This window comes from Cyrtonyx montezumae, unplaced genomic scaffold (genome assembly GCF_038088225.1).
Source record: "Cyrtonyx montezumae isolate F1298 unplaced genomic scaffold, pur_monq_1.0 scaffold_3, whole genome shotgun sequence".
NCBI lineage: Eukaryota > Metazoa > Chordata > Aves > Galliformes > Odontophoridae > Cyrtonyx > Cyrtonyx montezumae.
The window spans coordinates 114,691,607-114,763,695 of NW_027072034.1; the positions used below are offsets into that span (position 1 = coordinate 114,691,607).

The following is a 72,089-nucleotide window of genomic DNA, read 5'->3' on the forward strand; positions in this document are numbered from 1 at the left end:
CTTCAGTGATGCTAAGCCCAATTTACACCCAGCTTTGTATGCCAAAAATTATATCTACCGCTAAAAATACCATGAATTAATTGAAAAGTGTTGCTGGGAAGCGCTGCTGGATGCTGTTGTGCAGACGCTTTTTCCTGCAGCCACTGGGTGGTGCTACAGAAAGGGCTGTTGGCTTTCTAACGCAGATTTCTTCCCTCTCAACGAACGGCATACAGAGATCACGTTAGATAAAGCGGTGGCAAGAAGCACCCTTCTTCCTTTCTCTTCTCCCATACAAGTATTGCCTTTGAAATGTCCAGGTTGAATTTTTAGAAATCTAGCTATCTCATTTCTCCATTAAATGCCAGTTTAAATCATTTCTATCAGCTATTTGATCTACCCATGGCCAGCAGGGCTGAATACTGCAGGGGCACTCAGGGAGAACTCTCCCATCTGAACATGAACCTATTCCAAACCACCATTTGCTTGCTTTCCCCGACGATCCAGCACCAGTGTTTGTTTTTCTTTAGCAGCATTTCTCACAGAAAGCAAGTGTTCAGATTGCACATGCAAAAAGAGCACTAGGAGAAGAGGATGAGCCTTTGTTTGATACGAGGTCAGCAAGAGACAGTCACCAACACCCCCTGTTCCCTGGAAAATCCCAGCATGCCCTAGGGGTGCCATCTGACACGAGGGCATGGGGGGTAAGAACCCTCCTTTATGTCAAGCCAAGGGCAGGAGGGTTATGAAAGGCCCTGAGGCAGCGAGTTCTGACACTTCATATCCAGCTCCTAAGGGGGAAAGCCTACAGCAAGGCTGACACATCTGCCCACAGTGGGAAGGGAGCAGAAGCAGGGAGACTTCAGGTCCCATCATTTCCAGAAGTTTTTCAGAAGCATCTGTTGATTCCAAGCAGTCGAAGTAGTGTACGAAATCTTTGTAGGCTTCAGTGACAAAAAAGCCTCCCGTTCATGGAGCTCTCACAGGGATTACTGCAAGATGAGGTAAAGCAAGAAGGATCTGGCCTTGCTAAAGCAACGGGAATTATGCAGAGGTCACATTGCTCCTCTTATTAAAATCGGATGCTTTTTTTTCATCTTGGTAACAGACCTTTAAGAATGTTCTTTAGAAATAAGTGTCTTATTCCATTAAAAATAAATCTGTTTCTTTCTTATAACACAATTAATGTCAGCAAAGCATTCTGCAGATCCAAGGAGATTTATTTTAGTCTAATTCTTGGGAGGCAGGAAAGAGTTCTGCGGGAGAGATAAGGAGACACAAGCTTAAAAGTGTTTTTAGGCACTGGGCCAGGTTTTCTGATTCACCATGGCTGATGGAGGACAGAGAGAAATCTCTCCAAGTCCCTATAGATGCACTGGGGAAGGTAGCTCTTCCCTTCTATCAGCATTAGCTAAAATGTCATGTGCTTTGCATTGATATGGAAGAGCTCATGGAATCCATATGCTGCTTTGATACCTACTGTAGGATTCCTCCTGTAGGTCTCTAAAGACTTGCGTTGTCTTAGAGTCATAGAATCACAGAATCATTAAGGTTGGAAAAGACCTCTAAGATCATCTAGTCCAGCTGCCAACCCACCCCCACCGTGCCCACTGACCATGTCCCTGAGTGCCGCATCCACACGGTTCTGGAACACCTCCAGGGATGGTGACTCCACCACCTCCCTGGGCAGCCTGTGCCAATGAATCACCACTCTTTCTGAGAAGAATTTTTTTCCTAATACCCAACCAGAGCCAAACTGTGACCGTTTCCTCTAATCTTGGGGTTGTTCACTGTGATGGTACTTACTGTGACGGTAAGTGCCCTTTGCTGATGGGTTGGAGAAGGGTGGAGGTGGCTGTCGTGTGGACCAACTAGCACCATATAAAAACTGCTGACATCTCAGCAGAGCAAGCACAGCTCTTCCCCACCCTGACTGCCCAGTCCAACCCTGTGCCTGCCCTGCTGTAGGCTCAGTGGTAGGGATGATGCTGGAGTCACTGCTGCTGTCCTCCTGGGCACCAACATGAGGAAGGTGGCATCCCCTGTTTGCCATGGAGATTTTGACATTTGCTATTCCCTTTATACTGCCTTAGAAGCACAGAGGATGCACAGGGAGCAATGAAACCTTCCCCCTTGCAATTCCCTAGTCAGCATAATGAAATTTTCATGCATAACAAGTCTTTGATCATGTTTGTCACTTAGCCAATTTGCTATTGATTTAAAGAGCTCTCTCTGCTAGAAAATAGACATAAAGGATGTGATATTAAAAAATCTAATGGAAGATTATATTAGATCCTTGGGCATCTATGCATGAACAGAATTATTTTCCATTTAACTGTGCTCTGTATTTTCTGCCCCAGATTTCTAGGTATGTCCTTTCCTGTGGAAATCATGTGGTATCATCAGTACACATCCTAAAATTGTAATATGCTGGTTTTATCTTCATAATTGCTTACTATGAAATGATCAGGCTGCCATCAATGGTTTTTATTATTTGACCTGATTTTATTTACAAGTCATAGACAACACTGTTCTCCAAAGCCAGGAAGCGGCTGCAGACAAACGAAAAGCAAACAAAATAAAACGAAGGGAAGCCGGCAGACTCTGCACTGAGTGTATTTTCTAATTTAGTATTGTCTTGACTTTGACAAAATAATTATCAGTGAAGTAAAAAATGCAGACAGAATTACAGCTACAAAGGGGAGCCATGATGCAGGCCCAGTGCCGAATTCCAGTATTTCAGTGGGAATTTTGAGGAATGGAAGGACAGGGAGGTGATTTCTCAGAGTTCCTAGCGTGGAAGTGGTGGTGAGGGGAGCACTTTTGTGCTGCTATTTGAAACACCCCAAGGAGGAAGAAAGACAGTGCCTGGGGAAAGCACATATATTAGCAGGAAAGTGGAGTGTGTTATCAACTGAATACAACAGATGCTGTTCTTTCTGAAGGTTTGGTGTGCATTCACCATAAGGCAGCAGATGATATGTTTTAGGTGCTGAGGGGTTGATTTTCAGCAACTGGGCAGGAGTTGCTGTCATTATCCAAGTCTTTGTGAAGACTTGTTTGGATGAGTGCATCCAAAGGTACTATCATCCATAAACTGATTGATGCTACATTTAGCATAACATCTCGTGCTTAAGCTTCTTCGATCTAAAATGTAGATTTGATAGAGAAAAATAAATCTGTATTTTTTTTACTCCCTACATTACTAGAATAGCCTTAGTATTCCAAGAAAACTGGTTGTGCACCTAAGAGCTGCATGAAAAGATCTACAATCCAGGCACAGACCCACAGACCTCAACATCAAAACAAATATCTTGTGCAAAACATGCACTTGGTTTTCCTCATTGCAGACACAGAGCAAGGAACACCACACAAAAGCCACATCTGAAGCTGAAAAGCCACTCCTCATAGGATCTGCCGGGTGGTGATCAGACTGGGCAGGAAATCCCAAAGTCCTGGAGGGATGTATCTGCTCCATCTCATCCATGAGTCATCCAGGACAAAGAGGTCAAAATGGCAATAGTTCATGGCCCTCCATTATGTTCCCGTACAAATGCCTTTGGGTGAAGGCTCCCATGGTGTGGGCTGGGGGCTGGTAGCAGGATGCCCCCAAGTTGGGGAGTGCCTCGGATGCATTTTGCTTAACTGCTTCCCCCCTCACCGCTTCAGCTGCCTCCTGACCGCATGCCTCCACCCTTTTCCTCCACAACCCACAGGCACCACTGAGGTCTGAGCTCAGGGCTGCAGTGCCAACAAGCGAGGCTGAGATGGTTTACTTGCTTCACCACCTGCATTGCTGTGTTGGAGATGTTGGTGACAGAGGCACTGTGAAACATTGCAGGGGGGACAACTGCTTATAGTGATGCTTTGGAGAATCTGTGTACCATAAGAGATGCTGATGTTATCCCATGTGTAAGATCAGGCTGCGGGCACAATAACCCCAGCTGAGATCCAGCAGAATACACATGGGCTGATGTGCTAATGGTTGAGGTGATGCAGCCAGCATATTTCTCAAAAAATTGGCAAAAAAACCCAGCTGTGGCGGAAGGGAGGCAACCGAGGGCAAGGGAGGGAAGTGATGAGAAGAGGGCAGCGTGCTGTTGGGTGACTTAGTGACTTTTGTCACTTCTTTTTTTGCACTTTTCACTGGTGAGATGTGCAAGCCAGCAACCCCAGCCCACCTTCCTGCCAATGGTGCTGAAAGCTGTAATGCTGGGCTTCCTTATTACAGCTTGCTGATGTGTATGGACTTCAATGCTGAAAGGATTTATGTTCGGGGGATGCTTTTCTCATTTATTTAATAAAAGTAGCATATAAATAACACAATAAATACTTATACCATCACAAAGCTTTACTGAAGGAGTACCTAAGCTGAATGAGAAATGTGAAAGCAACAGAAGAAGGAAATGCATGTGCTTAATCACTCTGGAAATCCTGTCTGCTGTAATAGGAGAAACGCAGGGCCTTAGCACCTACATTTTCGTTTTCTTGCTGGTGAAGTTTGGGTACCTTCTCCCCACTGGTCTGCCCCACTGAGTGCCTCAGTGTAGGCACTACTGGGGCTTCAGGAATTGTGCATAATGCCTGAGTATGGAAAAGCAGATGTGAAATGGATTAAAATTCCGTATGTATGTGTGACATAAGCATGCAGACACATACATACATATGTAAATATGTAAATGAATTGCAGACCTGGAGATGTAAATCCAGCTGGTGGTTGGTATACTCTGTGCCTCACATCAACTAGCAGGAAAACATAATGAGGGTGAAGGAAAAAATGATAACACAGTCATTGCCTAAATTCTCGGTTATATCTGCTGAAGAAAGGTTGAGGCAACTAAATGGAATTTTAGGAGATGCTTCGTGGACATGTAACTGTCTGGTTGAGCTACACCTCAGAAGGCCACTACTTGTCAAGGTAAAGATTTACAGAGCAAATGAGCACAATGCCTTAATCCTGAACTGGCATGACTCCTGTAATTTCCATAAAGCACGCAATTTCGAGGGTTGGATGTGATCTGGCAGGGCAGATAGTATGCAGATACCTGCTGCAGGAAGCAGATGGATGCCAGCCACATCTCCTTCTACAGGATAATCCCTATCATTGAGCAGAGCACATTAGCTTGCTTTCACTTCATCCGGCCAAAAAGCCCCCTATCTGTGTGAGCTCATAGAGAGGAGAAAGTTCACTTGAGAGAATGTCCTCTGGATTTGCCTGCCAGCATCTTCCAAATATTTGCAGTTAAGCAATCTTTAGATTTGGAGGTTGAACAGTGCTGAGTGCTTTAACTTGGTCCAGCAAGCTACATTTTGAGAAAATGAAATGCAATTGAAATGCAAAAAGCAAAATGAAATTTTGAGAAAATGAAAGGGTGTCTCTATGTCAGATACCAAATAAATTGTGTTGCTTGAAAGTTCACAGCAAGAATTAATCCAAAAAACGTACTGAGTTTTGCAATAAACTTAAATTGCTGACGTTGTCATCTTAAGATTTTTCTCCAGTTCACAGTGACTGAAGGAAGATAAGCCCAGTGAAATCAACGGTTTTATTGTTATTACTGTGATTATTGATATAGTTCAGATTTGGTACAATGTATCTTCCAATACTATTTTGCAAATTAAAGCCTAATCCTATTTCCTTTGAAGCTGGTTAACGGAAATCTACTGGTTTCAATGGGACGATAATTCCTTCTTGTGAATAAGGAAAAGCATTTACATAAAATAACAATGTCAGAAATGAAGAATTCCCTGGTGGTGTCTGCGAACTCAGAGCACTTAAATCCTCACCAACTGTTCAGTGCAGAAACAAGGAAATGCTGCATTTCTTACAGTGACACAGAACAGCTAGAATGATGCAAAATATCTAAAAAATAAAGCTATATTTGGGACTGTCCACTTCCATTCTAACATTGCCTCACCTCACCTTTCTTCTGTGGTTTGTACATCTTGGTATTCCTATAGGCAGTGTAAAGGGCACTCACTGCTCCACTATTTGCTCTAGTGATTTTTATTCCTGTATTGACAATACAGATTGCAAAGCTGGCAATATGCTACAACTGGAAAAGAAATATTTCCACATATCAGCGATACACTTCATCTTATGTGCACTTCTCTATTTATCTTTATTTTCTGTTCTCATTGTTATTCCATGTGAGTACAGAAAGACTCCTGCGCCCAGTTTTAATTTATATACTTAATTTGCTTAATGCCCTCTGGCTTCACACCGAAGAGTGTGGAGATTTGAAAGGAACCGTAGCATTTGCATGCTACAGAGTACCTGTGCTTATTCCATTATAAAAATGGCATTTTTCATTTTGGAGCCTCTGCTGTTTTATTACGCCTTATATCAATCACAGTATATATAGCAATGCCTCATGACAGACTTCCTTGTGGACTGGTGCTGTAGGTCTCCAGGTAGTTAAAAGAGAATCATCTCAGGAATATTAACAGTGCTCACGTGTGTGAAATAATGAAATGTATTTTAATTGCTGCGATTATCCATGAGCAGCACAGGATCTGCATACAGGCTATACTGAGCTCAGCCTAGAGGGAGCTCCCAGGCCAAATACAGCTGGACACTCCCCTCTCCTGCCCTGGGTTGGCACCCAGGGCACAGCCAGCTGCCTCGGGTGCTGCAGGATTCAGGCAGGACTGGGTGCACAAAATCACCGTCCACTTGCTGAGGTCATCCAGACAGACTGCTGCACCCCTGGCACTTGGTGAGGTTGAGACTCAGATTTAATCTATTTAAGTGAAGTTGCATTGAAGTGAACATGTGTCAATACATTTTGTCACTCCTGGTGGCAGACAAGGGCACCATTCTGTGCTGCCAAAATTTCATCCTTTCCACGACCGAAGTAAAGGAAGGGGCTCCAGGAGGACACAGCTCTCTTCCTATATGGTAACAGAGAAGCTGGTTTCTCTTGCCCTTTGTACATCAGACCAGCTAGTTTGCAGTGCAGACAGTAAGGGATGCTGCATTTCAGACTCTGGGTCTCAAGCCGATATCTCTCTCCCAATAATCTAGAACCAAGTGTGGAAGGCATGACAATGGTACTGGTGGGCATTATGGCATGATGGGAGTACTGATGGATGGCAAGCTGGTTACGAGCCAGCAATGTGCACTCGCAACCCAGAAAGCCAACTGTATCCTGGGCTGCATCAAGGGAAGTGCAGCCAGCAGGGTGAGGGAGGTGATCCTGCCCCTCTGCTCTGTGCTGGTGAGACCTCACCTGAGTACTGCATCCACATGTGGAGTCCTCAGTACAGGAGAGACATGGACCTGTTGGAGCACATCCAGAGGAGGGCCACAAAAGGGATCCAAGGGATGGAACCCCTCCCTGTGAAGACAGGGCTGAGAGAGCTGGGACTGTTCAGCTTGGAGGTGAGAAGGCTGCAGGGAGACCTGAGAGCGGCCTGGGAGAGGATCTAAAGGGGAGCTGTAAGAAGGAAGGGGACAGACCGTTGAGCAGAATGTTGTGATAGGACAGGGGGAAACGGTTTCAAACTAAAAGAGGGGTAATTTAGCCTGAATGTAAGGAAGTCTTGTACAGTCAATGCAGTGAGGCACTGGCACAAGTTGCTCAGAGAGGTGGTGGATGCCCCAGCCCTGGAGACGTACAAGGTCAGGCTGGAGGGACTCTGAGCACCCTGATCTAGCTGTAGACATCCCCATTCATTTCAGGGGAGTCAGATTGGATGGCCTTCAAGGGTCCCTTTCAACTCAAATAATTCTGTGATTTTATGATTTCAGGGTTTCCAGAGGTTGATGCAAAAGCCTGCTCAGCTTGAGTCTGTGACACTGCACTGCTTGAGTGGGTACCAGTATATGCCAAACGTGCCAAACAGCCGCGGCTCGGGCTGATTGCGCCCTGCCAGGCAGGGGCTGGGCGTGCCCCGTGTTTGTCAGTGCGTTCCAGTTACACGGAAACCCTACAGGAAACCGTCGCCCGTTCGGCTCCTGCGGAAAATTAAAGTGTTTTTTTGGAAAAAAAAAAAATACACTTTCCCGACCTAAATCTGGCACGGCTTCTCCTGGGCCTCTCCACACAGCCCGTGGCCGCACACTCACCCGCTCCGCAGGTGCCCTCCTCCCATCGCGGAGCACCCCCCACCCCCCCTCCATCGCAGCAGCGCAGGGGGACACCGCCGTCTCCCCGCCCTCCCTCCGGCGAGGGGGCGGTGCGGCCGGGCAGGGAGGGGCGGAGGGGCCGGCGGGGAAGGGGAGGGGATGTCGGGGCGCCGCCGCCCCGCCCCGCCGCGCCCCATGGTGCCGGCGCGGGCTCGGGGCTGAAGCAGAGGTTGCGAGGCCGGCGGGGCGATCACAGCAGCGGCCGCCGCCGCCCGGGCATGGAGGGCGCCGAGGCGGCCGCCCGCGGCAGCAGCAGCCCCGCGCAGCCCCGCTGCTCCTCCTGCGGCTCCGCGCCGGCCGGCGGCGGCGAGGCGGCGGCAGCAGCGGCCATGGAGGAGCCGCTCGGGGAGGCTGCGTCCCCGGGGGTGGCGGCGGCGGCGGGGCCGAGGAAGCAGCAGGGGGTGAAGCGGCATCACCACAAGCACAACCTGAAGCATCGCTACGAGCTGCAGGAGACCTTGGGGAAAGGCACCTACGGCAAAGTCAAGCGGGCCATCGAGCGGTTCTCCGGCAGAGTGGTGAGTGGGGCGGGCGGAGGGGCTGTCCCGGGGTTCCGCCGCTTGGCGTTCCTCGCAGCGTGGGTCGGGTCCGCGGGGATCCGCGCAGCGCGCTCCCACGCAGGAGCTCCCCCCCTTTTTTTTTTTTTTTGTGGGGGTGGGTGGGTGGTTGCTCGTCTGTGCGTTTAGAAATGATGTTATTGGGAAAAAAGAAAAAAAAGAGGGTGGCTTGCTTGTTTGGCTCTGACACGCGGGTCTCCCGTGGATAGTTATTCTTTCCCAACTGGAAACCTGTCACGTTCCCCAGCCAGCCGACACCGCTTACAAAGCGCTGTCAGAATGGCAGGCATCCCTTCTGCAGCTACAAACGCCGTCATTCGGTCATACTTTTGTGACCCGAACGTCGCTGACACCTAAAAAAAAACCGCAGCCCCATTGGCTTCCCCGTGTCACAGCTCGGCTGTGCCGGTGCTGGAGCCCAGCGGCTGTCCTGCCCGAACTCGGCGTGTCCCCGCCGGTACCGTGCTCCGGCGGAGCGCACAAGTGCGGCTGGAGAAACACACGTATTACTCAGAGTTCTTGTCATTTTCGCCCTCGGAGGACCGGCGAGCGAGAAGCAGGCATTGGCTGCCCGGAGAAGTGGGTGCTTTTCCAAAGAGGTCTTAGCCCAGCCCTTTATGTGAAGCAAACTAATCGAGTTTTCACCAGGTTTCATCTAAAAGCGAGGCATCTCCCCGGTGACACTACAGGTTTTGTTTCATTTATCTTCCTGTTTCGCTCGTCTGCGAGCTCAGCACGCACCCAGAGGCAGAGGCAACTGTAAAACAGCAAAAGAAATTGTAGATGCGCTGGCTTTAATAAGAGACATTTACTTTGCAACCAAATATCTTTGTGCCGACAGTGAAACTGAGGTTTCAGCCAAGCTGTGGAGTCAGATCATGTATGCTTTCAGTTTATTAGCTCATTTGGAGGCTGGCTGAAGAGAAACCAGAGATGGACATCTCTGCACATGCTCATTCCAAGTGTAGGGTTTTTAAAGTTTGCTGTTTTGGCTCTTTCACAGTTTCAGGCTAACCAAAGCTACATGGCTATATTATTTAGGCTGTATTATTTACTATTATTTTGTAAGAAGGTAATTTTGGAGTTACATAAATGATGAAATAAGTAAGAGAATACATTGAAGATGCCTCTTTAAAACTCTAAGATAATCGAAAAAAGTGGACTTTACTGTAATTGAGATTTGGTTTTGGGAAGGGCCTCTCTGAGGAAGGGATGTAGTGTAGATGCATATCCATGTTAACAACATACCTGGTCCTTCTGCTGCTTGCATCTGTCATTCACCTCTGCTGTACCAGCAGCTCAGGGTATGCAATGGTGTGGCCTGAGCTGAATTTATATGGCTGATGCCATCTCAAGATGGAGAGTGAAAATCAAAATACCTGTGTGATCTCAAGTGCAGTAAAATTGTTCCACGGGCTCTAGCAGCTGGTATGTAGGAGCTAAACAAATCCTTGCAGGGGTGTTAGCTTCATACTGCGGTAACATAAACCTCAGCGTGTGGCACTTCATAATTATTAACTAGTCTAGAGGCAAGTTGTGGTACAATGTGAGCGTTTGAACTTAGCATCTGTGAGTGTATGTAAAATACCCACGTTTTGTCAGTGCACAGAATAAAAGCGAGCTGCCAGGAATCTAGCCCGAGTGAATGGAAAGCGCACTTCTTGCTTTCTGAGGGTCTCCCAGCTGACCAGTGACTCTCAGTGTCGGGATGGCTGCTCAGAGAGGCACAGAGCTTCCCTCCAGTCCTCCCCTTCTCTTTCCATCCCTCTCCCATGTCCTTGTCACATCCAGCACGTGCAGAAGGCTGAACAGTTGTCTCGACTGTGGCCAAGCGTCCAGCAGGGGATGCAGGAGAGAGCCAGCTCCGTTCCTGGCTCCGCTTCCCATGCAAATTGTGTGACAACCAGCAGCCAGGTAGCCGAGTCCCAAGGTCGCTCCGGTCTGGTCTGTTTGCTTCCTATGCTGCTGCTGGTTTAGCTAATCATCTTTTCTTTACTCAGTGGTTAGCAGGTATTTAAGGCTGTATAGTAAGAGATTGCAAGGCCGGACCTTGGAAGTCGTGCTGCTTCCCCAGCCGGCTGTCCGACTGGGCTCTTCTCCTGCTGGCCTTTCTGTTTCTCCTGTCCTTTGGCAATCTCTTTCACTCTGTGGCATTTCAGGAATATATTTGCGTGATTAACCAGGCTTTTAATGTGAAACACAAACGTTGGATTTGTTGTCATCCATATGGCAACAATAAGCAGCTCATGAGTGAAGCAGAAATTGGCAAGTTTGAGCTAATGAAGTAAAAACAAGGTGTAAAGACACTCAGTCTGAGGTGTGTACATCTCTAGCCTTACAGCCCTAGCAGGGTTTCTGTTGACTAGAATGAAGTAGTATTTGGCACTTGCTAACAGGCTGCAGGTTTATTCAGGTTGCTATACTTTCCTTGTCTTGCCTCTTAGCTCAGTGAAATGTGATCGTAAGATTTCCTGCCATAAAGCTCCAGGGTAGCTTGTGTGATGCGTGTAGTTTGTTATTGGAAACAACTTAGGTGAATTTGTGTATGGGTTACCACAGTGATTGCAGGCAGTGCTTCATGCTGCATGGGGCTGTTAAATAACGCCCTCTGTGTGACGTATGGGCTGCCTAATTTTCCCAGCAAGATTTCCTTCATTAGTACTCTCTCAGCATACACAGTGTAACTTAAGATATTTTAAATTAACGCACCTGTTAGTGAGTGTAAGGATGAAGAGATGATATCTTGGGCCTGTGAAGTAACACTCACGTTGACGTTTCTGTGGGTGTTTTCTCTACTTGTCATCTTGCACATGTTAGAGCAGAGAACCAAGCTTTTGTTCATGTTATATAGTCAGTATGTGTTAGCCAAGAAATCCCCAGCTACACTTATGTCAGCGTTAGATAAGCTGTGCGCTGACCACCTCCAGCCCAGCCTGCGTGCTGTGCCTGGGGAAGGCCAAGGTGCTCTGTCCTTGGTGGCTGGATGGTTCCTTGCAGGGTCAGGAGACATTTGTTCCTCTGACTTGTTCTGCAGCTCTTGTGCATTACTCATTGTTCCTTTCAACCTCACGTGAAGGCTTCCTTGCCTTTCCTGCTGGGTACCTCCTGCACACAGGCCTGATTTTCCCCTTTGCAAGAATGAGGAGCTTTCCTCCCTCTCTTCCCGCTTGGGGAGCAGCTGCAGGGGCCTTGTCTCTCCGTTATGCTCAGTCAGGATCTTTTTTCTTCCTCCTCGCCAGCAGGTGGAGGAAGCAGTATTCTTCTCCAGCCTTCCTCCAGCATGCCAGTTATGTGGGGAATTGATGACAGGCTGCACTTGGCTCGAAGAGCAGGCGTGCGGTGCATACTTGTGCAGGCGGGTTCCCGTTAGTTGCCTGTGCTGTTTCTTTCACAAGGAAGTGCAGGTAGAAGGATGCTGCCAAACTGTATTGGTTTCCAAATTAAAAGCTTGTAAAAACCCTAAATTTTAGATCAATGGAAATAGGTTCAGTTGAAGCGTGAGTGAGCGTCTTTTCTTTGAAGCAGCTGTGCTCTGTGGAGGTTGTGGAGAGTCATGCAGGGCTTTGAAACCTCAAAACAATAGCAGATTACATAAAAGGAAGACCTTTGCTTTGCTGATTGTATTTCTCTGCATTACTGCACAAGCAGAAAGTAAGCACCAACAACAGCCCTGCCGTGTCAGTAATTAAGACCTTGCACGCTGCACAGCCATCTGTGTGTTGGCGGTGTGGCTTTTAAGCGTTCAGTATAAGAAGTTAGAAGCATGCGTATGGGTCACCAGGGCTGCTGAAAGCCAGGCAGGACGTTTGTCCCAGTTCTCTTTCCTGCTTTGCTGATACTGTGAGAAGGACAGTGTCTGTCTGCTGCCCTCAGGCAGCCCAAACAGGTCCTTGGGCCCGGTTAGCCGTTAGTGCTCTGGTTCAGTAGCTCCTCACTGACTGCCTGGACACATTCCCTTTGTTTTCTCAGCAAATCTTCCATACAAGGAGCTAAAAAGATCCGGGCATCTTTCAAGAACTGGACTTTTCCAGTTAATAAAATGCCTATGTTAACATCAAGCATTCAACAAACAGAAAATGCAAGTGTTCCCCTCTTTCCTCCTATGCATGTGAATAATCATGCTGTCTTTATCATGGCATGGTGTACTTCCATTGTATCCTGAGCACCCCTGCTTCATTCAGCACCTGGTTCACTACTTCATGCTGATTTTTATCTCGATCATTCTGTGCTCATCCTCTGCAGAATCATGTCCAGATCTGAGGCAGAACTTTTTTTTTTTTTTTTTTTGAGATTGTTTGTTGTTGTTAAGATATCTTCCTTTGTTGCAGACGCTGGTGAAAGTGTCTACACAACACTGCTGTGATGTGAAGTGCTCGTACAGTACTTTGCACAGCAGGGTCCTGATTCATGCATGTGGCTTCTACAGCTATGATAATACACTTGGATAATAGTAACAATGGCTTGTATCGCTACCCCGTTTTATCCATGAGAAAGAAAAACTTACAGATTAAAGCCAAAACCATCAGAAGTATCAGCTAGCCTTGTGTGAACAGCCTAACACCTGATTTTTTTCCAGCCATGTAGAGTATATGACATCAGGGCTCCACAGATGACAGCCTCCACCTGCAGAGCTGCATCACGCCTTCCTTCTGGGCCGCCCCAAACTTTTGTCCCAGTGTGACATTCGGCATCAGCCTCCACTCCCAACCCTTTTGCACTCGCTTGCTGCTGCCTCTCGCTTTGTTCTGCATGCCAGCCTCGTGACCCGTGCTGAGAGTGTGGCCGTGCTCACTGCTCTGGAGCTGGGAGCTGCCAGTGGGATGCGTGCAGACTGCTGCGGGCACTGCTCCAGCCACTCTGTGCTTGCTGCGAGGGGGGCTTCTTGCAAAACCTGGTGCCAGAACCTCACTGTTTTCTTCCTCCTTGAAGGTGTTCAAAATGTGTGCTGCTAGGGACTCAGAATGTGGCCGAATCGGGACGTGGTTTCTTGGTGCTGAAGGCATGCTAGTGAAACCTTGGTAAACAAACCAAAAAACAAACAAACAAAAAAAATCATACCAAAGCATGGAAATTCTAGATCTGGAATGAATACAAGTTGGAAAGAGTATATAGGCAGTAAAAAGGCTTGCAAATGGTTTTGTTGTTAATTTACTTGTTCCACTCTTAGTTATTATCTGTGTTCTGAAAATGATTAAAAAAGAAAAACAAAACCCTGAAACCCGTCACATTTAATCAAATGTGATTTACTGTGGGTGCTGTAAACTTCTCACAATAGGAATTACCACCTAGCTGTATTAAGTGACTGCAGCCTTTGCATAAACACTTCTGTAACTGAAATGTCAAAGACAACTTGAAAGCCAAGGGCTGCAAAGGGAAACAACTGATTGCAGCATGCAGGCTGTAGAAGGGACCTCCAGCCCTTGCTGCAGAAGTAGATTTGTTCAGAAGAGCTGAGTGAGAAGTCTGATCAGCTGCTAAGGGGTCAACTTTGTCAAATCTGTTACTAAATTCAAGAACAGCATGTTCTTTGGGCATCTAGTAACATTCCTTGGAAGATTTTGGACTGCCTTACAGGTGAATGAATTACAAAGTTACAAGGATCTGTTGCTACTTTTTCTTCTTTCTTTATTACTTACTTACTTATTTATCTATTTATTTTTATCTATTTATTTATTTTCCACCTGGCTAGGTTGCACGACTTTGGTCAGGTCAATTAACTTTCCTGTGCCACTGTGTCCCATTGTGGAGGGATACTAGTCAAGTCAACTACTGGGGTGTATTTTGGCCTAATGTGATTCCACTAAACATGAAATTTGCAACAGAATTTGAGTCCGTGTTTATAATGCAGCCTTCAGCTCAAAACACTGTAAAGTGCCTAAACATTATTGTGGATGATTTCAGAGCACCATATGCTGCAGAATGGAAATGGCTTGTACAAAGTCTTTTGTTAGATATGGATAAAATATACTGCGTTTTTTGGTGGCATGTGTTTTAAAAATTACTATTATTTTTTAAGAACCGCACTGTGGATTTGCCATGTGGAGACAATTATTGTATATATTGTAGTTTGGGGTCATACATGTTGAATAAAACCGTGTGGAATGCAGAGTTCTTGTGAGCAATTGTTTATTCTTTGCAGAACTGTAATCGTAGTTAGTCTGTGTTTTGTCTGGTAAATAAATAACTAGAGAGAAATTCCTCTGCTGGCCAGAGGAATCAGGAGGGGGTATGTGGTGGCCACACAGTGCCAAGGAAGAAAACTATTGTAGGTATGTTGGTCTTGAGCACAGAGAGACTGATGTGCTTCTGTAAAGCCATACTGATCCCAGTGTAGAGCGTATGGGACACAATTCTATCATCTGTATGCCAGGGATCAGCTGTAACTGAGGCTTTGATGCAGGCTTCTCCCTGGCTCAGGTCTCAGGCTCCTGTACCTGTACACGCTTAGGTACCCCTCTATCTCCATAAGCCTGCATGCTGATGCCAAACCTTCTTTCTTCAGGGCTGTGTTCCACACAGGAGGACATTGCTGTTCTCTTTACTGTTGTCTTCTGTACATTGCCTATGCAAAATGAGATCAAACACTTACGTCTTCTACTGTGGCACCAATTAGTACCCCTGAAGAAGTTGCCTTGGGGCTCGAGGTGGAATGGGAGCTCTCAGCATGGTGCAGTGGTTGAGACTGCTTCTGTTGCCCAGCTCTATAGTTTCCATAGAATCATTAAGATTGGAAAAAGGGCTCTAAGGTCACCTAGTCCAACCATCAGCTCGTCCCCACCATGCCCACTGACCATGTCCCTCAGTGCCACACCTCCACATTTCTTGAACACCTCCAGAGATGGTGACTTCCCCACCTCCCTGGGCAGCCTGTGCCACTGCAGCGCTGCTCTTTCTGAGAAGAAATTTTTCCTAATATCCATCGTGAACCTCACCTTTGGTTTGTGTGCTATTGCGATGTGTATGTTAGTGTGGGAATCTCCAGCCTGCAGAGTATTGGTCTTCTTTCTTGCCTGTCTCCTGTCTAAGTCAGGATTTGTCCCTAAATTGCCCAGGCATACACCTGACATTTCATAGAAAATACTCCTGTTATTAGCCCTGGTGGGTCAATATACTTGGCATAGCTGGTATGTCAGAGAAAACCTCTCAGATGAAAAGGTCTCTTACGAAATATGCAAATGATATTTGTCAGCGTTTCCCTCAAATATCTTCCAACAGATGTGGGTACCATGTGTGCTCACTTAATAAACTAAACTCGAAATAATTTCCACTTTGCTAGCTATATGGGGAATAGTTGGGGGGTGGGGAGTGAACTACAAAGCAAGGTAAAACTGCATATGTGTGCTGTTATATTTGATGACCAATTCATTAAAGCCATAAGTGTATCCAGGCTTTCAATAGTGTTCTCCTGCTGTTGCTTCCTGTACTCCCTGGCTACAAAATCAGTCTCTATGGCTCTCATTTGTCTTACCCACATGAAAGACTTTGAGCATCTGCAAGTTATGATTCGAGAAGTATCTGCTTTTAAACAGAATGTATTTATCACCATGTCCTCACAGGCAACGTGGTACATTGTATAAATTAGAGGATCCTAGACCTTTGAACACTAGGGGGCTGGGTGAGATATTCCATGAGCGGACCGTGTCTGGCCATCCTGATCAAACATTCTGGACCCACACCAAAAATGCCAGATGTTCCATAGATGTGGGGGCCCTCCTGTAACCTTTGCTGTGTGCTGCAGTGGGGGATGCATGGAGGGGGTGAGATCGTAGCCGTCCATTTGCTTTAATGTTCTCATATTTTTTATATTTTCAACTGAACACCATCAACCGACCCTGTCAAAGGAATATGCAGTATTAATACTTGGAGTGTCTTAGCTCTCCCAAGGCAGGTGGGATTTGCTACTAGCTTTGGTGGTTTACAAGACATCAGCCCTTAAAACTGTCACTGGTCCACGGCTGGAGGCAAACTCTGGATCTTGCTCAAGTGTGATTTTTGTCAGGCTCTGTTCTTGCAGACGGCGGAATATAATAAAATATTTTAATGGGTGTTTCCTTTCATTTTATCAAAAAAAAAAAAAAAAGAAAAGAAAGAAAAAGAAAAAAGAAATGAAAGCCAGTAGCACAGCAGCTACGGGAAGAGCGGTTGGCATGGCTGGTGTGTTCAAAATAGTTCTGGCCAGCTGTAGGTGCACACAAATTTGTTTCAGTTACTTCAGTGCTGCAGAACCCACTCCAGCAGCTCTTAGCAGCGAAGCCAGAAACTTCACTCAGAAGACAGCACAGACTGCTCTGGTTAACGTATAATCACAGTAACCGTGTGTCGCGGAGTGCCTCAGCCTTCCCACCTCCCTCTCTCCATTTCCAGCTCGTGTCAGCTGCACCAGTAACACAACCCTCTCCTTGTCCTCCTCTTCGCCCTGCTCTCCTGATCCTCACTTTCATCCCAGCTGCTCTCGCCATCCCTCTGCACGCTCTTTAGTCCACTCTGTCCCCATTGCCTGAGGTACACTGCTAAACCCAGAACTCAGCTGCCCTGGCCCTGCTGCTGGCATATGGGACGACTTAGGCAGAAATGCTGGAGGAGCCAAATGTCTTTGTTCTGAGGTCTGGCTGCTTGAGGGGCTTGCAATTATGCTAATGTCTCACTGTGTCAGAGAGCTGAGTCAGCGTGTTTGGGTTTCAGCACTACTGCCTTGGAATAAAGACAGTAGTTAAGGGATATTAAACTTAAAAAAAAAATAATTCGTTGTTCCTGTGAAAATATACCATTTCAAACTTGGAGACTAAATTTAGCTGCTTGTGAACAGATCACAAAGATTTGAGCCCTGCTGTAGATGAAAATCACAAAGCCTTGGTACCATGTTTCCTGTACACAAAAAGACATTTCATCTCTCTTACAGTTTCTTATCTCTTCAAGACCTCTAAATAATATCTCCCTTTATTTGAGAGGCAAGTGTTACTTAAAAAGCGAGCATGAGTATTGCTCGTGGTATTGATCACAAGAGGTGGCAATGAGGGCTGAATAAAAATACCACCTTGAAGCTTCTGGTATGAAACAACTGTTCCCTTTCTTTAAGAAGAGAAGAATGTTTGGCAAAGGAAACAGCATTTTGTTGTCATCAATACCAAAAAATACCCAATCTTTTGCACATGTTTAACAGGAAAATATGACATGTAATTTGTTGGAAATCAGCTCATGAGCTTGGATTGCCATATCTCTGCTAGTTTTTGCCATTGTGCACTGCACAGACCAAACCTGATCACTGCTGGTGGCACAATTAGCTGAGGCTGGGGCAACAGGGGGCTACCCAAGTGGTTCAGCATGTCAAAAACAAGTGTTCGGTGGGAATGTGCAGCAGGTGCAGGAGACCTTTGAAGTGTTGAATGCTCCAACACCACACAGCTTGGAGTATGGACTTGATGATCTTAAAGGTCTTTTTCAACCTGTGTAATTCTATGATTCTATGATCCTATGGGAGAGCTGCACAAAAATGTCTGCAGAAATGCCTGCTGGAAGGCAATGCTTCTGAGCAAATGAGTACTTAGCATTCATTTATTAGCAGGATACTTGGGCTGATGTCTGTACTTGACACTTGACTTGTGATACTTACTCTTAGTTAGATTTTTGGGGTAGTTAAGCTGGACTTTTTACCATTTTTTATAATCACTTGGCTCTGATACCGATAAATTTGGCTTGGGCTTAGCTGAGCTACATAGGGATACAGCTGAGAGGCATCCATATTGCCCTCTCATTTTCAGCCAGACCTCTCTACATGAGTCATGCAGTGTCCTTTATGCTGACTTTTCCTTTGATACGGTTGACCTTTCTCTCATCTCTGTTTGTTGCAGGGCTTTTGCCTGTCACTCATCACCCTGCTGTCAAAGCACCTCACAAACTGCTGTAGCCTCACAGTTAGTCTGTTTTGTATATAGAGTTACTCTCATTTTTTCCAGAAAGGAAACAGGGCAGTATCTGCCTTTTGGTGTTGTACCAGCTTGTAGGGCTGGGAGGAGGTGTTGGTGGGCAAGACTAGCAATGCAAGCCATGCCCTGTGGGTGCAGTTCTGCCAAACACAGGCAGTGTTTACTTTCTGCAGGCACTGAAATGCTGCTTTGAGCACCAAAGTCTTTAAGGGGTTTCCCTAAGGTCACGCAGCAGGTCTCTGGTAGACCCACAGAGAGAACTGAGGTGCACTACAGTGCTTGGCTGGGCCTGACCTTTACTTCTGTACTCCCTTCATTTGAGTAGCAGTTTGTAAATGAAAGCCCTCCATCATGGCTGCAGTCACACTACAGGAGGATGGTTCCACTATTCCAAAGTCTGCTGGCCACTGTGTGGAAGGAGCAAGGGCCTTTGGCCGCAGTGTTTACATCTAGGCCAGGGACAAGTCCTCTTTTTCACCAACAGTCTTTCTGCATATAGGTTGCGAGTTTCCAATTTCTGTACTTCCAGCCTTTCTCAGACGCAGAGAAAACTCTGCAGTGGTGAATGTAACTGGTTATCATTATTGGATATCGTTACTCACTCACTTTGAGTGTAAAACAAAAAAATCACATCCCTTGTGATGTCCGTGGGTGTAGTACTGCTCTCGGTTACATTAACACTGTTGTAAATCGAAGAGTAGAATTTGGTCCTTTGTTTCAATTGAAATATTTGTTTAACACAGGCAAGGGCTAAACAATACACTTGAAAGCAATTTGTGTTATTGTCTGTAGAGCAGAGCTTGTATTTTATGAACTGGCTGATCATAAAGACAGCAATAAATCATGTAAAGCATTCTCATTTACTTTTTCTTTCTTTTTTCTTTTTGCAGATGGGGCTTGTAGAGTAGTGTTGCAGTCAAATGTCTGCTCCAGGATATTTGAGTTGAACTGTGTGAGTCCATTAAACAAATGTAATGGCTTTTTGGAAAGAAGTGCTGCGTGTTTGAAACCAAATGTTTTACATAGAGAACATCTGGGAAGTGCTGGGTGTTTGTATGTAGAGTGCATCAGACAGCAGCCTTGGTGAGCTCAGCTGGGAGGCTGCCTGGGATGTAGTTGTAGGATATGACAGTTCAGTTGTTGTAGGGAATAATTCCTATGAAGTATTGCCATAAGCTGAATGTTTGGCACAAATAGCTCTATCTTTGTTTTACTGTACACCCAAGTTATTCTTCATATCTGCCCAGCAAAACTCTAAACGATATTTAAACAACGCAATAAATGTTGGCACCTCTGAGCTGTGGTGTGCATGTTAGAGCAAGCTGGAGCGAGCAGTTAGTGTGAAAGGGGAGTTCAGCTCTCTCTGCTTTCAGTGAAGTGCTATCGATCCCTGCCATGGATGGTGCAGTGCAAGTGGGTGATGGATGCAGCCTGTGCAAAAGGTGTGGTGGGCTGAGTTGGAAATGACTGATGTCACAGTGCTGTTGCATGTCTTCGCTGCTTTTATTTTGCAGCATCAGAAGTGCTATATTTCCAGGAAATGTGGGAAATGTAGAAAAAAAGTTTTATTTGGTAGTCTGTTCTTATTACTATTTCTGCAGTTTAGCTGAGGAATGCATGGCTCAAATGAGATGAAAACTGTGATTTCCAGAGTAGCAATGCAGCTTCCCCTTTCAGGACTGTTTAAGCAAAAAATTAAACAAAGTGGGTTAGGCGGTCTCTTGCTCCAGTCCCTAGTGGACAGCAATTCGTGTTGCGCAGCACTGCTTTAATAGTCCTTCTCAGTATGACATGATTTGTGGGATTTGCTGAGATGAGATTCTGGACCAAGCAGCATGTGAGGGAATTGCTCCTCACTCGGAGGAAAGTGGTACATCCAAGTCTGTGCGAAGGTCGCTGGCAGGGCAAAGTGGGAAGCCTGTGCTGCTGCTGCTGCACTACCTAACAACTTCGCTTTTGGCACTGGGACCCCAGAAATCTGAGTGCTGACTCTCCTTTGTTTGATCAACCCTGGCCAAAGTGCAGGCCAAGGAAGGTGTCTGTGTGTGCTGAAGAAGGGGGCAACAGTCCTGGAGATCACAAAGCCCGAGGGAGCTCTCTGCCAAAAGCTTTCCATCTCTTTCTTTAAAAAGAAACACAAAAAAGTTCACCGTTTCTCCCCTCCAAGTTAACTCTCATCAGAACTGCTTACAGTTTTGCACTCCTCTTGTAGCGAGCTAGAACTGTGCTTTTCAAGGCTGTAAAAGCATGGTAGCCAGCCACTGCACTGTAGGAAAGTGTAATTAATTCCTCCCTATCATGTCTATTCCAAGCCTGACTGGCTGTGGGAAGCCAGAGTGTTCCTGTTCCTGTGTTGTTCTCTCCACTGAGCCATTAGGGTGGCCCTGGTAATTTACTTTCAATAAATAAAAGAGAACAACAGGAGGTTCCTCTACCTTCAGAGGTATAAATATTTCTTAGAAATCAGAGACGGATGGAGAAGAAAGTCCTTTCCTCCCACTGTAGCAATTCCACCACTCTCTGTCATAAATTCTAGGAGGTTCCCTTCCAAAAAGGGACCATTAAGTAGGTAACATCCAGCCTGGCCAATGCCGTACTGAAGCATTGCTTTTACAAAAATAAATTTAATACTGCAATGTGATCTGTGAGCTCGGGAACAAAATAACCTGGGTTGATGCTTGATGCACATAGTTGCCAATCTTTTTCTTTTCCAAGAGTATTTTTCCAGATAGGATGTGGGTTTATGGCTCACTAGATTCCCACCAAGAAGTACTGTTCATATTGTAGTCAGTCTCTGACTGGGTAGTCATTAGGAAAAATTAGAAATTAGGACAGTTTCATTAGGAAAATTCTCTTCTCAGAAAGAGCAGTGCTGCAGTGGCACAGGCTGCCCAGGTAGGTGATGGAGTCACCACCCATGGAGGTATTCCAGAACTGTGTGAATGTGGCACTGAGGGAGGTGGTTAGTTGACATGGTGGGGTATGAGTTGGTGGTTGGACTACATGATCTCAGTGGTTTCTTCCAACTTGAATGATTCTGTGGTTCTAGGATTAACCCTTCTTACTGTTTACACACCACCATGGACCTTCTGTGATACAGCCTCAGTGGCCCACCATCCACGCACATCCTGCTCATTAATGTTAATCCAAAGACTAAACTCCGAAGTCTTCTAAAGTCTCCTCATGCTTTAAAATTCTGCCTAATTGATTAGGAGTTTGAGGTGGTCAAGCATTATGGTATCGGGTTTTGATGAGCACTGTGGGATCTGAAGGAAATTTATTGAAGAAGGAATCTGCTTAGGTTTTTCTGGTTCTGTTTTGTCTCTCATTGTGCCATAACCTTCTTCTTTCAACGAACTTCTAGCCTTCTTTGAAGGACTGCAAACCCAGGAGAGTGAAATTAAAGGATTTGCACAAAACCAGGTGACATAGCATTTGTGACGGAAAGGACGTTGTAAAGATGTGCAAAACTCTTAGCAGTTCTAAACCCACAGGCTCCTCAGGGAAAGAGAGAATAGCCGAGTTACATTTGTTTACCCACAGCTTCCTCCAGCAGAGCTTTCCAGTGAATGAAAATCCACTGTCAGGTGGCTTCTTGGAAAAAAAAACCAACTTGACGTAAGAAAGTGTTTAGACGATGTCCATCCCCCTGCATTCCTTAATGTGAATTACAGCCTTGCTCTGCTATAGCACCTTTCACCTAAACATATGCAGAATCACTTTGGAGACTCTGGTAGCTGCTCAGGTTACCATTATTTATCAATTATTTAGCAGAACATCGCAGTGGTTTGCACAGTTTCTAAAAGGGCGTGAATATCCCCATTTCCAACTTAAATTATTGGGAGGAATTATAGGAGACTGTCATTTGCAAACTGGAACTAGATCCAGGCGCTGGGGCTTTATAATGAAGTAGCCAGGATCTTGGTTTTACATTTCATCCCCAAATCAGTGCCTTGAACAGCGCGCACTCCTTCAATGGAGGATTACTTCGGTGTGGTTCACTGCTTTTTCACAATGAAAAAAAACACACTGTGTTAAAGTCCCTCTCTGCTGTCCTAGGTTAGCATTTTGCATTAGATCAGCAGCTGTGGTAACTGTGAGATCAAACCTCAAAATGAATGTGAGATCTATCTTCTAGTTTTTGGAGAGGGAATCTGTAATATCCATGTAACACTAAGAACAGTAAACTTGGGGCTTGTGAATTCTTTCACTCCTCTTTAACTCGACTTGCCAGTAATTTAATTAGTGCTAAACAGTCTGCACATAGACTTGCAGAAGTTAAAAGACCGACACATGATTCACTTCCAGTGCCTTTTCCTGTTTTACACATGTGCTGGATGGAGCTGTGCTGTATTTGGAAGTTGATCAGTAATGATTGCACAATTCTAACCTTATTTAAACTATGATATAAACAGACATGATAGAAACGGATGCTACCAGGTTTTTTCCTACTTATAAGTGGTCAGCTTTTCTTTTTTTTTTTTTTTTTAAACAAAATCACAACCTGGAAGAAAAGCAGTCAGACTTTGTGTAATCCCAATTCAGTGTAGCATTTGGCTTTGTAAATGTGGAAGCCAAAAATAAACATCTGCTTGGCAACTTCACCAGAAGTTAACTATAAATGCAGTTTTCATCTTTTCAGTGAATGTGGCATTCATTGCTGGTTGATATCTATTAAGGAATGATCCACAGCTGAGATTTTGAAGCATTTTTTTTTCCTTTTTAATTACTGTTATGAACCTCCACTGCCTAAGGGAAATCCCTTACCCCATTTACTTTCCAGATATAATTTCTTATGTGCCAAAACATGAACTTTCCTTGGACGCTCAAAGGTAGCTGGTTAGGGAAAAAGAGATGATCTTCCATTGGTCTGAGCATGACAACAGTAAAACTTAAACTTGGCCATATTTTCCCCCACTTTTCTTTAGTCCTTCAGAATTAGATCAGAAGTCTGCTTTATGCAGGGTAGGTTACAAACGTTTTGAAGTATTGAATATTGCATCTTTGGATATTCAGAAGGATCTTGTCAAGAAAGATTAAGCATGATGACTCTTCTTGCCAGGCAGATGGACTCTGCATTTGGTGGAGACTCTTCCAGATCATCAGTATTGGGCTCCAGTCCTGGCAGTCCCAGCTGCAAACATCTCCAATAGCCTCGTCTTGTCCAATCTCTACTTTTCATCAAATCCTTTGTAACCCCTGCTGCTACCAGTGCAGACAGGACATCATTGATGCAGTTTGAAATCTTTTATTTTGAGAAGGGAAGGGTTTTTCAATACATTGCTAACTTGTTTCAGTAGACTGCTCATTTCTGAATTCTGCAGCCCTCCCTTCTCTGTTTCAAAAACTAATTGCTTCAAGTGGAAAATCAATAACCACATTGTTAACCTTTGTTTTTAAATGTTACGGGAAATGACAAATGGTTTTCTTTTCACTTCTGATGGAGTATCAATCCTGAAACGGTTCACACGGAGCTGTAAGATCTAAGGTAGCAAGGACGACTCAAGGCCAGGCTTCTCAATATTCAGTGAAAAATTTGTCAGAGGATGCATGGTGTAAATATGTCAGACTTACATACCTAGCTGAGGGCAGCGGGTGTAAGGCAGGGAAGGGTTATGCATTTTGCAGTGGGGCAGTAGGTGCTCAGGAAATGCGCACAGCAATCCTGTTAATGAGCACCATGCAGGGCTGAGAAAAGAAGTGGAGGAAGGGTGCTGCATGTGTTCCTCTTGGCACCCACCTTCTATATGTACAGCACAAATGTGCTAACCCGGTGCTTTCTCCTGCTCATAAAAACTTGGTTCCATGGGCATTTTTCTGAGTGAATGATGGGGCAGCTAGGAAGAGATATAACCCATTGCCTAGCATTTGTGATTAGTTGGTTCCTCTTCACTTGCTGAATCTCCATTTATATGTAGTAATAGCAAATATGCTCAGCAAAACTGGGAAAGAAAAATGAATACAAAGGGGAAATTACCCTGGTTTTCACAAGAGGCACTGCAGCATTGTGCCTCAACTTATGCAAATGCAATTTTTATTTAACATTTATCACATAGACTTGTGACTTCAAGTGTCTTGGTGCTAGAGTGCAAGAGTGAGCTTCTCTACAGGTAATTAATAGTACAGGAGCACTAAATCAGCTTTGGTTTTCAGAAATAAATCTTTTTTTTTTTTTTGTAACAATGGGATGAAGGGAAAGATATGTGGTGCAGATATTTGCTATCTGCTTTTAGCATATGGAGTGAGATAGTTGTAAAGAATACCCCTGCCTCTTAAAAGCTAGTAAACTAGAAAGGTGCATCGTGGTATGTGCATCCTCTCTGTGTGCAGCTGCTGAACAACAGCATTTTGTCTTCATTAACATCCATGTTAATGAAACATGCTGTGGAACAGAGCAATGGGCAGAAGCTTTGAGATTTGGATCACCAGAGTCCCATTTTGAACAGGTGACGCTGTCTCCTTCTTTGAGCAACTTCCTCGATTATTGCATAGTTGGCCAACCTACCAAGCAGTAGAGTTGAGCTATTAATTAGGGTTTGGTTGCATGCTTGTCTCTCAGGCAGTATCACCACGGAGATGATCTGGCTTTCAGGATCTGAAAAGTATCAATCTCCAAAATAATGGCATTGTATCAACCTTACTCTTTTTCCTCAAAGAGTATTCTCAGACGTGGTGAAACAAAACACACGATGCCAGGTGCTGATTTTGCTTCAGCTCCTGGTGGCCTTCAATCCAACTTCTTAGCGCATGGAGTGTTTTGATGGCAGTGCAGAAGCACATCCTACACAATACTCTTCACTTCTGTACTAGGTCTGGGATTGGGATCTCAAGATAGATCTTCTCTGGTGTATTGGAGAACATAGCAAATAAATACTTGTGGGCAAGGTGGCTTGCAAGAAGTTGCACAAGGATGCCTTTGCAGAACCTGTTAGGTCCTTGGCTTACCTGCAGAGATACCAGCTCCTGGCTCCTTCCCACCTGGAAGATCTGGCAGCCAGACAGTTACCCAGCCCATCCCATGCCTTTCTCTTCCTCGTGCAACTGCTGGAAGTGCCATTTCAATGCAGCTGCATTATCAGCATTCCCCTCCTTATCATTGGATTTCAGAGCCTTGGGGGCCACCCTATTTCATAGCTTTGTTTCTCTTCCTCTTTTGTTGGTGATGTCTGGGCCAAGAGCCGTAGGCATTTCCAGACTCCCCTGGAAAAACATTGCATGGTGCCAGACTTTATTCTTTCTTGTTAAGCACCATGGGGCTGGAGAAAGAACAATGTGCCTTTTCTCTCCCCACCCCCAAACATCCTCTGCTCTGCCCCTCTCTTCCCTGTCTCGATTCACCTATTCTTTACTTCCCCACCCTTGTTGGCACTTACCACATTACACTTCCCACCTAAGAGTCTCTAGGAAAGGAAGCAGAGCTGTGAAACCGGCTGGACTCACCCATTTCCCATTGCTGGCTGGGGCTGGCCTCGCTTCACAGCTTTGGGAAAATAGAGGTTTATGACTGTATAACCCTAACCCTCCCACTGCGCCCAGAGAAAATTGTTTTTAATACTGTTTGCTAAAATATGTCAGCATTTCTGACATATCTCCTGTTGTCCCTTTCTCGGGAGACTGTGCTCTCTTTCCTGATGTCATTTTCCCAACTCTCTGCAAGGCTATTGCAATAACCCATCGGAATTTGGTCCGGAGCACGGGTGGTATGCACAGAGGCTGGACCCAGCTTACAATTCACAGCCTCCCCAGCGGAGAAAAGCAGTTTGTTCATATCTCGCCACAGCCCTAAAAATAGCTGTGGTAGATAATGAGAGTGGAGGATAGTTTTCAATGGGACTGAATGTACTGCATGCAGAGGATGCTGGGGACGGCTCAGCCGCTTGTGTCATTCATGTGCTTGGCCTGGGTTTCAGCAGCAGCAGACTTGAATCTGGGACTTCATTCAGTGTGGCTAATTGCACCTTTGTTTGTGTTCACGCATCCTAGCTGGAAATGAGGCAAACACGAGTGAACCAGCCTCCTGAAATCAAGAGAAATACTCAATGTTCTGATGAAACCTACCTTTGTTGCTCACCCTGTGAGGCAGCACTGACTCAGCAGGAGATGTGATATAGAAATGGGCACTTGCCTGCCTGCTCTGTCTTTTACCGCATGTTCAGGCTTTGAGATATTTTGCCATAGACAATGGTCTGAATCTGTAAAAGAAAATTCCACCTGTTGTATTCTGCCCAGGAGCCGAGAAGCTTGTAGAGGAAGACACATTTATCTTATCGATAGGACTGAATGTACAGAAACCTTTGCAACCATCATGTTTTTGAAGTATTTATAGCTCAGTTCGAGTTATTCGTACCAAACAAAAGTAAAGAAGCATGAAGCATATTGGAAAATACTTTGTGATCTCTCTGCACCGGTTCAGAGAGTGAGTATAAATCCTCTTTCCAGCAAATGGAGACAGGCAATTTATTATGGCCTTGAAGTTTATTTCTCCATGCTTCCTGCCCAGCAGGCTCTGCAAGCTGACTCACAGAGGTAGGAAGCCAAAAGCTGTGTTCTCTCTTTCTTATCTGTTTCTTGAGGACAGAGCAGCGGCTGAGCAGGAGCCGTGCTCGTGATGAGCCCTTTGGAAATGCGTGACTGCACTGGAGCTTCACGTCTTCTTGCTTTCTGTCCCTTGTGCCCTACATTATGGGGAGGATATTCCCTCTACCTGCTTATGTGCAGGGGCCAGTACCCAAACTGATTGTGCAGGTGAAGGTGGTTTTGGTCCATCCCCAGTGCACCCTTGTCCCATCACCCTCTGTGGCCACGAGACTTTGTTGCCATCACTGCTGCAGAGGAGGCACTGAGGATGCTCCTCCTGCATACAGCCAGTGAGGGACAGTGACACAGTTGTTTTGGTTTACTGGTCAAGGATATCTATCTCACAAAGGTTCTCCTAATAGGAAACGACTACGCACGTACTTGCATGCATGCACGTAAGCAGTAAACTCCAGCAACTAGATTAAGGCCATCAAATCACTCAGTACCAATCCCCACAGAGACCATCACATGCTCTAGTTTAGAGCTCTGACCTTGATGGTTATGCATGTCTTTAGCTTTACATGTGTGAGCTAACCCACAAAAGTCATATGTGTGAAGTTAGGTATGTGCTAAAGTGTTCTGCCAGACTGTGTGCTGTGGTTACAGGGGCTTTGGGTGCTCTTGAACCTGTTTTGTTGGGGTAAGAGGCTTTAGATTTCATTATTAAGAACCTGATATATTTCTCTGTCTGAACTCAAGGTCTTGGAGTTATCTGAAATTCTCATTAAGAAAAGAAGCTAGGAAAAGTACAAATTCTTCCACTAGTAAAGTTACTAAAAATACTATAATTAAATTATCTAAGTCTTAAAACCAGTACAGTGTATTGAAGAAATGTGGTAGAGGTATAAGTACAGTGCTGTGAGAGTACCAAAGGGACTAATAGCACTTTCTCTGCAGATCTGGAATATTTTGAGTAGTTAATGTAGTTGATGTGAAAATGCATATTGCATTTGTCCTACTCTTGATTCATATGCTGTGACTCTTAATAAATTTTGATGGTGCACACAGTGGAGCTGTTGCAGAGAAAGGAAGGCAAATAAGCAAGCAAGAAAAGAACCTAAAGAATGGACAAACAAATCCTTTCATAAGGTATTTCTCAATTGAGATTATTTCTTACTAGGCTTAAGTTGTTTGGGTTCATCGTGTACCATATCTGGCACCAGGCCAGTGAGGTTTTGAAAAATGAAACCAGCTCTGTTGGGTGTTAAAAGTATAAGCACACTTTGGAAATATATTTTCCAGAATATATGTCTGAGAAAAATGCTCAATAAAAGAAATTCTGTTACTGATGTTTGCTTTACACCAAACAACAACAAACACAGATAGAGATCTTATTTTGCTCAGAGAGATGAAAACTATGAAATATATTATAAATAAATAATGTGTTATCATGACTCGTAGCATTTTTATGAACTACTAAAAAATGCTGTGGTCTGCATTCTCGTTTGTGTTGATGTCTTCACGTCAGGGAAGGTGAGCCCATGCACCCTTGATGGTGCAATCTGAGCAGACTGGTGGAGGTGGGAGACACTCAGCTGGCAGAGAACCCACACGTGAAGGAGAGGAGCTGGGAGCAGTACCCATGTGAACATACATGTCCTGCTTCACTGCTGATCCTGTTTTTGGATGCCACTTGGTCAGTGGAAGTCCATTGGCAGTTGTCACTTGCTTTTGGGACCTGTCACTAGGATGGCTGTTTACTCTCAGTAGTTCTTGGATGCCCCATCCCTGGAGATGTTCAAGGCTAGGTTGGATGGGGCCCTGGGCAGCCTGACCTAGTGGGTGGCAGCCCTGCCCACTGCAGGGTGTGGGACTGGATGGGCTTTAAGGTCCCTTCCAATCCAACACAGTCTGTGATTATATGATTCCTTGAGCCCATTCCCTGGGGAAGAGCCTATGCAGGCCACCAGGCAGACAGTGTGGGGTAGAAGGTGTTGATTGAGAGGCGATCGAACTTTTCACCCCCCCAGGGCTCTTTCAAAGGGGAAAAGTAGTCACTGAAACATGAGGAGAGGTGTCAGAAATTAGCCTGTAATGATGCTGTGACTTGTTTGGACAGACACTACCATGGTGTGTTACATTTTGGGAGAAGGGACAGACGGCATCTTCTGAGCTCCTACTGGCCTTTTCTTTCCTTTAGGAGTCACACAAGCTTTCTGTTTCAATTTCCTGTCTCTTCAAAGCAAGTGTATAGTGCCAAATCACCACTTGCCTCACGAAGCTGAAATAATAAATGCCCTACTGCACTTTGAGCATTTTTGTGTGCTATGCTAATACCCGGTGACAGCATTGCATCAGTAAGTGTGACTGCCTCAGTCCTTGCTCAAAATGCAGTGCTCCTGGTATGTCCTGGCCCTCTGCAAAGGGAGATTGCATTTCTTGCAGTGCTCCTGCTGCTTGTCTGGGTGGTAGGATATGTCCTGAGTGTGGGTATGCGCTTGGGGTGATCCAACCATCCTGGGAGAGCCATTGACACTGCCATCAAGACAGGGGTCACGTGACTCTTGTCTTTCCCCATTTGTGAATGGGGAAAATGCTAATCACTGTGATCTGAAGTGGCTGAGGAGGGAAGAGAAAGCCCTGAACAGTGGAAGCTGAGGAGTCTGTTTGGCACACATTCTTTCCTGATGCTGGGATGAGGTCTTGCAGCCTGCATGTCACTGAGAAAATCCCAAGCACTTCAGTTGGACTGCTGAATTCAACCCCTTAATAGGTGAATGACGTTTCCAGGAGTGCTCATTTTTCAAAATTCAGTTAAAAACTCCTTTTTCAAAATTCAGTTAAATCTTTAGAAACAGCCTTTAGAAATTAAGGCTCCTAGGTTCATTAACCAGTCTTTATGGAGGGCTGTGAGACTGTACTGGTCCCAAAGAATAATATACATTTCCAGGAAACACATCTGTTTGCATTTGAAGATCCATCTAAACATATATTTACAGAGGGTTGCCACTCTTTTGCATCATATTTACATTTCTGTATCTAAAAATATATATTTTCACATGTGCAGTTATTCCTGAGAGCCTATTTACAGTAATAATGTGTAGACTTACAAAAATGCTGTCTGTGAAGCTGAGAGTTGAGTTGGTGGGAGGTTGGCAGGCCCTCTAGGGTGCCGTTATTTCTTTACCAGCCATGAATGATGAAGAATTTGCTTCCCGTTGTATATTTGACAATGGAACCCTTCTTAAATTCTTCCTCAGAGCCAAGTACAAGGCTGTCTTTTAATAATAATAATATATAAAAAAAGTATTTTTACCCATGTCTATATTTATTTCTTGCAGGAATGCACATATTGCTCCAAGAGCCACCCACATCCTTCTTGTATACAGGGTGTATTTGCATTTGCAGCCTGTCTCATTGCAAACATGGGAAGAGGGGAAAAATCCAGCCTCATCTTTACTCTTGGTTGCTTTCTCCATCTCTGGAGTTACTTGGAGTATACCTGTGTCACTCATTCAATTAGGATCTGTTGCATTATTTGCTAGAAATGTACGTAGCATAGATAAGACCATCGTTGTGTTGTTGCTTTTAAAATCTCTATACCAAATGTTTGGGAAAAGAGGAAGAAAAGAGCTGTTTTGTTTTTTGCATGCTGGTTAGTTTGTCACTTAACTTCTGCTTTCTGTTCCTCTGTCCCTAAGTAGTGTAGCACTTGAGCACGTGCTTGATTTTAAACACATGCTGAAATCTTTGGGAATTGAAGGGGATGGAGTGTATGCTTACTGCTTTTTCTGAACAATGTTGCTTTTCAGAGTTGGAGGCCTTATAGGAAACCTGATCCTTGAAACTAGCTCCTGTTCATGTGCATTTCCATTTTTTTAGTACTGTTTTTCTCTTCTTTCTTCAGCATCCTTGATGCTACGTCATATAATGAAAACAATACCAGTCATGCTACTTGCAATTACTAAAGTAGGCAGTGAAAGTATTTTTCCAAAGGAACCAGGGAAATCTCATCAATCACAGATTTACACATGTTTTTGCAGGAGAGGTCCACAGTAGTTGGCTGCATAGAATGACAGAAGTGTTGTTTACCCATAAAGGGGTGGTCATCTCAGCAGGTTGGCGATGCATTTCAAAGGCTTCTTGTTGATCTTAAGCCAGATGATAATTCATTCCTTGAACTCTGCCTTACGAAAATAAAACTGGGTAAATATTGAGTATAATAAAGGCCATGCTGCCATTCAGACTGCACAGTGCCCTCACCTTCCCTCACACCAGCATCTCCCCCTTGTTGGCTTGGGCATTTCTCAAAGGGCACGAGCTGACCTCTGCAATTATTTATGGCATTGTTCAGATAAGCTCTTTTTCACGGGCAACGCTCACACACTCACAAGGGCTGTTATAATTTGAATTTATATCTCAAGTTCAGCTATCGCTTCCTCTGTTCCCACCCTGCCTTTTGGAAAGATACCCAGTCACATGATGTGCTTGTAAAAAGGTTGCTGATTGAGGAAGGATGCAGGAAGGATATGGTTTTGCAGCGATTGCATAAGTGCTTTGCAGGGTCTGAAAGCTATGGGTTTATATGAGGACGAGTTTAGATGTGGATTTCAAAGATTTATTCCTTCTGATTTTGAAATATGCCATGAGCAGTTTAGCTGTTTTGGAGAACTATAGGACAACTCACGTGGATGTAGTCCTCAGCATATTAGCAAGGACAGATATCTGTTTTGTAATCAGCACTGTGGATTCTCTGCCTCCTTTCCATCATAAATCTCAGCCTTATTTCAGAGAAATTGTCTCCAGAGCTTCTGTTTGAAATTGTCAAATGTGATCATGTCTAACTGAAACTTGTTCCTACCAAAGGCTTTGGGGAGTTTCACTGTTTGCCTCAGTCTGTTTAGACTAACACAGAGGTCCTTCCACAAAGTGCTGTGCTCCCTCTCAGAGAAGTCCTGAAGATCCTAAAGCTTCATGCCATCCTTTGCCACAGTGAGAGTGTACTTGTTGCTCTAAAACGAAGGAGCTGTGGTGTGGAGGTTTGTATTTTAAAACTTAGTTTTGGTGATTCCACGTTCTGCCAGCATCTAACATCTGTATTTATTTTCTGAATTCTCCTTAATGGATTATGTGCATCTGTTCAGTTCCAAGAATAATGTTTGATTTCCTGAATTTATAGGTTGCAATAAAATCCATTCGTAAGGACAAAATTAAGGATGAACAAGATATGGTTCACATCAGACGGGAGATTGAGATCATGTCATCCCTCAGCCACCCTCATATCATCACCATATATGAAGGTTAGTGAACGTGATTCTCTTCTCCAACCACTCAGTTACTTTCTTGCAGACCTGATATTCATGTTTCCTGAGGCTGTGCCCCAAACTCTCACTCATGGCATAACCCATGTCTAACCAAAGAGACCTTTCTGAGTGCTGCCTTCCCTCTGAACCATCAGTGTTTCACATGCTTGTAACCCTTTGCCCAGAGGAGCTTCTTCACGTGTTACTTGACTGTTACGTCTATGATGGGTGAATATCGTTGCATGTATCATCTATTCTCCTACTGGAAAACTCATTAATTTCACCCCATGTCACCAGATCCATGTCATTCTTCATCCCCAGCCTCTCCCACCATCCTTACAGATTTTCCATCCCTGGGCTGTGCAACACTGGTTTTGTTTGCTTTGCTTATCATGGGCCATGCTGTGTCTGTCTGTAATGTCTTTGAAAACACTTTCCATTTTATTTACAAACATGTTCTCCTTAAGTGTGGACCTCCATTACCTGCCAATTAGTCTTACTGGTTCTGTGATTGCTACTTTTTTACCATGAATACGAGCATCCACTTCCTACCAACTTCTGCAGTTTCCTGTCAGTCTTGTCACTGGCCTGTCACTCTTCTTGTCGTTTCTCTCTAACTCCTTTCTTCCTGGGACATAGAAGTGAAGCCTGATAATTCCTGGCTGCTAGAGCTGCTCCCTGGATCAGAGCAAGGAGCAGGAAGCTGGAGCATTCTTCCCTTTTTCTCTTATTTGTTTATGTATTTATAGAGTATTACCCCACAGGAGAATATCCTCCTCCTTCCTTCCTTCCTCAAGTCTGCAACATCGCAGATAGAACTAAATAGCTTGGGGTGGGTACATGCTGAAGGACACCAGCTGAGGGGTTTACTGCCAAGCCCTACAAGAAGGGCAGCAACCGTGGACCTCTGAAGGCTTGGTGGTGCTTGGATTGGGTGGTCTTCTCCCAAGGATTCACCTCTCCCATACACATAGCAGGCAGTCCGAATTTAGCCCTTCATATTTACATACTCACGAGGTAAATGTGCAAGGTGATGATATGTGTATGGCAGCTCCGCTCTGACAGTCAATACAACTGATTAAAACAAGGGCTGGCTTGGAGTACTGTTACGGTATCACATATTGAGTTATTCAAAAGCATGTTCTTTTACTTGAAAAGAGATGAATATCTGTCTTTTTATTGAATAAACTCATAACAGGATCTGGGAACAGAAAAGAGGAGGGATGCTGTGTCATCATGTGGGTTGCAAATGGAACAAAAGTTATTTTAAATGTGCACAGGAACTCTGAAAGAAAAAGGATTAAGCATACTGTAGTGCTTTGACCAACTGCCCTTCTTATCCTTAGCTTGAATAGTTTTTCCTGAGTTAAAACATTTATAAAGTTAAAGGCTTTAAAGTATTTTTAAGAAGCAGATGATAAAGACCTGTGGGATCAAACCATTCCCCTCCATGGAGAAAGGAGTGTCACTTCTGCAGAGGGCCAGGCAGGTTCTGCAGTGGGGGTTTCATCCCATCTCCAGGAGAACAAGTGCATGTGTTGGGTGATGTTACTTTCCTCTGCAGCTCTCTGCTCTTGTGCTCTGTCAGACAGCAGCAGCCCTATGTGGAGACAAACCTGGAAGCAGTTTATCTCTCATTTCTGGGAAGTTTCCATTCTGTTGCTGGATTGTTTCCTTTTAGTTTTCTAGAAAGCGGAGCACCTTTTCATGGCCTCTAATGTTTTACTCATGCCCTGGAGGGATGGACAGTGGAAGGCAGCTACTTGGTTTGAATGCAGCCCATTGGAAAGTGGAGTTTTGTACAGCTCATCTAGCCTTTCCAGAATGTCAGGGCAGTATTTGGCCTTAGCAGCCAGTGTTGGAATGTTGGATGTCATAGCACTGAGAAGATGTGTTGATGCACAGCTGGGTCCAGAAGGGCGGTCATGTACTGCCCAAAGATCAGGCTCATATGAGTTCAGTGACCCTTAAGTTGTGCTTCATTTGAAGCCTAAGAGTATACTTGTAGTGAGGTTATGGGACTACATCTATGACTCAAGTATTTGCATCCTGTTGAAGTGGGATTTTAAACACAATTGTGTGTTCCTCTTGAGCGAGGCATAAAGAATGATAATATTGCTATTCTCTGACTCAAAATGTTGAAGTTACTCTGTCCTCAGGGATAGGCTTCGGCTCACTAAATTGGAGCCATCCAGTATTTAAACAATTGGGCTGCACCAGAAGTCTAATTTCCCTCTCTTTAGTCAACAGAGATCAGCATCTGCATTGGGTGATTTGCTCCCTCCTAGATCTTTTTTCATCTAGGTGGGGTAAATGACATGCTGGAGGTTCCTGTTGGTGGCAGATGGAGTCTAACTAACTTAAATCAGATTCTTAACTTGTAGACTGAAGCCACCCTGCAGATATCTTTCTACTCTCACTGGTTCTTACTGTAGGTGTTCAGACCACCACTGCATATCTCACAGCACTGACTCTACCTATCGTGGGCGATGCTACCTCTCTACGTCTCTCTGTAACATCTTTGAAATCTCTTTGCATGACATTTACAAATATGTGTTTTCCTTAAGTAGGATCCTTGTTTAGGTATCCTTTTGACCTGCCTGCTTGAAAGCAATTAACCTCTGAATTTGTCAACTTGATGTAAACACTTTTTTTTTTTTATATCAACCAAATCCAAATGGGTGGAGACAAAGTTTTTCAGTTTAATGATATGTATTTTTTGTACCCTAATGAAAAGGAACATATCTTGCCTGTTACAATGAGGGTAGCTGTACAATTCTGAGTCCAAAGAAATTCCTACCTCTCAGCAAGGCTGTAATTGGCAATCTGTTGAGAGTGTCTGCAAGGGAAGTGCTCTTTCAAATGACTTTAAACTTCTTGAAAGGGACTGGATAAATGAAGCTAGCTTTGCTAGCTGTGTTCTGATTTCAGGGCATAAATTTTAATTTATAGAATAATACCTCTGTCTGTCTCCCCTTTACCCCACCTTCCCCTGCCCTATTTCTTTCTTTGCCTTGAAAACTCCAGGACTTGATAATAAAGCCTTTCAGAGCTAACATATTTTTTTCAGGAGTAGTCTGAGTGCAAAATCGCTTCCATCTGGCAATGCTTTATAAAACTTAAAGCAGAGGAAGAACATAGGGTCTGATTCTGTAAACATTTAAATATGTGTTGGACCAATCATGAGAATGAAGTTGTGCTTGGGACAGTCAGGAGTGAGCTCTTGAGTCTCTGTGGTGTGAAATACAGTACCTATGTGGTTCTGTGCTGGAAGAGGTGTCCTTGCTCAGTATAACCATATAGAAATGTCTATCCATTTGCAAAAGACACTTGAAAATAAATAGATTATTTGCTAACAGGCTCATAGAAATAGTTAAACGGAGATACTCCCTGAAGGATGAATAAATATTAGGATCACAATTCAGTGCCAGTGAAACAGGATGGCATTAACATGAACAAGTAGCCAAAGGAGAGCACGTGCTTAAGTGGTTTGTTGGACTGGGGCCAGGATGCTTAGAGGAGTGCTGGACCTTTTAAAGCAACAAGGCACAAAAAAAAAAAAAAAAGAAAAGAAAAGAATTTCCCACATAAGAGAGACTTCTTCCTTTATTTTAGGTTGTATTTTTGGTATTGTTAAGAAAAAGAAATGAAAAAAAAAACAACAGAGAGGTAATCCAACCACAGTGACTTGAGTGAGGTGGCATGCTTTGGTTAATCAGAAAATCAGTTCCGCTTTTCTGTACTTTCAAATACCAAAGACAATGGAAGGAAATCTGATGGTGTGGACTGGCGGTGCCATAGTATTTCATGATGCTAATTTTATTTGTCAAGTACATGTTCAACCTCACACTTGGTAACGGATTTCTGTACAAGAAAATGAAAACAAACATTGGGTGTTTCAGATGCACAAAGGTCTCCCTTCCGTGCATGCTGCTTGAGTTGTGTCAGTCAAACCACATCAGCGAGAGCAGACACACTGCAAAACAGCTGTCCAGTAGCAGCTGGCAAGGTGCAGGACCCTAGAATCATTACGGTTGGAAAAGACCTCTGAGATCACCCAGTCCAACTGTCAGCCTATCCCCACCATGCCTGCTGACTGTATCCCTCTGTGCCACATCCACATGGTTCTGGAATACCTCCACAAAACATGGTACCTTTGCAGACAGGCTGCATCCGTGCAGCAAGTGCTCCCAAACCATCCCCACGTATAACTGGAGGATGGGGCAGTGCGGAATGGGTGCAACAGCCCCACGGTCTGTCTGTATGGAGAGCAGCCTGACACTGTGCCTCAGACTCTTGACAGTGCTGTGCAGTCAGTCCCTGCCTCTCGTGTTTTTCAGACATAACCAAAACAAACCTTGGTGCCTAATTACTCGAACTGTTCTGTGTGCAAAACACCTGAAAACATCAATACAAATGCTTTGAAATGTCATGGGGACACCGGGGCTTTTAACAAGAATGATGAAAGCTGGAAAGATCTTTTTTCTTTAATTTTGCCAACAGAGAGTACTTCAGCTGTGACAGTATTTAAGCACATTTCTAATTGGTTTCCTCTAATTATGTAGGCTTTTGACCTTAGAGTGCTTTATTTCCATTGTTTTTCGTTGATAACATCCAAGAACAGAAAGTAATATTTCTAGAGTCTGGCAATAGTAATGAAGCAAATATAAACAAACTTAACTCTTCGGTTTTCATACCCCACCTTTATGAATTTCCTCTCATTCAGGATGACCGCCCAAGCACCACTTTGTTTGACTTGACATTAACCCAAATGCATGAGATCACTGGCAAGTTCAATCTGAACGTCAAAGTGATGGCAGGCGGCACTGAAATTTATTTCTATCTTTCCACTTACTCAGGCCTCCCACTGCAATGTAAATGTTTGCTTGTCTGAGGTTCCTCAGCAGTTTGTAATCATAATTAAGAAGAAAAGCGGAATTAGCTCTTGTATTCTTTGCTGAAACAAAAGAAAATTAGTGTAACATGTAGAATTGTGGCTGAATTAGCAACTCTCATTTTTCCTTTGTTAAGTAGTAGACGGTCAAAATCTGCATATCCTAAGTCTCGTTCTTTAAGAAACAGCCTCAGCAAGGATAATGGTTCTCGTTTTGATGTAATCCCCTCACTGGAAACTAAATTGTAGCATGCTGTCTGATTTAAAATGATTATTGCAGGATCTGAACTACATTCCTTTAATTTAAGAAGAGATGCAATAAGACCATAATTCAGGAAAGCAATTTAGCACACGCATATTTTTAAAACACATAGTTCTTTATCATAATCTTCCATCATAATGGAGTGTGTGCATAAATTTAAGCATATACATATAGCGGTTTACTAAACTGGGCCTTGGATTTTTTCATGGCTGCTATACGCGCTGTTCAGAAACAGTCATAAACTACTAAAATAATAAATAAAATAAAGAATACAGCTTTCAAGTATCTTTACATCAAGGGGCTGTAAACCTTTCTAAGCAGTCAGGAACACAAAAGGCACACAGGACAGAATTTCTAAGGAAAAAAAACCTCTTCAGTATTCACTTATCTTTTGAAGAAAAATTCGTGCCTTATTACACAAGTGAGGTAATTGGGTCATACATGACTTTTCTCAATGAAAAGGTTATTCTCGTCTGCATCTCTAAAATTAAAAACAAACTCGCTTGTTCTTTTGATTTGGCTGACCTTTAATAAAAGAGCATTTTGTAGCAGTGGAAAGGTACTTCTGTCTGCGGCTGTTAGGAGAGTAATAAAAATACCGCTGAATGGAAAGACACCAGATGGAAGGAATGTCAACATACTGGAACTAATTTAGGAGATTGCTCTGATAGAGAGCAAAGGCATGAGGAGAATTCAAATGGTTCCAGTGCAAAGAGATTGGCCGCCCCTCTTAAACTAACAAACTGAAATCCTTACCCCAGGGTTACATGTAAACCAAATGGAATCAGCCCGCAAGGAGGTAGTCCATTAAGGGGGAAAAAATCCTCCCCCCTTGGCGCTCACACAGCCTTCAGCATCCTGGAAGCTTGAAGAAAGGGCAAAAGCATTCTGCTTTGTTTTGCTTTTTAAATTTGATTGCAAATAAGTCTGAAGCAAACCGTCCTAGCAGAGAGATGCCCAGTGTACTCTGAAATCTTTCTGTCTGATGTTTGCAAAACCAGGTCTGTGTGGGCTTTCAACACCTTTGGGGCAAAGTCCATCTTTGGCAACACCTAAGTTGGACCGCGTGTTCATCCAATGACAAACTTGTCCTGATGAGTTTCAGCAGAGGTGATAGTTACGTAGCTAAGGGCAGAAGTTAGGTGCAGATTGAAAATAAAAGAAGAGTGCTTATCAGGAAGAGGTCCTCAACCTACCAGTGCTATTTGGGAGACAGAAAGCTGTAGATAGAAGCTGAGTTCATCAATTCATGGCTTCTAAATATAAATATGTGGAGAGATTATATCCAAGAATTATTGCTGTAGTAGAACAGCCTGTGAAAGAGACAGATTGTTGACATTACAAAATGTACTTTGTCTCAGATATGTCTTTGGTAGTGAGAAGTGAAATTCTTTCCCAGTTTCACATTTTTACTCTTCAATGAGTTTAGAGGCCAGCAGATTTGGTTTCAATTATCAGCTGAGAAGTATAGAATTTTCTTTCTTTTTCCCTTTTTTTTTTTTTTAATAAACAAACAAATGTATTAGAGTTAAGGGAAGAGTTTGGAGAAAAGCTGTGAGAAATTTCTCCTTGACCACTGGAACTTAAGCACTCTTTGCTGCTTTTGTTGAGCACTGCTTTTAGCCTATGCTAAGGCTCTTGCGGATGGACAGAGCAAGCCCAAGCAAGCTTGTAGCCCACTGGAAGATGCCATGCCCCATGCCTTCATACATTAACACAGTTATCTTGCTCATCTCCTAGGGATGCAGTCATGCTGTTCCATGTACCTCATGTACTTCCCATTTACCACTCCCTGATCACCAGTTCCTGCTGTGCTCTCATGGTGCTGTCCTCTCTTCTCCCGCACAGCCAGGTGGAAGCACAGGAGTCTCAGAAGGCAACCTTTAGTCCTGTAGGCTCTATTTGCAAAAATACTACAGCTGCTGCCCTGCACTACCTGACCACTACAGCTGAGGTGATGCAACAGGCCTCCCATGGCACCTCAGTCTTGCTGCCGCTCGCTCAGCATCACTCAGTTTGCAGTGCAGTAGAAATAAACACAGCAGCTCAAAAATAAATGACACGCAAATTGTAGCAAGTGTTCCTCCTGCTGCTTTATCCTTAATTGTATGGATCTCTTGCCTTGTATCTAAGCAACTGTGATCTCTTGATGTGTGATTGACAGGCCATCCCTCCTGCTACCACCTGTCTGGGTGCTGATACCGTTGACTTTCCACTTATCTTATTTGAGCAGCTCAGTTTGTAGAGTATCAGTGCTTTGAAAGACGAAGGAGCAGCCTCACCTTTCCCATACATAACCTCTTTTCCTCCTTTGACCTTGGTTGGCGTTGAGGGGCACTGGAAGGCTGTGGCATGGCTGTGCCATCAGTGGGAACATTGGGGTGCTCGTGGAGCACAGGATCCCACCGGGGCCTCGCTCCTCCGTCAGCAGGAGCTGCAGCCAGGCTGCAGGCACGCTGCGAGGCAGGGGTGAGTTTTGGAATGAATATGCAGTAGGATGGCAGATAATAAATCATACTCAGCAAAAACAAAGAGTGAACCGAGCCGTCCCAGAAGCTATATGGAGGCAATCCGTCCGTCATCAGCCTGCAGGTTACAACCCAGGTGTTAACAGGGCAGTATATTTATTACCTCATTATTATTTGCAGTAAGTCAATCCAGCCTTTAATTAATGCCCTCCTCTCTCCCCCCAGCCGTTGGCCACAATGCTTTCTTGGAGCGTATGTTTATAAAACTGCATACTGTGCTCAGAAGGGAAATTTAGAAGTGTCTATATGAAGTCTGCCTGGCATCCTAACTGCTGCTGTGAAAATTCGTGGTGTGCATGGCTGATGGGCTGAGAATTGTCAAAATACCACCTTGTCACGTGTCTGATTGTTTTGACCATTGAATTCCTTTGTGTGTGTGTGCATGGACTTAAATCCTACAGCCTTCCCACTCCCTTCTCCTTCAGTGGGAGCTCTCATTTAAGGCATTTTTGTACACTGTTCAGTGCCCTCTCTGAGGGAAATTGGCCATACACCTTCTCATGAGGTTCAGCTGATATGAAGGAGACATTTTAAATTGACACAATGCAGTTGCAAAAAAAAAAAAAATCCTCCTGAAACAAAAGGTTCTCCATTTGCCTCTATTGTGTGGTGAAGAGAGAAATTGCTGTGCAATTCTGTGGTCACTCAGCTACAATCATGCTGAACAGACCTCTGCAGTGTCAACTAAGTCCAAGGGTATTGGAAAGTATCTTTAAATGCACCCCTGACTGAGTGCTCTCCACATCATTTTTGTAAAAAATGTAGGAAAATATGCCTGGATCAGGACTTTTATTAATATGGCAAATTTCGGTCCAGAGAAACTACATTTTAGTATTTTGTACTTCAGACAAGCAAGGAGGGTTCAGCCCTCATAGCCGAGTGATGAAGGCAAAACTTTAGTCATAACTGAAGCTGAAAGAGCATCACATTGATGCATGACTATCATTGCTGTTATGCTGATGAGAGTCCACTGAGATCCATGGCACCCTGTGGCTGCTTCACCTGCGTGTGCATCATGTAACCTATAGCACAGAGAATCTTTTGTTTGATTGTTATTTTTAAAAAGGCAAATTGCTTGAATAAAAGCGTTTTTATTGGTTTATCTTGACTTATCAAAACTACACTTCACCTTCCTGCATAACTGTCTGTGTAGCAACCCATTCCAAGCTTAGAGAAGCAAATGTGTGTGTTAATGCTAACACACCACAGCACTTCCATATATGACACGGCGTTTGTTCAGTTTTTCCCAAACAATATTAGTCTGTCATTCTTGGAGAGGATGCCATAAGCACAATCCATCCAGAGACGGCTCTTCCAGTTTCCGAAGTTTATTGTTAATGAGGATGCACATAGGATGTAATCACTGGCAGGAGCCTCTGCTTCGGGGTGCAGCGAGGCCAGCAGACAAGTCAGCGGCCAATTTTATCTGGCTGCTCTCTCTGCCTTTTATCAGAGCTGTTTGGCTGGGGTTCAGGGGTGTTTGAGGAGGTTTTGGCTTGTGGAGTTGAGTGACAAGGTGTGAGAGGACATGAGGCAAAGCCTAAGAGCAGCAAATACACATGTGTTGAGAGAGACAGCTTCACATTTCATTGCAAAAGCCGAAGTGGTTTTTTTTGTGTGTGGTTTTTTTTGTTGTTTCTTTCTTTCTTTTAAACACTAAAGACTACTGGCAGGGCTTTGCTCTAAGATATAAGAGAAGGCATCGTTCCAGCACGACTGGTCAAAACTAGCATCCGCTTGTAATGACCCCTGTAACCTCATTCATCTGAAGATGTTTTGCTCCTAGCGTGACAGCAAGCTGCCACCAGAGAATAAAACAGAAAGTCACTACATTTTAATGTGAGGCAGGTGCAGGATGTTTCCATTGGGTTGTGGAAGATTTTTGGTGTCAGAAGGGAAAAACTCATTGGCAGCCAGGGCACTGTGTCAATTCAAGACTTCTCACTGCCTGCTTTACTAGATTGTTTAGTTATCTGCAGTTCTCAGTGAAGTCTTTGATAACACGTGGCACAAAGTAGCCTGAGTCCTGAAGGAACAGTACTGATGTGACATAGGTCAGATGAATGTTCCTCATCCTACTTACATGGGACTTGCTTGTCCCTGCTAGCTCTGCACAAGTGACAAAGGGCGTATCTCCAGCATGCCATGGGGCTTGCAGCAGAAGCTGGAGATAACTGAACTCAAGGATGGGCTGGGTGCATGAAACAGGATGCAGAGCCACTGTGAAGGGAGTGGTACAGTTCTAGAGACATTGCCACTGCTAGCTCAGGTATCCATGCCCACCCTGTTGCTGCACAGAGTTGGGCTGGAAGAGGATGCATGCGTCAGTTTATTTGTTGGGTTTTGGTGGGAGGTGAAAGCCAACAGTCATTATAAGACAAGCTGCTGTTCTGTATCAGGCATTAATTGAACACAGAGTCAATTATCTGTTTTTTAACTCTTTCCTGATGATGTGATAGCTCCTGATTCCTTCTGTCATCTGTTCCCACAAAGACTATGGGTAAGAGGCAGTCCCAGCTGAAGCCAGGATTAGAATTCAGATGTCACAGGCACAAGTTTCCACCTCACCTCACGAGGATCAAATTGCCACTTGAACATCAAGTTGCCCAGAGAGGTAGTGTAGTCTCCTTCTCTGGATGTTCAAGACCCACCTGGATGCCTACCTGTGCAACCTGGTCTAGGGAGCTGCTTCGGCATTGGACTCGATGATCTCTAGAGGTCCCTTCCAACCCCTACAGTTCTGTGATTCTGTGACAAAGACCTTCTTTCACTGAGCCATGTAAAGTCCTCTGAGCCTTCCTTCTCTTGCTTTGAAATGTTGTTGCCTTTCTCTGGAAAGTGTAGCTTTGCAACTTGCTTGTTGAAATGTCACTTTCCAGGCTGTAGTGATGACACTGGCTTGTTTTTAGTCATCCTAAGCCTTTTTCTCCCTTTAAAGTGAGATTTTTAAAGCGTTTTGAGTAAGCGATGGCTTTCTTTTTTTCTTTGATCTTGTGCAGTGTTTGAAAATAAAGATAAGATTGTGATCATCATGGAGTATGCAAGCAAAGGAGAGTTGTATGATTATATCAGTGAGAGGCGACGGCTGAGTGAAAGAGAAACAAGACACTTCTTCCGACAAATAGTCTCTGCTGTACATTACTGCCACAAGGTAAGCAAGGGATTTGATATTAATAAATGCTATTTGAAGGCTGCGTTGTGATAGTATTTCAAAGCATGTCTGAGGCAACAGCGTTTGTTATTAATTATGACAGCATGTGATTATATCAGTACACTGGGAGATCTCGAGTGAAAGTTCTACAGTAGTTCACAGCCTGTTTTTATAGTCTAAGGATGTTTTCCTGTGGTATGGCATACTAGCTGCCACTCCCTTACATTTGCCCTACCTCCTGTTTTCCCCTTGGAAATAAGTCTTCTGACATAACAAAAAACAAAAACAAAAAACCATCAACTGGAAAAGGCATCCCATAGAAATTTTAAATAATTTATATTAATATATTCAAACAAGTGATAGTTTGCAATTTCATTGTGCAAGTGATCAACTTTAGAATAGAAGACAGAATATACAAAACCAAAAAGGAGCCACAGAGATGTATGAGCATTCAGCCTTCGTATGTACTCACTCCAGGTGGTCAAAAATAACTTTTCCAGATGTTGTAGGAGCACTGGAAAGATACCCTTTGTAATGAATTTATCCATCATGGTACCCACTCCAATGACAATTCAAACAGTCAAACTCTGAGTGACCGGCTGGCTGTCATCATGGATCTTTAATCTCTACTTGAACCAACTTGCATAGAGCCAAAACTTGCATCAAGCTAAAGGCAGCGAGCACCAAACACAGTCTTCTATTTTAATTCTTACACGTTTTGATCTCCATTTGAATTCTGATAAACAAGGCAAGTTTTCAAAGTCCTCACCGTGCAGCGCTGCAGCAGCCTTCCTGGTACAGTTAATTTTCCCCACATTTCTTTAAAGAAGTCTCTGACCTAAACCCAGCTTGTTCATTTCCATCCCTAACATTGAAGTCTTTTAGGATTTTAGCTCCCCCGATCCACACGACTGCACATTGGAGGAACGGGGGCTTTTGTAGGGACTAACGTCATTGACAGATATTGTTTTCTGGTGCCTGGGAAGAATATATTGCTTTCACGCAGTGGGGGCAGGATCTGGGCTGGAATTAAGTTCCGAAAAGACCCCCCCCCTCCCGCTGTTTTACAGGCTTTGTGGGAGGACAGATTCCAGTCATTCTTCCCTTAACCACACACCAAGTGACTAATACATTGCCTGTCACTAGTCACTGGGCCGTGAGTGTTATGACAGTGAAATCAGCCCTGAAATGCAGATGCAAAGACCACCCTGCCAGCTCACCTTTAATTTGTACATTTTCTTATATTCTCTTTTTTCCTTCCTTATTTCAGAATGGTGTGGTCCACAGGGACCTAAAATTGGAAAACATCCTTCTTGATGACAATTTTAATATTAAGGTAGGATTCTTTCTCTCAGCTTCTACGAATGGATTTGCATGTTTTGTAACATTTTTATCCAAGGTATTAGAAGAGCCAGTGTTATGGCAACAGCTACTAAGCAACAGCATCTGGCAAGAGGCTCTGGGGTTTGGAGGTTGGAGAGGGAGCACTGCTGGTGACGAGTCATAGATGCTAAATGAAGCTGTGCATAATGCAGGGGAGAAGGCCACATCCTTCTGCCCTAAGACCACGATTCCCAAAGCAGTATCTATTTACTGGTAGGAAACAGCAGAGCATTTTGTGCAAATGAGTTTATTTGATGAATGATATTATTGCTGGCTGCTTCTGGGGCTAGGAGAAAACCTCTCCTGGTCTTCAGGATTCAAGTGCCTCAAACAGAACACTCTGAATGTCCTTTTGATCATGGCTGGAAAATAAGCAAATAGAGTTTCAAAATAAACCCAGTAAAGCACATGTGCTTCATTAGGAAATGGCCTTGGAACTCCAGACACAAACATATACTTTGGATAGTGATGTCATTTCCATGTCATTTCTCCCCAGTGAAAGCATGGGAATGACCTTTTTTTCTCTTTCTTCTTTCTTTGCCCAAGAGCTGCAACACTAAGGTAAATAATGCAGGGACTAGTGAAGATTCCAGGTAGCTGAATCCGTTTCACTTTTGGCTTTGTTACTGCCTGGAGAGCTGGGTGTGAGAGTGGCCGGGTGTGCTGATCTGTAGGCAGACAGAGGCAGAGATGCCAGAGAGTATCTTCTGACTCTTGGACATCCTTCCTCAATTAACAAGGCAAGGCAATGAAGTTGGTGTCTGTGTAGCCAGCTATCTGAGACGCTTGGATTTTCATCTTGTCTCTGCTGAACATCACAAGGTTGCACGCACTGCTTTGTGTTGGAGAGATTGTCTTCATTGTAAGCTGATGTGCAATGGAAATGGAAAGCAGCATATGATAGCTGCCATCTGCGTAGCACTGATGACAGAAGCTAACTTGAATCAACCGGTGGATTAAAGACATGCCAATACACGGTTCCTAAAATAAAGCTTTTGCAGAAGGCCCATCTGAGTCAGCGCTTGGACACTGTGCTGTTAACATCCCGTGGCAGAGCAAACTTCTCATGCAGCATTGCTCCCTGCTGCAGCCCTGGCTTTTTTTAACCAAAAAGTTGCCTTTCTAGGACATTGTATACGAAGCAAGCTTCCGCAGGCAGGATGACCTTTCTTTCCACAATACACGCCAAGCTATCTTCCCAGCTAATCAGGGAATTCTTGTGAGAAAAGAGGAATTTGTGGAATTTGCTAGCTGCGGTGGCCTGGATCCTGGAGCTGTAGTCCTCATATGCAAAACCAATCACTTTCCCAAGCCTCCGGGGAGCTGTGCTTTGTCCAAAGGCTCGACAGCCGCCCCGGCCTTCCTGCCGGGAGGATGGGGCTCAGGGTTTCTCTCCAGACCTTGCAGGGCTGCAGGACCACAGATGTATCTCAGCTGCTGTAGAGTCGTGCAGTGCACCTCCAAAATTTGGCCTCATCTTTTTTGGGAAGGCTTCTTTTTCTTGAACTAAACTGTGTTTAGGCTGCCTTGTGGGTGTTTTGTGTCCAGCCCTTCCTCAGCTCCTTCCTTTCTCTCTCTTCTGGCTTATTTTTGACACCTTTCCTACTTCGAGTACTCAATGTTAAACATATTGCTGCGATTTCCCTGATGCTGAAGAAACCTTGAATACGTTAACTGTGGTTTCTGGGTTACTTGCATAGAATTTAACTTCCCACTTTTTATTTTGTTTTACTAAACAGTAACCGTTGGCAAGGAAACACATGTGGAGCTGTAAATTATTTATTAGGAGCAAATATATCAGGTCCTGATTCTGAGATTATTTCTATATGGTTTATTCAGGCAGGAAAAGAGAAATATGCAGCACTGTCTGATGGCCTCAAATGCTCAGTGGAAAGCATTTTCTGGAAACAGGAGTTATAGTCTTATCTGTACTTCCCCAGTATTTACATTTCATTCAGTGGATTACAAGGCGCTTACAAAATTGGCAGTTTGGTTTTAACAATGACAAAATGAGAGGAATCCCTTTGTTCCTGGGTGCCATGTGCAATTGGAAACACGCCTCTAAAGAAGCCGGTGATCTATACACTATGGTATACACAAACATGCTGCGGTGACGAGAGGACAAAATTAGCAAGATACTGCAAAAAATAGATCTATGCATCACAACTCAAGCAGTTCTTTCAGAACAGGAAATAAAGAAGACAATTAATCCACTAGAAAGGGTCCCAAGCCATTTTACGTGGTACCACGCTAACTGGGATGCCATTTGTAAATGTTAGTGATACAAATGAAGGTCATGAGGCAGTGTTCAGAAACATAATGAGCTTTTTTTTTTTCCTTTTTTAAAGCTAAAATAGTGAATGAATGTCTCTGGAAGCAATCACATGGAAGTATAACAAGTAGGAAATGCCGGTTTCTGAAGGCTGACAAAAATTGCAAGTCTTGCAGGTCCACAAGCCAGAGCTGGAGGGTGATTTTCTCCAATTGTCTTAAAGGGACTCAGATGCTAGTTTTTGAGTCACCCTGGAGGTGACTTCACTGAAAGAGTTAGCAATGGGGCGAGGGTGTAGTTGCCTCCACTAGCCTATAACTCTCACTCTTTGGTGTGATGAGGACCACATGTCATGCAGCTCCTCCCCAGTGCCTAAATCTCCCAAACTGCACACAGTGAGATGGAGAAACGCTGCTTCATAATGCAACAGCCAACATGCATCAATCAGTGCCACTTGCCATCCAAATGCTGTGTCAGTGCCCCGTGCCATGACTTACCCCCAAGGACACCTCTGTCATGCAGCCTGACGCGATCGAGAGAGGGCTGTGACAGCTCCTGGACTGGGAATTGCACCTAAAATAGATGTCTGGCAGACCTTGATGCAAACTGAATGATAGAAAGAGAGAAAAATACAAGTCTAATAGTAAAACAATTCTACTTACTACACTTTCTCTTTTGCTGGTAAGGAAACACCAATCTGACTAACCACTGAGAGCCCATGAGGGTTTCGTATATACAGCGTAAGTGTACGTAATTGGGATTTACCTTGCTGGGAGTCTCACCCACTGCATGTATGTTTCATTTGCTTTATGAGACGTAATTATTTCTCTGTCTGCAGTACAAACAGATGGATTCTGAAGTGGGGCGAACCTGATGATTTCCATGAGTGCAAACTTTGAGGAATTTATAGTCCATGCTTAAACAATAAATTGCATCTGGTTGATCATAGTAACAGTAAATATGAAACATCCACCTCCTGAAGTGAGGGGAATAAAGCCCACTTCCCAGCTCCTCCCAATTTAGGAGGTTCTTTGACTTCCATTTAAGTGCCAAGAACATGAAGTAAAGTTGACTTCTATTACTCCTGTTTTGAGGGGGGAAGGGCATGGCAGTTTAAATGGGAAAAGCTGGTAAACATCAGTTGGTGAGTGTGGGAATGGACTGTAGCATAAATGCCCAAGTTTGAGAGTTTCTTAGTGTGAACAGTGGTATCTGTATGCCTCTATATATGTTCATGGACATCTACATGCATTTTACACATTCCATGGTGTTAAGGGAATGTATTTTCTTAAGGAATCACACTGTGCAGTGTCTGTCCTTGTCTTAGCTGCATCCTGAGCTAAAATAAAACTCAGTGGCCAGCACGAAGCTGTAACACTGAAATGATCCTATTCTTCCCCTGATTGACAGGGCACACTTCATAGGGCTTAAAACCAACTTCCTGCCAGCCAGGGTGACTTGATAAGAAAGTGGAATTTAGGGCAATTAAGTGCAATCTGAGCCATGAGAATATGTTTGCAGACTGCAATTGTACACCAGCTGTTTTCAATGACATTCCAGCCATACAATGAAGATTTTACAAACCACATTTATTTAAGGGTTGTATTTTCTGCAGTGGGTTGATGATAAGCTGTTTGGGGGACTGAGCAAATTTAAGCTATGAATGGATGTGGTGCAATGAATTAACATTAATGAACAGGAGTCAGCTGCTCTTTGAGCAAGATACTCTGAGTCCAAATTGTTAGAGAAACACCTGCACAAGCAGAGCATCAAAACAGGAGAGGATGAATTGTGAAACCTCATGCTTGCTCTGTGACTTAAAACATTGTAAAAATGATACTTTATAAAATAAGTTTATATTTTTGTTATAAAAATATATCTGTCATGTATAGATAGATAGGTATTTATGGATAAAGAGAATATATGTGCCTATTTTTATATATTTGGGGGTAAAGAGTGAAAATTGGGAACCTCTGTTCACACTTCACCAGCTTTGTTACTTTGGTCTCAACTGAGACATTTTTAAGTGTAGTTTGAGTAGTTAATAAGGGGCAAAGACTTTATCTTTCCCAAGAGTTCACTAGATACTGCAGTTGAAACAGATATTAGCAGCAATGGTGATACATGTTTTAGAAAGATGGGGGTGAATGATGCTCCCTTTCTTTTCCAGACACTTTGTGTTTTCTCAAATTTTCTTTAATATCAGATAATCACTGCTTCTTTCTGGGGTTTTCATTCCTTTCTGGTAGAAAAGACCTGAATGAGGTGAAGAAAGCCCAAAGAAAGCTCATATCTCTTAAAGCTATAAACTGATAATACCTTTTTTATGTCTGTGCTTTATGTCTTTTATATATGTCCTATGTCAGTAGTGGGCAGTCATAAAAATATCTCTGGGAAATGGAAACATTTAGGTTTTAAATGAGATTTAAAAAAAAGAGATGCGTTGCTTTCTGCTAGAGAAACAAAGGAAATGCAAAGGTTGTGGGAGTATTTAGTGTTGCTGTCCTCAGCCTTTGTTTTGTAAGAACAAGAACAGAGAATTGAAGTAAACAAATTATTTGGACCTGATCCTGCAATTTCTACATGGGCAAAATTCCCAATAGTCCCCAGGGGCGTTTTGTTTGTGTTGGGAAAGCCGGATTTGGGCCCATTGTTTCTACTTAGGAACCAGACTTGTGTTTATTATCTTGTGATAGACATCTCGTTTACTTAACGGCTCAGATTCCTTGTCTTGAAGTCCCTGGATCTGGAACAGTTAGTGAGTGCCTCACTTTCCCCTGTTTTCAACAAGAGACATTCCAGATGATTTCAAAAATCACTTGTATCTGAAAGCAAACACTTAGTTTCTCATGATATGCCAACATCACTCCTCCTGTTGGATTTAAAGGTCCTGACTTTGGGCTTGCATGTGCAAGATAAGAACATTAGTACTTTACTTTCTGTGTGCTTTTCCTTGGTATTAATGATTATACAAGATGAAGAGCAATCAGTGGACAATAATAGCCCCGTGCCTCCCAGTATGAAATTGTCTTTGAAAGTGCATGCAGTTAATCTAGGATAGAATTACTGACTCATGGTTGTAGAACCATGACACATCTACGAGTGGAACCAAAGCATCCTTCTTCCTCATCCAGAGGATTTATCTTGGGGTTTCATCTCCTTCTCTAGAAGGCATTTTAAAAAGTCATGAAATCACAGAATAATTGGCTGGCAGGTGAACCTGAGAAGCTATCCATGTCAAGATCCCTGCCCCATAGCAGGGTCGAGTATAGTTTAGTCCTTCCTGATAAAGGATTTTCTGGTACATTAAGATATTGTTAATGCTACAGAAGCCTCATGCGATTGTCTTTGCAGATTGCTGATTTTGGACTCTCCAACCTTTATCACAAAGACAAATTTCTGCAGACCTTTTGTGGAAGCCCCCTGTATGCTTCCCCTGAAATAGTTAATGGACGACCTTACAGAGGCCCGGAGGTAAGAAGGGTCAATTTTTCAGTGGTGATATGGGGATGTCTTTGACGATAACAGTCTTAAGAGTTAGTCTTAATGCCAGTGTTATTGCATATGTGGGTGTGAGTGGGTGTCTCCCATCCTGAAAGTTTGTTTGCTTCCATTTGCTTTGTCTGTGATTAGTCAAGTATTAGATACCAGTTTGCCCATCAGTAGGCATAGCTGGACACAATGCTATTCTTGTGGTGCTAATGGCAGGGAAAATGGTGGGGATCAGCTTTCCAGGCTTCACACATGTTGTCTCTGTGTTTCAGGTTGACAGCTGGGCCCTTGGTGTATTGCTTTACACTCTGGTTTATGGAACCATGCCCTTTGATGGCTTTGATCACAAAAATCTCATCAGGCAGATCAGCAGTGGAGAATATCGTGAGCCAACGCAGACCTCAGGTATACAGAAGGTGCAAGGGCAATGTATTGAGCTGACAGGAGTTCAGAATGGAGGATTTGCCCTTCCAGACTGTTTTGGTGTTACATTAGAATGACAAAGAAAAAAATCTCTCATTCCCCTACTGACTTCATCTGCAATCCATTCCCATCTGGGTACAACATTTACCAAAAGCCCTTTTGAAATGAAAATTTTATAGCATATAGATTTTATTGCCTTGGGGAAGCTTCAGCAAGCTCTTTTAACTAGATCTATGACAGTGGAAGGTCTGTTAGCTATTGCAAGCAGAACTGTTCAGACAAGCTGTAAACTGATACAACATAATGGTAAAGATCAGTCCTCTGACTATGCTGTAGTATATCACAAGCAGAGAGAAGATGAATGGTTTGAGCGAAGAGGTATCTTATCTGAGAAGTGAGGCCTAAATTTGAATTAAATGTATTTCCTTAGAGGGTAACACATTAAGCTGTTACCAGACAGGAAAGCATCAGCTATGTCTAAGGCTCCTTCCGGCCATAAAAATATGTGTATATTATTATATCTAACTAAATATTTATCTTTCATCATTTGTTTGCCATTCTTTCAATTTTCTTCTGCTGCATTGCTCTCTTTATAAAAATACTCCTTTAAAGTATGCAGAAGACTACACTTTTGTGGAAAAAGTAAATACAGTATCGGTAATATATAGATCATTTGAAATATCCCAATTCCCCTTTCTTTTCCTCTAAGTTTTGTAATTTCTAGAGCTGATAGTTCACTGACTTCTTTCAGTAATGTGTGATGTTTTGTAATATGAGACATTAACATTCATGCAATACAAATATTAATCTCTTTGATAACCTAGTGTACAATTCCCAATGTGAATCATTTTCTGCTGACAGGAAGTAATCCTCAAACTCAATTTCCAACAATGACTGATGCGCTAAGCTGTGCCTCCTCCCATCTCTGTTGTGCGAACCATTATTTTTGCTCATTTGGTTAGTTTCACATTTCAGTTTTAAACTGAAGGAGGAAATTAGGAATGCTGGTATTTTAAACTTTATGTTCTATTTTTTTTGTCCACAGATGCTCGTGGTCTTATCAGATGGATGCTAATGGTGAATCCAGAACGCCGAGCAACCATTGAAGACATTGCCAACCACTGGTGGGTTAACTGGGGTTACAAGAGTAGTGTTTGTGACTGTGATGCCATGAAGGACTCTGAATCCCCGTTGCTAGCCAGGTTCATTGATTGGCATCACCGCTCTACTGGCCTCCAACCAGAGACTGATACCAAAATGAAGTGCCTTTCTAAGCCTAAAGGTCCTGAAGTCACACTAGAGAGACAAAGGTCTCTGAAAAAATCAAAAAAGGAAAATGACATTGCACAGTCTATCCAGGAAGGAGGAGCTGAAAATGCATCCAAACCCACGTCCAAAAGACCCAAAGGCATCCTGAAGAAAAGGAGCAACAGTGAACATCGATCTCACAGTGCAGGGTTCATTGAAGGTGTGGTCAACCCAGTGTTACCCTCTGCTTTTAAGTTGGAGCAAGAGTTGTGTAGGACTGGCATACCAATTAAAAATGTTGTGGAGGGAGAGGTAGCTGGCAAATACAGCACTAAGCAGTCTTCACTAATGCCAAAAAAAGGAATCTTAAAGAAGACGCAGCAGAGGGAGTCCGGCTATTACTCCTCTCCAGAACGAAGCGAATCTTCTGAACTCTTAGACAATAATGATGAAACAGTAAACAGTGACACCTCTCCAGGGGTCACAGAACCATCCAGAAATGGGTCTTACAGCCATTCATGCAGGCGTAAGGGTATCTTGAAACATAATGGCAAGTATTCTACCAGCAGCACTGAATCTGCTTTAATTAGCCCTGATACACCAACACTGGAGGCCATGGAAGAAGTAGTCCTGCCTGGAAATGCATTACCTCGAAGTTACAGTCGCCCTTCCAGTGTGATTAGTGATGACAGTATTTTGTCCAGTGACTCCTTTGATTTGCTGGATTTGCAAGAGAACAGGCCAAACAGACAGAGGATACGGAGCTGTGTCTCTGCTGAAAATTTCCTCCAGATCCAAGACTTCGAAGGACTTCAGAACCATCCACGGCCACAGTATCTAAAAAGATATCGCAACCGTCTGGGGGACAGCAGTTTTTCCCTTCTCACAGACATGGATGATGTGACTCAGGTCTACAAGAAAGCCCTAGAGATCTGCAACAAGCTCAACTAGTAGTGGGAAGATGGAGAGGGAGGGAAGGGAGTTGTTCTGGGTACCTTTATGATGGAGTTAGCCAGGTTACTGATTTGCTGATAATGGTAGGTTTTCCTTCAAAGGACATGACTGTACCTACTCAACTGAACTCCTAGCCAAGTCTTGAGTAGCTCCAAAGTCATCTCACACTTCTCTAACTTTGTGTCTTCAAAATATTACCTAGCTAACCAGAGCAAAACCTTTCGTCTTTGTATACGTGATGAAAGTGCATTAGGATCTATCAGACATAGGATCTAGCAGACAATAGCAGTGAGATTTAATAGCTTGGAGTAAAAGCTAGGCAAGATTAAAACTGGAAACAAGGCACACACATTCCGAGAGGTTTATTAGCTACATCAAGAGATAAACCAAATTCTTCAAGTCCATTTTGGATGTCATTTAGAGAGAGAACCTTCATTTTTCCTTGAAGTTATTCATCAGGATATAGGTGTTGCATGCTGAGAGTTTTCATCTTGCATTATGCAGGTGGCCAGGCTGGGTAGTCACCCAGTTTCCTTCCACCAGGGTGAGGTGAGAGGTTCCTGAACCCTTTCTGGGACAGATAATTTGTGAGTGTTATCCCAGAATAACTCCACATGGCTGCATGTGTACAAGCATTGGAGTAGGCGTTCAGATCTGGCCCTTCCTACAGCCATTACTCTACAGAGCGCAGGAGGCCCTAAAATTGTTTCCAATACCACTCCTACCGGAAAAAATGGAGTCAGAGAAATGAGAAAGGGAACTGGAAGTAACAGGTGTTTTAAGCAGTGACTCTTCTAAGTATTTCAACCTGTGTTCAATTTGTGACTTTATAAAAGTGGCCAACCAGATGGATGCCCAGAGATAGGTTCTGAGGCTCTAACAGACCCTCCAACCTTGAGTTCAGTCACTGTCAGCAAATGGTGCCACTTTGCTATTAGCTTGTAGTATCTGAGGGTGACAGGTAGTTTGCGACCAGAATGTTAGATAATGAAAAGGTTGTAGCATGTAGGAAATGGATAGAGGTCAGAAAGTTGGTGGGAATATGCCTTTCTCCAAATGAAAATATTTCTAAGTAGGTAGTAATGGAGCAGAAAGAAATGAGCGATGAAATGATAACAGTAGATTTGATAAAAGAATTAGCATAAAAATGCAGGCCGCTTTATTGATAGCATAGCTGGTACTGCGTGAGCAGTGATGTCAGCTTGAAAAAACAAGAAGGGTATGTGTGTGTATTCTCACACATACCAAAATATCCAGACTAAAGGCTTCAACTCCCATAAAGGTACCGCATGGGTCTACTGGATTATCTGAATGTAAGCCTATGTCAGAAAGGCACTGTGTGTTTGACAGGCCTGGGCAAACTGGAATCATAAGGCCCATTTCACTCTCATTTACATGAGCACATAGCCCCTAGCTTTCCTGAAGGTGCACTGGTGTGAATACATGGCAGGTTTCAGCCTATGATGTCAAAGAGCCACAGCTGCAAAATCCATGTATGCAGACATACTCAAAAGAGAGAAGCATGGGGCAAACTCTGTTCTCACTCCTCCCCTGGAACTGGAACTGAAAGTAGACTTTGGCCCACTGTGTCCAAAATCCTAGAGACTGTGCAGAAATGGAATAGGGATCCTTTGATGATTATTTGAGAATCAGGGATAACCCCGCAAACATTGGCATCTGGGGCAGGGAGCAGTTTCACTTGCAAATTGTTCATTCGGTGTGTCACGGTACTTCAGTCTGCTGGTTCCTCCTAAAAACCAACCAGCATAAAGATGAACGAGCTCAAATTTCCTAAGACAGTTAATCTGTTTCTGTGGAGAACCTTTTCTTGATTATGAAACACTGGACCAAATTTGGCCCTGGAGTCAATGCCATCAATATCCACTATGTCTACGAGAGACGTGCTCTCAGGCGGTCAAGTGAAATGTGTCTCACTGCTCATTTGCTCAGGAAGGGCAATTTCAGGGCATTTCTCTGTAGATGTAGGATACTTTTTGTACGATGCTTAGAGATCCCGTCTTCTCACAGGCCCTGCATTTGCTCCTGTAGCCCACCCAAAGCCAACACCCTATTTTGCAGTGTATTTAATCAACAGGTAGCACAGTGGCCCTGGAGCAGAAGAGCACGATCCTCAGCTGGCGCACCTCAGCACTTTGGTGAGGTTGTGCTGAGTGACGCCTTCCCTGTGGGTCTGCTGCTGAATCCTGAGTGGATTTATGGGGGTTTTAGGATGAAGGGAAGGGAACTCGACCAGCTGCAGCAGGGAACCGAGGAGCGCCCTGGAGGCTCAAATCTACCTAGGCTTTTGCCCAGGCCTGCTTCCTTGTGTACAAATGTGAATGAGTGAGTGACTGCTTGCTGCCAAACTGGAAATGTTACATAGGGATTTACTGGCATGTTACTGGCATGTTACATGTTTACTGGCATGTTATCATTCCTAGAGAAGAAGAAGAAAAAAAAAAAACTTGACTGCACATTGTTATTATTAGTGTTGTGATTTTTATTTAATTCTTTTGTAATACAAAGTTGACTTTTTTATTTGAATTTGTCTCTCTTTTTTTTTTTTATTTATTGGTCTGAAAGCCATTTCAAAGGTATAATAATATATTTGGTGTAATTTAATTGGTGCAACATTATTTTACAGCTCCGGCCAAAATCGTTTGGTGTTTTTTGTTTTGTTTGGTTTAATTGTTTTTTTCTCCCAATCCTTGGTTGGTTTGAGCTCTAGGAGGCACACAGGGGAAAACGCTGGATAATCACCCAAAGTGTATTTTTAATCTGATAACGTTTTTTATTAAATAAAATGGAATTAATGTAACTGTGAAGAGTCTCCCTCTCTTTTCTTTTTCACTGTACATCAGCACAAACCAAGACCTTTATGAACTTATCCCAGGAATTGGACTTAATGATCCTTATGGGTCCCTTCCAGTTTGGGTTATTCCACGGTTCTATGATTACCATGCAGAAATACAGCAGTATCACAGCACGTTGCAGCAAGTTGTTTATGCAGAGTTTCTCGACTCATTTGCACATTTGAGTGTAATGTGGGTGGCCACGGAGATTCCAGCTGTGAAAGATTTTGCACCACAGAACACACAGAGCTTTCGTCTAGAGAAGTGTTGGATGGAGAAGGGCAGATGAGTGGGCTTTCTCTGCTGGAGGAAACAAGGTCTGTGTGGCAGGTGTGCAGCAGGTAGGGCGGAGCAGGTTGGCTCTTGAATCATGGCATGGCTCACTTATAGCCTGGAGTCAGCTGGTCATGGTCCCCTTCCCTCTCTGGTGAGGAGGATGGTTTGTTAATGATTTCAATGTCACTGTTGGTGTAATTTAATGGTCGTTCTGCCCAAAGACTGGTGGCCATCTGTTGCTGTCCAGTGTAGGATGGCTTTGAGCAGGCAGAGCAGTCAGCTGGTGAGAGGCAAAAATGGAGTCCATTTTCAGTTACTGGAGACTCCTCGATGACCAAAAGGCTTAGATTGTTTTTCTTGGAAAGCAGGTGGTTGTCATAAGGGAAACTGGGTGTTAGGTATGCTGTGTGTGCTGGAGTCTTATTCAAATAAAGGAAATGGTTGGCATTGTCTTGAAGTTGGCTCTGAGCAAGGCACCATTAAACTGCACTCGTGATGTAGCCAGCCAAGATACCTGTGGTGTACATTCTGCTTTTTAAATTATGGGAAATTTGGATTAGGAACCAAGGTTTGGATCTCATGCAGAAGCGACTTTCGTTTTTCTAATTCATTCTCTCTTGAGCTTTTTAAAGCAAAAAGTCATGACTGTAGGTGCTATATTTATTTATCATCACCACTTAATAACCAGTGGGAATAAAGGGGAAAAGTCCAACGATGCAGAAAGGCAAATAGCCCTTAATGTATTGCAAAGGGAATGGTTAGCTGCCGTATGCTAATTAAATCAGAAAGTGAGGGGTACGTATTCAAGTCAGCACATGTTCTTGTACCCAAGGTGAATAAGGTCTCGCTGTGTGGGTGCTGGATGGTGGAAAGTGTAATGCAAGTCTCTTCTGCAATAGCAATTATGAAATTTCTTTTTTTGACACACTAGGAAAAAAAAAAAAAGAAGGCAAGCCATTTGTTTTCTTTTAAAAATAACGACATTTGGAAGGAAAATTCGGAACGGCTGCGTATGGTGTGCCTATGTGGTGAGCACTGAGGAGTAATTACGCACATGTTTGTACAGCTCTGAGAGCTCAGCCTGGTGGGGCGTGGTGGGGAGGTGGGTGTCTCATTTTCCTATTTATTAAAGGAAATAAGCGCAGAGTGATATGCCTTCACTGAAGTTATATAACGAGTCTGTAGCTGAATTTAGTCTACTTAATTGCCAACTCACTTCATGGGGATTCAGGGCTTCTCAGGAATTGCTGGAGTTTTCTGGATTGGGAAAAAGACAGGAGCAAGGAAGTGAGGCAGGAGCCTTGGGAGCAAGACTCTCTACACTCACAGGGCAGTGTGGCACTACTCCTCAGAGCTCACCAGCCCCAACCCACTGCTGCCCAACCAACTCACTGAGAGGGGAGGATCAATGCCAACACCCCAGGAGGGAGCTCTCATCCAGCAGTGTCACAGCCTTTGATGCAGTGCCCACAACCACCCATGGTGCTGGCAAGAGGAGGGATGCTCAGAGTGGAGTGGTAAAGCACCTTTCCCAACCAGAGAAGTCTCCATGTTAATTGCAGCTGTGACTTCTCACAGCTCTGTCTGGCCTCCATTCAGGTACTTCAGGGACTGCAATGAAGCAGAGATGGCACTTTGGGTTCTTGTGGAAAAATATGTTTGCAGGTAAGTTCATTAATTATGCTTTAAGTGTGTGTAATAATAAACTTTGCACCACCAGAGCCTCAGTTATAGCTACAGGGTAAGCTGTAACTCATCCAATGAAGGGAGAAGGCCAATACTCATGTAAATATGATGTATATGAGAGGATTATCCATTTACTCAGGCATTTATCTTGGTGATTTGCATCTCATTTTGATGAGATGCTTCTGGAGACAAAGCTGCAGAAATGCATTTACTGAGCCAATAGAAACTTAGGGGTTTGCTAGCATCAGCCCAAGCTCTCTGGCTCCTGTTCCAGGATTGCTGGTTTCAGGATTTCAGCTGAAAGCTTTGCCACAGCAGAGAACAAGTCTTGTTTCCCCTGGAATAATGGTATTTAGCATTCAACTAGGGCTTTTTTTGTTATTATTGTCTGGTGGAGCTGTCTCTTCTTCCCTGCCAAACCAAGACATCTTTCTCATAAAAGGCTTAGCAATTTGGCTGAAGAAGAAACTTTTTTGGATGGCTGATCTGAGCATCTTGTTTCTGGCTATCTCTCTGTAGCTCTTCTCCCCCACCCTGCATTTCCTGGAATTTCATCAGTGCAGAAAAGCCTTTGATTTGCACATCATCTGGCGACACAGAACTTTGCGCTTTTAAGGACATCATATGTATTTGTCCTGATGTTTAATCATTCCTTGGAAATGCATTTCATAAAAGCCACTGAGATGTGGCACAAAGCTGCAGCAGGGTTAAATAGGTGCCTGCCATCAGAGCAAGAACATCAGCTGCAGTTTTTGGCCATTGGTGGCACTGGCAGGTTGGGTCATCATTCCACACATTCGTTCCTCAAAGGAGTCCCACTGCTGGATCACACTTGGGGGTCTTCTGTCACTGACCACCTTTTCTCACAATACAATCCCAGACTTGAATCTACTTAGGAAACTGTGCTCCTTCCACAGGCTGGGAGATGCTGTTGCACTTTGGAACACAAGCCCAAGGAACAGCTGTAAAAGAACTGGCTGGAAAGACAGGGAGGAGGAGAGTGTGTCTTGTTGCTTTGCAGTGTTAGAGTTTATTAGCGGAGCCCTCCAAATTTCAGCCTCAGAGATAATAGGACAAGACATACTTTATATAGAACTAAAGGGAAAACAAATTCAAAACAGATGTTAGGAAATATGCAAATATATGTTTATATTTACATATAAAGCCACAACTGCCTGCCAGGCAAGTTTTCTAGACCCACAGTATGTCATCGTTCTGTTTGTGCAGGGAATTATCAAAAATATTTCTTCAAATGTTTCTTCAAACTCTGTTGTTCCCTTCAGCTGCACGTCCCAGAACTTGACAGTTTAATCAAAAGATTTCTTGAGATGAGGAATCTGCTGCCTGAGAAGAGGGCACAAGGAATGCTCAATCAGCTCCAGTCCTCAGAAACCCCAAGGTAGTTAATCCCCTTGTCATCCCAGGACAAAATTGTGTCAGAGTGGAAAGAAGCAATGCCTAATGGTCAAGTAGTAGAACCCGAGATTGTGCAAACTGATGTTGACCCAACTTGGATGAGCACCCAGCCTTAAAAGATAAATTTGCATTACTGTGAAATTCTGGTTGGACTTAGTGGGAATAACTTCAAGTCCCACACATTGACCATTCAATTTTCCTGCGTGAAGAGTTCCAGATTTTCCAAGGGGTTTTAGAAACATCTGTTTGAGCTGTTTGCTTACACCTGAGATTTTGAAACTGATGGCTATTTTCTGCTTGCTGTGACTTCAGCCTGGGCCATGGTCACTGGGTGCTCACAGGATAAGGCTTACTATACCTCAGATTGGACACTTCACCATAGAGATACTCCAAGCAACAGAGCTCCTCTGAAATGATCTGCCTTGCCTGAGCTGGCACGTGCCTTTCAAATTATGGACATGCCAGGGCATTGTGTAGATAAGTCTTTGCTTCCAAGATTTTGGGGAAATTACATAGTTCTTCCGCTGAAATGGGCTATATCGTTGCTGGCTTTTTTTTCAGGAAATAAAAATGCTGTTCATTTCTTGGGACAGCGTGACTTGTTGTACAAGTTAGAGGATGAAGAACCTCAGCCTGTTGCAAATTAAACATGGGCAAAGCTCCCAGCAGCTCACACCTTTTGTTATAGTCCAAACAATCTGGCATACATTTTATGAAGTTCCTAACCTGGTCTTAACCCAGAGTATTCCACCACATTAGTTGCAATTGCATGCAAATCAGTCTATATCTGAATGGACATAGAAATTTCCCTTCTGTTTAGTGCCAGACTTGGCAGTTAAGTAGATGGTTGGACTCAATTATCTTAAGGAGCTTTCCCAGTCTAAATGACTCTATGATTGTGAGAGAAGATTTAAACGTTTGGATAGTATACAAATAATGTCACCCAAACTACAAAAACAAACAGAAAAACAAAAACTCACAATTGTGGTGTCCAGATCCATCATCATTGTTCCTCTCCACCAGAAAAATTTCCAACTTATGACCCTGATCTGAGAATAATTTATGTAGATACTTCTATAAGAAACAGAACTACTGGCATTTAACAACAACAAAAAAAAGGTGACAGAGTTAGGGCTGCATTTCATCTTGGTGCAAGAGCAGAGGGACAGGCTTTTATTGCAAGGGAGATAAGTGAATAAGCAATTTCCACTTAGAATAATATTCTAATATTGGAGCAGATCTACTGGAGACTTCCTCCTTCCTTTCTATATGGCAAACACAAGTAGCTAGGTTTGTTCACAAGAGTTGCAAGTTGGCACATTGTGACCACTTCCAATACCGCATGGAGGATAGGATAGCATCTTGTGTGAGAAGGGCAGAGGGAGAGTTCTTAGAGCCCCTCCAGGGAGCCCTGGTATAAAGACAACAGCAGCAGGAAGGGTCAGAATCCATCACATGCCTGAATGGGGCTGTCAGGGGCAGCTTTTGTTAAAGTTCTGCCATGCAAAGAAAGGAAGATTTGCATATTTTCCTCTCTGACAGATACACGCCCCTCAACACCTGCAATATCACCCTTGTCACAGAGGCCACTCTGAAAAATACTTTAAAAAACCTGTGTTTTGAGAAAACCAGATTGCTTCAAACAACAGAAAAGCCATTTTTTGTTGTTACATTCACTAAACCTTAATTTAAATGGTACCCATTCCATCACAGAATTCTCTCTCCCTCTTTCTCTCTGGCAAAGTTGATACTTCTGATAAAGAAATTCCCTCATCTAATTTAAATGCTTTTCACCTTTTAAAACATTTCTTGTCCTCAAGAAGCCCTGGTTAAAAGCTAAACCAAGGTGCTCCAGTTACAGAAAAGATGTTCTGTTGAGACTGAGAATTGAAACAGGGATATAAATGATTTATTACCCTGCTTGTCCACACAGGAGGTGGTCTCATTGATCCTTATGGGCTTCTTTCAACTTGGGATATTCTATGGTTCTATGATGCAGTCTGCCCTGAGCATTGCACAACTAGCAGCAAATTCCCAGATGCACCATAAGGCCACATCAGCTATAGGTAGAAAGTGCATTTCACTCATCTGAACACACAGATGCTTCAGATGACTCCAGATTAATTTATTCCCTGTATCTGTCATATATACTCCTTACTTCAGGCAAACACTCAAAAAAACTCCATTTAGTTGTCTGCTTTCTGAAAGGCCACTGAAAACCCCAGAGATGCCACAGGTTTAGCCTATCCACTGCAAAGTTCAAAAGAGAGATTTGATCTTTCACCACAGAAACATCCACACTCTCTTTCACATGCATGAGAATAGAAAGCTTTTGTTCGGACCAAGCCAAGAAGAAATAAACCATTATTGGAAGGTCATCTCAGCTTGCTTCAAGGGGCGGGGAAGAATTACAAAAAATAACCAAATGTGGTCTTCTTACCAGTGGTTACAGATATTGTCTTTCAGCAGAACAAGAAAGCTTTTGTTACAGAGATCAATTCTGGTGTGGGACTAATGCATTGTAGGTTCAGGCTAGGGTTTTATATGATATCTAGTGGTCAGAGGTACTGCAGTTCCTGAGTGTCCCACTTGAGACACCTTAGCAAGGATCAATTTTCAGAGAGGAAACAACAGATGTTGGTGCTTATGTTCTCTTGCAAGTCTTGATAGTCGCTTCTTTGACTGGAAATGATGAGCCCAACTTGATACCAGAACAGCCAAGACTTCCAACATCTGTCCTGTGACGGCATTTGGAGGCTTTGCTTGGAATTCATACTCCACCTTAGTGTAAGTCCATGATCAGGCTGGCAGCAGGTGCACCAAGATCATCTTCCAGCAAACCACTGCTTTTAAGAAGAAGAGTTTTGCTGTAAATTCTTTTTAAAGGTTGGGCTGAGAGGGCACACATGCTATGTTTCAAACATGATCATGACAGGATTTCCTGTAGCTCAGTCTTTTTATGAAATCTTCCCCCTTATCTCTCTCTTATGGGGCCTGATCCAGTAAATTACTCCTATAAATAACTTTCACATGTTTAAAGGTAGGCCTGCCTGTTCCTTGCTGACTCAGGACTGTGGCCTTCTATCTGATGGTGAAACAGTATCCAGGAAAATCCCCAAAGGTCAGTTTTCAGTACTATTTTTTGACATGAACTTAAAGAGGCTGGCAAAACTTCTTCAGTAGTGGTTTTCTAGAGAAAAAAAAAAAAAAACAACCTTCAGAATATTATATATCTGTCTTTCAGCAAATCTGAAGCTTTGGTACAAACCACAGCTTGCCTGACCATGTCCTGTTTTCTTTTATTTTGAGTATTTATTTCTGTGGATAAATGGTTTGCAGTAGTCCATCATACAAGTGGTCATTAACAAATCAAAGCTGAGATTTTCAAAAACAGTCGACATAAGCCCAGCTCTGTTCTTGTTCAAGTTACTGGCAAAACCCCAGTGATTATTTTTCTTTTTCTGCAGATAGTCCTGCAAAAGCCAATTCTACACCTTTTCCCAAGAATAAACTTGTCACATTTCATGTGGGATCTGTATAGGAATTATTACATGCAGAATGAACATTCTGTCAATATTATAAGGGCAACCCTGATCTTCTTACATAAATATATTGTATGTGTATGAATTCAGAAAAAACTCAGAAAGTGTAGAGGTAGAGAGAAAAGCTAAGCTCCAGAGTCACAGTCTTCTTTTTATTTTGTATCCATAAAATCTTCCCTGCTGTGGTGGATGGGGCACCATCACTTGTGTCTAAAATGAATGATTTTATATGCATATATTATTTTCCCAAATGTCAAAGGCAATCTCCCACAGCCATGGTTTAAACTCCTTGAAAAACCAACAAAAATAATAAAGCTGACCTTTACTGTACTTGATTTCTTTTTAAGTGCTGAAGTAAAGTAAACAGACTTTGAATGAAAAAAAGGAGGCAAAGTCAGACCATAAATGCATGGATATTTCAGAGCCTCTCCCTAGCTCTTTCCACCATTCCTTGTCATTCTGCACCCATTGTTCCAGCATAGGTCCCCACTGGCACATCTGCATCAGTCTCCACTGCAAGCCCCCTTCTCTTCCAAAAGTGCCGTCACAACCAGGAAACCTCCTGGATTCTTGCTGAGTTGTCCCTCTGAAATTCTTTCTGCTACACTGATCTGGGGCTTGGCATGGGCCACAGACCACAGCAGAGTCCAAATCTTAGCAGGATATCACACCTCATAGTTTAGTCTCATTGTGTCCCCTAAGACAGGTTTAATTCTTGGAGACAACCAAAGTCGTGCTTGAGGGGCTCTGAGCACTCTGCTCTAGCTGTGTTCAGTGCAGAGGGGTTGGACTAGATGACCTTTAAGGGTCCATTCCAAATCAAATGATTCCATGACTCTGATTATATAAAATGCATTTCTTCTGCTGGGGGTGGGCAATTTCCTTTAAAAGCAGATCACCAAGTAGAGGAAGGAAGGAGGAGACAAAGTAGTTGGTTCTCTGCTGGGAATCCCCATCTGGCTCAAGGAAGGCCATCTTTTTTGCTGAGCTACAGAGCAGGAATGGTGAGTCATGGTGGGACGCTCAGCCCTGCAACAACCTCCTGAGATGGCAGCTACAACAGACAGCAACAGCATCCAGATGCATTTCTTTTAGTCAAGTGCCTGCTCCTGTCTGCTCATCTGTCTTTTTTTTCCCTGTTCATAAAAATGGGTAATAATGCAACATTAAAAACAAATTCACAAAGGGTTAGAGAATTGTTTGAGTTGAAAGGGACCTTTAAAAGCTGCCTAGTCCAACTCCCCTGCAATGAGCAGGGACACCCACAGTTGGATCAGGGTGCTCAGAGCCCCTCCAGCCTCACCTTGGATGTCTCCAAGGACAGGGCACCCACCTCCTCTGTGAGCAACCTATGTCAGTGCTTCATCACCCTCACTGTAAAGAACTTCTTCTTTATATCCAATCTAAACCTCCCCTCTTGTAGTTTGAAACCATTTCCCCTCGTCCTATCACAACAGACCCTGCTAAAGATAGAATCATAGAATAATTCCCACAGGAGGGGTTGTGAAAACAATATAATCTGCAAGAAAAAAAAAAAAGGGGGGGGGGGTGGTGGAAATGAGGTATTTTCCAGCGTCTCTTAAAAATGTAATTAAAACATTTAGTATAAAAGTTTCCAAACCTCCAAGCAGCCACACTGGTTGCTCATACTGCAGCTTATTCAGAGGAGACTGAGGAATCTGTAAGAAGAGGCTGAAGAACAAAGACTTCTGTCCTCAGGAAGGATATTAAAGCTGAAGGAGGCATGTACTTGAGCATGCTTCTACCCCTGCTTCAGGGGATTTTCTTGCAGCAGGGATTTTCCCGCTTCACTTGCTATTTTTCCTGAAGGCATTTTGCCTTCTTTGCACTTTTTGCCATAGCTATGATATTTGAGAGAGACAAAGTGAAATTCTACAGATCTGTACGTATGCAATGGAGGATGGAGCTGTGAGTATATGCTTAAAGGCAAACAAAGGATTAGCTTCTAATCTGGCCTTTTTGCTAAACAGAAGTTACAGAGATTTACCAGACACGACTTGCATCTGTTTAAATTACAGCTTATCACATAGAAAATAACCAACCCTGGTACAAGCATTCCAATGGATGAAGAATCAATTGCATTCCTTCGGAAATGGTTTCAGACACCTATTACTAATAGATGAAACTGAGATTTTCAGAGTCACTTTGAGAATGGAGCAGCTCAAGTCCTGAAGGCAGTTCACCTTTAAAATCTCCAAATGGTCAAATTTCTTCGGTGTGTCAGTACTGTCCCTGCACAACATGTCTGAAATGCATTATAAAGTCCTGAATTCTTTTGATCTCAAAGAGAAGATTCAGAATGGTTGGAGAATATGAATACTCAGTGCATATCCAGTGTGTGCACTTAGGCCTCTTCCCTTTTACCCCCAAAGATCTGGCTATATACTAAATAATGATTAAATGAGTATATGGAATAATAGAATCATTATGGAAAGACTGCTATAATCATCTAGTCTAACTGGCAGCCCATTCCCACCATGCTCACTAACCATGTCCCTCAGTGCCACATCCACATGGTTCTGGAAGACCTCCAAGGAAGGTGATTCCCCCATCTCCCTGGGCAGCTCTTTCAGGGCATCACCACTAATCCTGAGAATAATTTTTTCCTAATATCCTACCTGCACCTCCCCTGGTACAACTTGAGGCTACCACCTCTCATCTTATTTCTGTTACCTGGGAAAAGAGATTGACCTCTTCCTTGCCACAACCTCCTTTCAGATGATTATATAGAGTGATAGTTGTTGCCTGTAGCCAGAGCCAATAGGTGCACAAAATACAGTCTTGGTTAAGCTTCCATCTGCTCCTGTAGGAATTACAGGGAACATTGGAAATACTTCCTTCTCACTTACCCAGATTTGAAAAATGGGATTCTGGCATTGTGTGGCCAGTGCTAACCATGCCCTGAGCTGAAACATACGGGTGCTCAATTCACCTGTGCCAAACCAAGAAAATGGGATGACATTTTCTGCATTGTTTGCATAGCACACCTTTTTGACAAAACATCGCTTTCCCTCATCAGGTTAACAAATTTTCATGGTAGGTAAATTAGTCTTCCTTGATGTCTACTCATGCACACTGTGCCTATAAAATGAGCACAAAATCCTTAGTCTATCTCTTACAGAAATTTACTTTGAAAATACTTAATGGGTATTGAGTTTTGTAAATGATCACTGATGCAAATATTCAAAGGAAATCCTAAATTATTTAACAGTAAATTTAAGTTTATATTACAAAGAGCAAAAGTGAACCTAGAATAGAAACCATTCCCAATGTACTGTCTGATTTTGTGATGTCTCTTCCTACTGGTATCACTGATGGCGTGTGAAAAACAACCACAAAGTATGTAGGTTCATCATACCAAAAAGACACGTAAGTAGGAGAAAGGCACTGGATCTCAAGAAAGCAAGCTGGATTTATGGAGGAAGATTAGAAAAGCTAATTATGTTTAACTTGGCTGCCAGACAGCTAAAATGGGGATATGATAACTGCCTAAAAATATTCGAAAGATGCAAAATACACCAAGGAAAGAGGGAAATAATTCGAGCTGAAGTCTGGTAAAGCAAAATTCAGGCTGGTTAGAATGCTAACAATGAGACCTGTCAGACTGCGGAAAAGTTTCCCGAGGGAATTAGTCAACACCTCATTAAAAATACCTTGGACAACATGCACCGGGGGGGACTGTGGGGAACAATCCTTCACTCAGAAAGTCAAGGATCTTGAGCTTCAGAGGCCACATTCTGCTCTCATATCTAGGCTGCCGTCATTAGGATGTGATGTTAAAGGTTTTCCCAACAATGCTTTTATGTTCACCACTCTGACAAGCAGGAGGTAGAGGGAAGCACTTTCTGAGGGAAATGATTATCTTAATGAAAAATCTGAAATATCAAGAGAATGTCACCATATTTGGATCTGGAGCTGTGCAATGCACTTAGATGGTGTCATGCCATTTTGTTCCCCGTCCCCGGGAGAGTGATAGTGTGAGTGATGTGACAGGGCTGCTCTGGTAGAAGTGCCAGAGCAATGAAGACAGTCTGGGTTTTGAATCACATCCCCAGCTCCTGCTCAACATGGGCTCTGTGATGGACTTGCACTTGGGCAGCTATCCTGTGTCCAAAGCCAAGCAGCTAATTTGATTTTGTCAACATAGCTCCAAAGCACATCATTGTTTTGCAGTCTAGACCTACCTTCAGTATGAGGGGGTGCAAGCTATATGCCAGAAATACCAGCCTATATTTTTTTTCTGGGACTGGCTCCCCTGCACGATCTGACACTTATAGCTGGAGCAGAGCAACTGTGAATCTACTTAGTGTCGGTCTTACGAAAGTCAGTGGAAACAGCTGATCCTTTTAAAAGAGAACAGAACCAGTGTTTCACCACACATTTCTGCTGATGAAACTCCTCTGCCTCATAGTAGGATAAACCGAAGTTAGGCAGCAGTGAATCAGACCTAATAAGTTTAATACTTGTATGCTAAATTTATGAGGCAACCAGTGACATTTGCCTTCTGTATAATGGTAGCACTCCCAGCAGGATGATCTAATCATTCATAAGGAATTACGGTACGATGTTGGAGTTTATTTAATGCTTGGTGTTCACAACAACCTCCAGCACTGATTTTAATCTGCTTACTGCACACATTGCAAAGCAGATCTCAGCAGAGCAGCAGCAGCAGCAGAGATGAACCACATCCTGAGCAGCATGGCACGCTGTAGCAATGCAAGGTTGCTCTGTTTTTCTGAGGAGCAGAGGAAGCCAGGCTGATTCACGCAGAAGAATGATTCCTCTCTCCAAGACACTTAGGAATGCATCAAAGGAAACTAAGCTTTCTCTGCAGGCTTCCTATGAGCAACAGGATTACTGTAAGGCCCAGGCAAAAAGAATAGCATTCTTTAAAAATGGTGCCCTTGACAAAAGGAGCAGGAAAAACTGTGGAAATTTGGATCCAGCAGAATGGATACGCAAGGAGTGCATGCCAAGGTGTTAATTTTGCAACGTGTGCTAGGAGCAGCACATTTTTCTGCTTCTAACATGTATTTCCTCCAGAAGAGAGATGGGCAGAAAAAGTTCTCTGCCTCCAGGAGCTATGTGGTCACCTAAAAAGACCCAAGAGTGGAAAATAGGAGGGCAGAGGATGTTCTTGGAAGTTCAGTGCACAAGGAGTTCAAGGCAAAAGGTTTTTAATCAGTGAATGAGCTTTTCATAGCCATCCCCCTCTCCTGGGGTCCCTGCAGTTTTGGGCTGGAACATGCTTGGTTCATATTGCCTTTGAGTCATTTTAACAGCAAATATTTCCTGAGCAAGAAGGGTGAATTGTCCTGCTGGTGGAATCAAGTCACAAGGTTTTAGGGGAAATAACGTTAGTATTCACAGCTTGTGTCCCTGCCACAGAGAAAAAAGCAGCTTCAGGAGGATGACTGCTTTGTATCCCATCCAAGGCTGGCAAGCTCATTCTGCTGACTTTCTCTCAGAGAGATGGCTGCTTCATCCCCTTAGTGATTTCTTGAGCTACTTGCTCAAGAGAAGTGTCTGCATGGCATCTGGTTATGTGATTGATTGCCCTTATGTCTTGTTGCCTGGCAGCCACTTAAATATTGCATTAAAAATTAGTATAAAAAATTCTTCATGGTAAGCTAAAGCTACATGAAGGAGGTTCTTGCATTTAACAGCCCTCCTGTGGCCACATGTGACAACGTGGTGAGCAACAGGACCCATCCAATTTATTTGCCTTGGGCTGTCAGAGAAACAAATGACCGTATACTTTCCCTAAAGAAGCTTATAACACCATTTCAAATGTCACAGAGCAACAGCCAAGGCTCATGTATTCTCCAAATGAGAACACTGTCTGCATTTGTACATTGATGACACTGATCCCGATTCCTGGCTAGGAGGAGAAACAACCACATCGCTTCTACCACAGCTGTGGAAACAGCCAGCAGAGTTTAATAGCAGAACTTAGACACTGAGCAAACTCCTCCTGTGAGCTCTTCTGCAGCAGTGGCTTGTCCTCTTCATTGAAACATAGACTTGTTAAGACTGGAAAGACTAATAAAATCGTCTAGTCCAACCATGCTCATGACTGTTCTAGACCATGTCACTCAGTGCAATGTCTTCTCTTTTCTTGTATACCTCTGCCTCTGGGAAGAGTAACTCCACCACCTCCCTGGGCAGCCTGTTCCAGTGCAACACCGCTCTTTCAGAGCATATATTTTTTCCTAATACTCAACCTGAGCCTCCCCTGGTGCAACTTAAGGCCATTAACTCTTGTTCTATCACTGTTACTTGGGAGAAAGTGCCAACCTCAATCTTGCTACAGTCTCATTTCAGGTTATTGTAGAGAGCAAGAAAGTCCCCTGAGCCTCCTCCAAACTAAACAATTCCAGTTCCCTCGGTCTTCTCCCTCAGACTTCCCTCAGTCCTTCTCTTAGGACTTTTAGGGAGGCAGGTATCTCTGTGAGGATGCTTTGAGGTAGGAGCTGGACTTGATCCTTATGGATCCCTTCCACTTCAGGATATTCTATAATTCTAGGGGCATGAACCATTGGCCTGACACATGGCAGTAGTGACCATTGTTGGATTCCCTCAGCAAGAAAGCCAAATTGCAGCTGTGTCCAAGGCTGCATCATGGAGAAACAGAGTTGTCCAAGTGCGAAATGGAGGTGAAGGTAAGGTAAGTTGTAGGAAAAAGCTCAAGAAATTAGAAAGGGTCACGTCCTCCTCATGTATTATTGAGTTTTGGTGAAGTTTGTGGTACAGGATATTATCGGGTACCTCTGGTCCTCTCTCCTAGAAAGGCTTGGAGGGCTTGAGCTCTCTACTGGTGGTGGCTGTGGCGACAGCAGTGAGGACACCATGGAAAGCCAGGCAGCCAGTGCTAATGATCAGTCACTGTACAGCTATTTCACATGGCTCCTGTTCCTGTGAGCTGGCACTGATGCAAACAATCTGCTGAGAAACAGTGTGATTATTGGGTAAGATGTCTGGTTGCTTTATAGACCCAGTTAACAAGAAAGGGGGGAGGGGGGAATTTCTTCATTCTGCAAAGGACACTTTTCTGTCCCCCTCCCCCAAATCGTTTGGACCTTTGCCACTGTTTAAATTTAAGCAGATTTGCTATCCCAACATCTGCAGTTTGATTATTTGACTATTGCCTGGCTCTTGGTCAAACCACAGCAGAACACACCAGTCAGTGATTTACAGCCTGGGCTGTGATTATAATGGTTTTATTTTAGTTGGACCCCTATTTACAAGCTCATTTGTATTAGTGCACAGTGTTATAATAACAATGGCAGAATTATTAGGTCTCGCAGAAACAATCGCACATAGTAAATGGCTGCAGCTCGCAGTGCGCTGCTTAAGTGCTCTAGCAGCCCAGCAATGCCTGTAACACAGGGGTTTCCATTTTAATAGCAAGCTGGGGGGGAGCGAGGAGAGGGCCGGGAGGGGGAAGAAGCCGAGCAGAAACGTGGTTATTATTCATTCTATTCTAAGTAAATAGAAAGGACGTGTGTTTCCTGGATTAGCGACTGAAAACAAATGCTGAGAGGGGAAAGCGCTGGCGTTTCCCTCACCAAGGTTAAATGAGGTACTCCACTGCAGCACCAATGGCTGCCGGGTGCGCTGCATAACGCCTCAGCTGGCACCTCGAGGGGATGTCCCATCCAGTCCAGGGTGACAGTGACCAGGAAGCAAAAGCACAGCCCCAGGAGCTCTTTTCTGGCACTGGGAGAGAACAAGGAGAGAATGGGTGCTTGTTGGTTCCTCTGTCAGGCGCTCGGTGTGGTGTGAGCTGTCCATCAGGTGCTCCAATGCTATGCAAGGTTGGCTTGGTTCTCTACTGGAGCTTGACTTGGGACCTGTATCTCATGAAAAACCCCTTTCCAAAATCAGAGAGTGCTCAGGGCTTCACTGAGCACCTCATGAATGTCCATCAGCTGGCCCACACAAAGCCACAAGGCTGGCAGTCCTGCCCAAGGGCAATTCAGCACTTCAGGTTGGTGTTTTCCATACCTTCTGCATGCAGAACAGACAACGCTCTGTTTGTTTGCCCTCATCATTTGGTGTTTTAGGCCCTCTTTTACCACTATGCAAGCAAACATCCAGAGGACTCCATAATTAATTAGAAAAAAATTGAAAAAGAATGGGCTGAAGAGTGGGTTCTAGTGAAAAATGCAAGACAGGAAAACAACCCTGACCTAACAGCCCCAACCTAACAGCCACTTCACCAGTGGGACTCCCTCAACCATCTCACAAGGTTTCACATGGAGAAGAGATGAGCTGAATCATAGGCAACAAAATGCTTTGTATGAATGTTTAAGAAAATTGGTGCAAAATACCTGGGGTTAGTTTTAAGGTGAATTCTATCTAAGAGAATCGGTGTGTCCTTGAAGACAGTCCTGTGTTAAGCCACCTTTCCCATTACAGACATTTTTGGTGTTCTTGATTAGCTGTGCTCAAGGGTAGGACTATTCAAAGTAAAGAGAAAAAGCAGTATTTATGTTTATCTCTCTGTGGCTGACTCTGCCTGTGTACATCTATGCATATAAAAGCTTCTGGTTTCCAGGGTGTCTTGGTCTTTTCTGAAAGAACCTTCTGACAACAATTTGGTATCCTGAGATTTTTAGGGCTTTCTGCAGTCCCTTTGTACTAATTGATTCCCCAATGCATTAGCATCACCAAAGCTAGATTAATCTTCCTTTCATTTTGGTACTGAGACCGATGTCTCTGTCAACATAGTTTATTGAACTCAGTAGTTTTACCACTTGCCTTTACATCCCTTACGATGGCCTTTCTCTTAAGTAAGCCCTGAGAAGGGATACCTCCTTAAAACTCCCTCTGGCCAAGCTGTAGGGTGGAATTGCTCTCCTGTGGGGCATGGTCCAGTGCCAAAATCCCTCCTGCTTCGTCACAGTTGCCAGATTTTCCAGCAGCTGGCAAATCATCCTGCAGCTTTAAGAATCAAGCTGTGCCTTTTTGTCAGGAAGAAATTAGTAGAGAGTCCTCCACGAAGGGGAAAGACTTGTGAAGATGCTTTCACACACAGGCTGTGCAGCCCGGACTCTTCTCACAGATGTAACACAACAGTTTTGCACTAAAAGCAGAGCTTGTTTTCTGACAGAGCCAAACTTCTTCTTCGTATTATTCAGGTGCTATTGTATTAATACATTCAAAGCTTGGCAATAACAGCCTTTCTCTGTTCCCACTCCTTTTGTTATCTCTTTTATGCAGGCCGATTGAAATTTTATGACTCCTTTCTTTTTCAGAAGAAAATGCAGGGATTGA

General features: G+C 43.6%; 1 protein-coding gene across 1 annotated transcript; it reads left to right on the forward strand.

Moving 5' to 3' along the window:
- The first annotated feature begins 8,293 nt into the window (after nt 1-8,293).
- Nucleotides 8,294-53,386, forward strand: NUAK1 (NUAK family kinase 1). The gene is made up of 7 exons (XM_065743077.1): nt 8,294-8,628; nt 32,287-32,407; nt 43,094-43,245; nt 44,516-44,581; nt 50,255-50,374; nt 50,665-50,797; nt 51,861-53,386. Exons 1-7 carry the CDS (start codon nt 8,329-8,331, stop codon nt 53,012-53,014), a joined length of 2,046 nt encoding a protein of 681 aa, XP_065599149.1. The 5' UTR covers nt 8,294-8,328; the 3' UTR covers nt 53,015-53,386.
- Nucleotides 53,387-72,089: the final 18,703 nt, after the last annotated feature.

What these genes read in the sequence shown, in the direction of transcription:
- NUAK1 (XM_065743077.1), top strand. Translation starts at nt 8,329, where the DNA reads ATGGAGGGCGCCGAGGCGGCCGCCCGCGGCAGCAGCAGCCCCGCGCAG. An exon ending in ATGACAATTTTAATATTAAG is followed by an intron (nt 44,582 to 50,254) that starts GTAGGATTCTTT and finishes TTGTCTTTGCAG; the next exon opens with ATTGCTGATTTTGGACTCTC. An exon ending in GACCTTACAGAGGCCCGGAG is followed by an intron (nt 50,375 to 50,664) that starts GTAAGAAGGGTC and finishes TCTGTGTTTCAG; the next exon opens with GTTGACAGCTGGGCCCTTGG.